At 36.1% G+C, this 72,089-nt stretch overlaps 3 protein-coding genes across 5 annotated transcripts in view; 1 reads left to right on the forward strand and 2 right to left on the reverse strand.

The window, feature by feature from the left end:
- Positions 1-1,999, reverse strand: part of LOC131150575 (D-amino-acid transaminase, chloroplastic-like) — a 6,267-nt gene extending 4,268 nt beyond the window's left edge. Inside the window, exons 1-2 of one of the 2 annotated variants that reach the window (XM_058101388.1) lie at positions 1,668-1,999; positions 1-4 (exon numbers count right to left, since the gene is read on the reverse strand). The exon at positions 1-4 is cut by the window's left edge and continues 211 nt beyond it. The gene's annotated coding sequence lies outside the window, so the exon portion shown is untranslated. Of the gene's footprint in view, positions 5-1,664 lie in introns of both variants that reach the window. The other variant, XM_058101389.1, reaches the window with a different exon arrangement.
- A 5,903-nt stretch (positions 2,000-7,902) lies between these two features.
- Positions 7,903-25,059, forward strand: LOC131150576 (uncharacterized). 2 transcript variants are annotated; one of them, XM_058101390.1, is made up of 3 exons: positions 7,903-8,757; positions 23,551-23,631; positions 24,215-25,059. In XM_058101390.1, the coding sequence occupies exons 1-3, from the start codon at positions 8,382-8,384 to the stop codon at positions 24,619-24,621; spliced, it is 864 nt and encodes a 287-aa protein (XP_057957373.1). In that variant the 5' UTR covers positions 7,903-8,381; the 3' UTR covers positions 24,622-25,059. The 2 variants fall into 2 exon arrangements, with proteins under 2 accessions (XP_057957373.1, XP_057957374.1); XM_058101391.1 differs by having other exon boundaries at positions 8,140-8,757; positions 24,275-25,059.
- Positions 25,060-36,645: 11,586 nt separating this feature from the next.
- On the reverse strand, positions 36,646-38,838 carry LOC131151395 (uncharacterized). The gene is made up of 3 exons (XM_058102638.1): positions 38,353-38,838; positions 38,023-38,116; positions 36,646-36,674 (listed from the first exon to the last, which is right to left on the reverse strand). Exons 1-3 carry the CDS (start codon positions 38,836-38,838, stop codon positions 36,646-36,648), a joined length of 609 nt encoding a protein of 202 aa, XP_057958621.1.
- Positions 38,839-72,089: the final 33,251 nt, after the last annotated feature.

The following is a 72,089-nucleotide window of genomic DNA, read 5'->3' on the forward strand; positions in this document are numbered from 1 at the left end:
AACACTCCAAGATAGCAAAATCACATAAATTCAATTCATAATAGACAAAATGTCTATCATTATATCCTCCATGATCAATTGAAGTACACATTCTAATAGATTCTAGATTTGGCCCGTGGATCCGTATTTTATGGATTTGAACAAAATACATTTGTATTTCCTTTTTGGTCTTGCAAATCCCCCAAACCAATTTCAAGATCCAACTAATCTTTTCCCAAACAAAGGTTGAGCTTGAAGCACAGACCTTCGATTGGATTTGTGTGGATTTGGACAAAACGCAATGAAAATTTGTAGTGATTCAGTACAAATCCTCCACATCCAAATTCAAGCCGCTATGCTTCAAACACAACATTAGCTTTCAAAAGGATTGGTTCAAGGAAGCCAAGCATTACAGGCCCTTTTCATTAACAATCAGACAGATTTTCTTTCTTTCCTTTGGACAACGTAATGACGAGATCTTTACGCATAATTAAACATGTTAGGAGTTTTGAGGCACGACTTGTATTGTTAGAAAAAAAAAAAAATGTAAGGCTAAAAACTTGTTACAGTTTTTCATACAACTTAGATAAACCAAATTCAAGAAGGCCGATGCTTCCAACACAGTATCCCAGTTTTCAAAGCTGGGTTTTATTTTTTTCCCCCCCCAAAAGAAGATCATCACGTCCAGCCTTTCCATTTGGCCAAACAGACCCCTTTTTTTTTAAAATACATAAATAAATAATGATTGCTGCATAGTGCATAACTAAACCGGCAAATAACCAAAAAACTTTTATTCAGTAAAACAAGCATTAGAGTTGCTTCAGTTATCCTCTACTGTCAAGTCCCTTCTTGAAAGAGGGAGGAAAAATCAATGAAGGAATGCAAGTCCACTGTATTTATAGTGCCCTTTTGGAACTAGAAAATATCAAGAAATATATATCGTATTTCATGTTTGGTCATCAATAAAAGTGAGCAAAGTATATAAAAAAAATCTGTACCAAATATATGAACAGTAAGCATTTTTTATTTTACATCATCACAGTCATTAATATTATGATATCTTTTAAATTTTGTAATCAACACTTAAAATATAAATTTTAATTTTTGGAAGTATTTAAGAGTAGAACAGAACAGACATATAATGAAAATAAGTTTCTTCCAATATCTTTCTCTTTCCTTTATGTTTAAATGACCAAACAAACTCAAAATTTAAGTTAGCTTGAGCAAAGGCATTGAAGCGTTTTACCTCTGAATCCAGACAAAAGTGTACAGCAGATGTCTTTGGGGTATCACTGCAAGACCAAAAAAACCCAATAAATCTCCAACTTCAATTTCTGGAGAAGAGATAGAGAAGAGATAGGAGAGGAGAGAGTCAGAGAGAGCCTGTCGAAAGTATAGAAAATTTGGAAAAGAAACGACAATGATTCAAAAAGTTGCAGATGATTACAATGCAATAAGATCTAACTAAACCAAGCACCGTGCCAAAAGTTTCCAATGGTGAACATAAAAACTAGAATATATCCAATAGTATGAACCAAAATCCAGAACTAAACAGAAAAAACGGCAGACGCTAATTTTTTCAGAATATAGGAGCGATGAGAATCCAAGCAAATCCGCACTACGCAAAACCACAGCACCCGATTTAAATTTCTTAAAGCAGAGTAGAGCGCTATCAGGAATGTGACAACAGAAATAGGCAAGCGTAACCAACGTGAATAAGAAATTTCCGTCATCGATTGAACTCCTGACACCACAATCCCAGGCGTGAAAGCCAGCCAGTTCTCGAAAATGAGAATTTTTTCGCGAAAAAGACACATTCGGAAAATAATGAGATACTTCTGCACGAAGATACGAACTTTCTGAGATGGGTTTCAGGAGAAGGGAGAGCGAAGCCATGAACGGAGGCAAAGTGAGCAATAAAAAGCTCTGAGATACGCTAGTTCCGCCCGATGTGAAGCATTGGTTTGGTGGGTAAGTCAGCAAAACTAGCCAAGCGTCCAAGCCAAACGTTGCGTTAGTGAACGCCTGACCAGACCACTGAAGATGCCAGCGGGGCGCAGCGGGCCTTGAAATAGGAAATATGTTTGCTTTCTATTGTGTGTGTTTTGTTTTTTTGTAGATACTGATAGAGATTATATAGTTTGTTTCTTACCAATATCTAAGTAAATGACTAAAAGGAAAACTGGCTATAGCATAGAGTATTATAAATTCACGTGTCGCTTGTTATATTGGCTATCCAGCAATCACTCATATTTAAATATAATATTTGTAGTGATTCAAAAGAACAATCGTCTTAAGTTTTGAAAGTGATATGCTCCAACACACCTTACCAAAAGTAAAAATGGTTACGAAACCTGTATTAAAATCTGTAGGGTTTTAATATGTTTTACATAATCGACGTGCAAACGTTAATGGTACACACATTCAGAGAGGCTTACAAGATTACACTGGTGAAGCAATCGCCAATAAATACTCCTAGAACTCTATAAACCCTGCAACATATTACTGCTCATTATTGTCAAATTGATTGGAGGGTTAACCCCTCCACCACTATAAAAAGGGACTGGAAAAGAGGTAGCATTCACACTCAGTTCTACTGGTCTTTTCTATTGTTGCAATTCAAACCTCCATTACTCACCGCGCTTGCTTAGGAGCATCAAGTGATCCCCTGAAGTATAAGCTTTCAAACCCTCCTATAGTCATTTTGATGATTGTTTCTTTTTTTCAGATGGTCCTTGCTCAAGGAACTATTACACACCGAAGGTATTTAGATTTTATTTTGTAGCAACATTTACATCATCATTCGTTGGCAAACTTGGGAGGTTTTCAATTCGCTCTTTGAATCATTAAGGCCACATACATCACACTCTCAAAATCAGAACCTAGTGGGTGAATTCAATCGCCCCAGTCTATACATTCCGCCCACAAAAAATTGATAATTTCTATCTAGCGTGTTAAGAAGTGAAATTCTTTCTGTTCTAAAAGGGATGGGGATATGTTGACTATGATCCTGCACAGAAAATTAATCATAAGGAACCTGCTTCCTCAACCATATAGTCCAAGCAGAACCATGAGTTAGTTATGGGAATGTTTGCTTAGTCCCACTAGGACATCGTGATAGGGGCTTCTAATCTAGTCAAAGAAGACTGGAGGATTCAATCATGTGGGTATCTTGAGACCGTACCAAAAATTAGAAGAAAAATTCAAAAAAATGAATTAATTGTAAAAAATGATGAAAGGAGTTTCGCACCACCCCTCCTAGGGGAGTTCTTTTCTCAGTCAAATTTTCAGACACTCCTTCACTAAGAAGATAATGGATATTCCACTACCTAGCAAGTTTAAAATGCTGAATTCAAGGGGGTGCAATAGTTTTGTCTAATCCTATCGATCACTTAACACCATTTAAAGTGCTTAATGCCATTGCAAGGCACCTAGATCAATCATGTGCCGGGCATTTGCCGTCACTACGATAAGGGAATGCCAAGACATTGTAACGACCCAAAATTATACATTTTTTTTTTTTACCTATTTACTCTAATTCCCTGAATTATCTCTCTACACCTCGTCCCAAGCACCGCAAGGAGACACTGAGAAAAACCCTATACTCATATTACTACCTAAGCACTGGAAAACATAAAAACATACATCGATATTTACAATACCAGAATTCAGTTTTTCCTAAACCAAATTCCTAATTAATACATCATTCAGTATCATCCCCAAAACCTCCTTATTACTACTCAAAAATACCTCTCCTATTAAACTTAACCCTACGAGGTAAGGTGGTGTACTCGCGTCCTCTACCGTGAGCTGATCCACTCGCCTAACTGGATCACCTGAAAAATGTTAAATCACTGGAATGAGACAACGCTCAGTAAGAGGAAATATACTATTATTAATGTGTGGCAATTGAACTTACAAACATATTATATTGAAAAATAATTAAAACTAAATTTAGCTGGCAAAACATCTCCTAGTACATCGTACACTCATATAGTTTAAAATACAACTAACATCTCTAAGTAATATTTATTCATAATTCTAATACTATAAAATATATGCTGCTGTTTTGTAAATCTGTATACATAAAAGTAACTGTGATAATACCCTGGAAAACTGTACATCATGATTTAACCTTTACCCCTCCTTAGCCCGGTCCTGACATAAACTCCATGGCACGGTAGTTGGTAAACTGCATTCCACTAATTCTCAACTCGGTCCCGACACAAACTTCGTGGCACAGTAGCTGGAAAATTGATCTAAAACAACAATGGTACCGTGCTCTGCTGATAACTGATCTAATTCATCAGGGTCTAATACAGTATATATGAATTATCTTGTTGTTTCATCATGATTTCAAAATAACCATAACACCGTAAACTGATATGAAAATACTGTAATAACTGAACTGAAATATTTATAATAGTTGACTTGTAATATTTGAACTGTATAAACTGTAATATCATAGTGTTATGACTTTAAAGTTCTAGAAATCATGATAATCTGACAATACTATAAATCATGATAGTCTGAAAACTGTATAATGATATTTTCTACTAATATACTATAAACACATGATATCTGAAAGCTGTATAAATTTTGTACAGATCTGTTACGAGCTCATGTCACACAACTAATTAAATAAATTCTCATGCTATAAAATATGTATTTTCTGGTATACTAATAATTGTGTACTGAATAATAATCTAATAAAACATATAATATACTGACAACTATACTAAAATTCCTAGCATAGCAAATTTCTCTTACCTGACTAGCTGGGAGGCTCGCCTTCAACTCTATTTTCACGCTCACAACGCACTATTCTCAAAATCCTGAAATAACACATTCATACAAATTTCTCAGTAAATCACTAAATTCCTCAGAAGATCATTTCACTCATATTTCCTAAAACTGTCTATTCACAATTTCTTAAACTTTAATATACCTGGCTCTTGGAAAAATATTTGCTAGAGTCCTTAACCCATGCCTGCAGGATCCCAAAAACACCATAATCCTGAAAATATAATACCATAATTTTATTTCACAAAACACCAGTATGTACCCTCACAATACAAAATCTAAGCTCAAATAAAACTGGTAATACTGGAAATACCTAAAAATCCACTTACCCTGACTTTAGGATGGTTCCCAAACTTTTCAAATCAAATTTATGCTCCGATTAGGTTGTAGAGAATCTCCCTAGGATCACCGTGGTGGCATATGATCGTTGAACTGGGGAGAGACAGAGCCGGATTTGTAGAAAGAAGTGAGAGAAATTGAGTTAAAGAGAGAGAAAATGGATAAAATGAATTTTTTTCCATTTGAAAATCGATTTTGGGGCTATATATAGAGTGTTGTCCATGTGGCCTTGTCGATGAGCCACAACACCTCGTCAACGAGTTTCAGGCCTCGAAAATAGCCCCTTAGTAAACTCTTGTCGATGAGACACGCGCCCACGTCAATAAGCTTAAGAAGACAGAGCGTTTGTTGACGAGACCCTGTTGAACCCCTTTGAAAAATTTCTCTTCTCTCTCTTTTCTTAATTATTTAATTCATATAATTATCCAGGTTACTACAGACATGATATCGGACTTTGAAACCAAGTTATTAGTGACAATTTTTAAAACCGTCACTAATAGTAAGTTGAGACAACCATTATACTCACCAATCTATAAGCGTTACTAAGTCGTCACTAACAATTAATAGTGATGATTTTCTATTATTAGTGATAGTTTAAAATCATTACTAAAAGTTTTCTTTTTTTATAATGATATGTGTCTCCTTGTGCTTGTTAAACTATAGATGACTACGAACACATTTTCTTAATGCTCTTATCGGGCTCAAGAGGTCGTTTACATGTTAATTTTGAAAGGGTAGTTATTGCCCATCATTTAGTCAAACACCTTTACCCTTCCATAGTCTTGCAAGCTTCTTTAAATTGTGTTGTTGATTGAATCTAACACAGTCTTCTCCCCAAAGTAACTCTTTATTCATTGTTCTTCTCTTTATATCTAACCTCCACCTTTTTCGTATGCATTGTTGAAATTATTTAGCTTGTAATATAAGGAAGTTGAAAAGCATTGATCATAAACCTTTATCACATTGAAAGCCTTGAAAGAATTGTATAGATTTACAAAACATTTTTCATTTCACTAATAAAAATGGAATAATGGTGAAAGTGGGGTCATAAAATTAAATATATGAAATATATGGATGAATATACATGTGTTATTAGTCACTTGGCACTTTGCATGTGTGCACATGACACTCATTAGGACCATAAATTCAATATATATATATATATATATATATATATATTTTTTTTTTTCAAATTTAATAATTAAAATTTATACAACTATTGGGAATCAATTAGCAAGTGATAAAATTGATGGTAAGTTTATATTTTAATTTAAAACATGAATACATGAACTTAAAATTCAATTCAAAATTCAAATACTATAGTCATATTTATTTCAAGAGATATAATTCTTTGAACAATGACGTCTATTTGAAAGATTATTATTTGGAATATATTATTTTAATGACATAATTAATCATCAAATCAAAATTCTTTTCTCTTGTCTCTCTTGTTTCTGTCGTAGTCTCTAAATTTTTTATATTTTATTCTACTTAGAAGTGATTTGCATTATTTTTTTATCGCAAACTCATTCAAGTGGGTAGATAACACCTTGAATACAGTGATATTCATGCCTTATAAAAATATTCTAAATTTGCTCTCCTAACACACTAGAGCCTTAACACTGTTAACACTTCCTCTTAGTGTCTTCTCTCTTCTAAGGAAAACCAAAGCCACCAAATTGTGATATTAATGACTTGTGTTATTAAATGTTGAGAAATGATTTTGAGAAAATTGAAAGACATGCTGTCTTTTTTGCAATTATTTTGAAGTCTGAAAATAAAAATAAAAAATTAGTTTGCACAGTTAAATAAATTCTTTATTTTTCATATTTTTGATGCAGATCTTCGAAAACTAAAATGTAATTTGAAATTTTTTTACAATTCTTTGAAGGGTAAAAAAGATTACAATTAAATGGATCGTTGGCAACTTAGATGCCGCTTGATTTCACTGTTAAATATTATGAAAACAAAAATTAGAATAGAAACTAAAAGCTGAAAATCAACAATTGTTTGCTTAATATTTCTAGAAGCAAAAAAATTAAAAATTTTGATTAAACACATTTGTCCTCAAATCCAATAACAATAAAAAATAAGAATAAAAGTGTAAAATAGTACAAACTAAAGTATTATAATAAAAAAATAAAAATTCCTATAACTATTTTACCTAATTAGTTTATTTTTGAATATACTTCGTGAGACAAATCTTAATTAAAAAATAATAAAATATTTCTTAAATGAATTTTATTATTTTAAAATTATTTTGAAAATTTATTAGTATTTTAATCTTTGACTTATATTTTAAGTTCATAGAGTTATTTTATTTTACTTTTAATTAAAAATATGTAAAAAATTAAATAAATATAATCTACAAAAATAAATTCTAAATATTAAAGTATTCAAAGAATAGGTTATTTGAACCAATAAAAACAATAAGATAATCTAATTTTTAATTTTTTTAAAAACAATGGAAAGAGCAAATTGGTAATATAAGTAAACTGGCTTTCTTAATCTATTACTTCACTATAAAAAATGAAAATAAAAACAAATAAATCCTTTCCTAAACCAATATATATATATATATATATATATTTTATTACGTTTCCTCTCATTCCTATCACTACCGGCGGATACTCCCTTCAATACACACAACTTGACACATAACCTGAAAGGATAGGCGAGGGAGACTAATCCCACGCCTGCATGCACGAAGCCCTCCACACGTGCAGGATGTGCACTCGAAATGGTAAGGTTCAAACTCTCAAGCTTTCTGTCAAGCGGACTGCGAGACTCCGTCCTTACCACCCGAGCTTATGCTCGAAGCACCTAAACCAATATTTGAGATGAAAGATTAGTATATTGCAGAATAGCAATATAGTTGATATTTTAATCTAAAAAAAAAGAAGAATTTCCTAGCTTGACACACGTTAGGTGCAATGGCGTATTGTTGAATGGTAAATGCTCAAAGACAGCATCTTCAGCTTTAGCTTTATATAACAGAATAATCATGAGAGTGATGAATGAAAGTGAAAGCAACAGCCACCTTCTTTCAGCAAACCCCTTCAACGCCCCGAGCGAACCACCCAACAAATTTCCAAAACCCCCCAGAGAGTTTACGCTTACATCCATCTTCGATTCACAAAACCCGGCACGGAAGCCATAGATTCATCCACCAAGTCCTTCAATCCATGCGAAGCCCTGGAGCTAGGGTTTCAGAAACTCGGTCAGGATCAGAACCTTCCATTTCGTGAAGCTCCGATTCAATGTCGATCCTCAGCCACGCGCTTCGCCAGGCGTTCATGCCGAAGCGCGAGTACGAGAGCCTCCGCGACGAAGACAAAGCGTGGCTTCGCCTTCAGAGGCCGTTGCTGGTCTCCCTCGTGATCATTGTGTGGGTGGCCATTTTTGTTTCCACGGTTGTTAGTTTGAATATAGTGTTTCCAGGGAGTAGTGGAAAGAGACCCTTCTGCGGCGAGTTGCGGATTCAGCCGCTGCCGTCCACCAGTGTCAAAGGCGACTCGGATCGGTTGATGGGTGCGTTTTATTTGACGGATCAAGAGACTGCGGATTATTACTGGATGGTTGTGTTCATTCCTTCGTTGATAGTTTTCCTGGCGTCGGTGGTTTATCTTTTGGCAGGTTAGAAATGTTACATGATTTTATTTATTCATCTTGATAAAGAGAATAATTTTATTATCTAAGAGGGAGAAAGACACAAGGAAGATGATAAGCTATCCTCTTAGCATGGGAAAAACAGAAATATTAGGAAAGCGGAAGCTAATCCAGATGCTACATGGTTTTATTGTGTTCTTTTGTGGCGGTTCTGTGTTTAGTCTGCTCTGTTTCTAATATATAAAAAAAAAAAAAAACAAAACTTGTAAAGAACACGAAAAACACGGATCTAGGCATCCTCCTAAAGAAACAATAAGGACGGCAAAAACTCGGGCTTGGATTTGGATTTGTGTGAATTTGGACAATATAATACACAATTGTATTAAATTTTTTCTGTCCAAATCTACATAAATCCAAATTCATGGCCAGAAATCCATGCTCCCAATCATACAGCCAAATTTTTTTTTTTAAATTACATTTGAAGAGTCCATCTAATCACACTGAATCTTCCAGTGAAACATGTTTGAAAAAAAAGAAAAGAATAAGTGCAAAGCCAGATGATATAATCCATCCATTACTATGATTAAGTTTATACTTTTTATAATAAAACTCCGTCTAATTTGTATGTATTCATATTTCATAAAACTCCCTCTCTTATTTTGTTATGAGTTGGCAAACCTTGGTGTATTCATGCAATCTCCTTTTTACTTTAACAACAACAACAACAATAATCAACATTTTAATAGTCTCAATCAAAGATTGCGTCAAGACGAGGCATGCTTAAGGTGCCTTGATGCTTATATTAAAATAGCAAATCCCAAAAAGGTCAATGCATCACATATTGAGGCTTACGCACGTGTACAAAGTGGCAAACCTTTTGTGCCTTTTCAGTTGAGGCTTATGCATTTTGTGTGTGTGAATTTCAAGTGAGATTTGGCATTTTGGCTAGAAAAATTTAACTACATGTTTATGTGAGAGGAATGTCATAATATTAGTTGGTTTGTGGAACTCTTTAATAGAGAGCTGCATCTTACATCTTGAAAATAATTTGAACTTTGTAACTTTATAGCTATCTCTTAGTCTTGTCAATTTGTCATGATTCAGTCAGTGAAGTCAAGTTAGTATATTTTGAATGGCCAACCAATAGTTTACTAGCTATTTTTTAGTTTTCTTTTACATTTTATTTTAATTTTCTTAATTTTTGTTTATTTTAAAAATATATGCAATTTATTTATATATTTTAATCTAAAAAAAAAAATTCTCAAAAGGCTTATACCTTGCCAAGGGTTAAAATGCCTTGCTTTAAATGATGATGATGATATATATATATATATGAAAAATATATATTAAAAGAGACCAATCCAAAATACAATGAGAAGAGAACAATAAGTCCTCCAAATAAAAAAAAGGAGAAATTAGAGAGCTATCCTCCAACCCCTTTGAAGGTCCAACAGCCCTCATACCCTCAAAATAACCAAACAAATGGGCCCAAAAAGAGGCCAAAAACACTACTCTATCTCATAACAAAAGAGGAGAGGTTGTATGATCCTTGAAAATTCTATTAAAAGCTATCCTAAGGGTCTGCAGAATAGCAGAAGTGTGGAATTCCATAATTCTTTTCCCTTTATACTCTTTCCAAAGCCCTAATTTAACTTGCAAGAATTCGCTAACAACCTGAGATGTGACCTGTGCTTCACCAGAACAAGAAAAAAGAGCACTCCATAGATGGTTTGCCACCCAAGGAGTGTGTTAATTCCATTAGAATCATGGCACATCATGCACAAATAAGGATTGAGAGCCTTCTAGCCTGTAACAAGTCATATGTTTTAAACTTGTTTAGAGTCGCTATCCTTATATAAAATTGATTATATATTGCTTATAATTGATTGATGAATATGTTCATGTTATGTCATTGATGATCTCAAGATTCTCCTGCTCCGAGTTTTATTTGAGATATGGCACTTTCACACACTTATTCCTGCTCCTGCCCTCACTATTGCTCATGCTTTTTTCTGTATGATCTAGGTCTAAAATGAAGTTAAGAATACTAATCTGTCCAAAACAAAAAAGGTGGAGTATATTTATCCTGGAAATCCTCTCATTTCTTTCATCCTCAACAGTCTATACCTGAAGAATGGTGAAACAAGAAAATTCCAAAAGCTCCTTTTGTTCTTAGCTCTTTTAATCCCACAGAAATATATCCTTATAAAACCTCCCACATTATCTAGGGGATGCAAACGTAGCCAAAAACCCCTAACATGTTTCAACGTTAACACTGCAACCTTACAATGAAGAAAGAGGTGGCAATTATCCTTTCTAGAAGACTTCATGCATAGCAAACATGTCCAAAATTTATACCTTCTAAGGCCTTTCACTTGTGTAAGATAATTAGTATTAATTTTGTTAAGGACCAAAGTCTTGGGGAAATATTGAACTTCTGAAAGAATTTTTTCGAAGAGAGTAGGAGATGGGGAGGCTCTCAACAAATGAATCAAGAAAGAGTTGCTAGAAAATAACCAAGTTATCCCCTTTCTTCACTCCCATGTGAGACACGGAATGAAGAGGTAATTGAGGTGAGAATTATCCTTTTCTAGAAGATTTCATGCATAGCAAACATTACCAAAATTAATACCTTGTAAGGTCTTTCACCTGCGTAAGATAATTAGTATTGACTGTGTTTAGGACCAAAGTCTTGGTGAAATATTGAACTTTTGAAAGAACTTCTTCTTGTGAACTAATTATGTTTGAAGAGAAGAAGGAGAAAAGGAGGTTCTCAACAAATGCAACAAGAAAAAGTTGCTAGAAAATAACCTAGTTATCCCTTTTCTACACTCCTATCACTTTGGTCAACAGATGCCTTCTATGCAATGATGATGCTGTAATTGTGGAACATATATTGCTTCACTGCCCCTGGATGAGTAATTTTTTGAATTCTGGCTACTGCTCTTATGCAATAGCACTAGGCAGCTGCTGAAAATATAGGAAAGGAGATCTAGGCATGGAAGGGTATTACCTATGAACTAGGACGAAAAAAAAAGCCTTGTTGTTGATCCGAGTCACTATTTTCTTGGATGGTGTGGAGAGAGAGAGAGAGAGAGAGAGAGAGAGAGAGAAACACTAGAGATTTTGAAGGAATGACTACTACTCTCGCAACCCTTAAGGATCAACGGCTCACAACTCTTGCAGCTTGGTTAGTGGGCAGTACATGATGCGGACACACAATCTTGATATCTTGGATACCATATCAAACAGTTGATTCAATACTTCTATGTTTCTTTCATTTTCTTTTCTTATACATTGGTTGCACCACTTTCTGGTTAATGAATCATCACTTCACTCATAAAAAATTTAAATTAATGTACTTTTTTAGTAATTATAGTTACACTCTTAAGTCAACAATGTTGTTGAGATGTTTAATTATATTACAGAAATTGGAATCCATAATTGCCACAGTAAATTGATATTGTTCAGTTTCAATGAACAAACATCTTTTTGTATGGTAAATGTCAATTGGGGACCATCGGCATTCCATAAAGTAGAAAAGACAGCCACTCAAAACAGTTAATCTGTCTCACCCCTTTCTTTTGAACTAGGGTGCTCTTGCAACATTACAGTATTGCTGCAACTCTCTCTCTCCTCAATCTTTCAAATCAGCCCACCATTGCAACATTGCAACAGCTCTGTTCACTCACTCTCTCCCCCTCCCCCCACCCCCCCAACCTTTTTGAGCATTTTATATGATTTTTTTTTATCTGAATGGTTAAAAATTCTGTGTCACCACTTTTGACAATTTGGATCCCAACCTCCATCAATTTGGGACTCAACTAACCGGCCGATAGAAACTTGCAAACTCGACTAATATTTCTATCTGAGACTACAGAGGAGGAGGATTGGATGTTCTGTGGTTTTGATTGAGAATGTGACAAGGAATTGATGGGCATTTGTCGGCAGTACAATGGATGTTGTGAAGTTTGACCTTGGGGTGGTATGGACTATGCAGATCTGATAAGACAAAAATGTTTGGTTGACTTAATTTTGTTTTGACAACCAAGCAGACTCAGATTGGTAGACTTCTTAAGTTGAGAGTCCAAATTTACGTGGAGGAGTTTTTTTTTTCTATTCCTGAAGGTTTGAAAGGAGGTAGTTGGGGAATGTTCTTAGGTTTACAGATTGGTAGGGGCTAATGAGTGGAATGGATCCTATCTAAGTAGGTTTAGAATCAAAGGGATGAAATGGGGAAAGCATTAGTGGAGTAATGTCATAAAAGGAGGACTTGCATTGGAGTTGTTTGTGTGAGATGTGGGAATAATGAAGGTATCTGTCATAAAATCAGTTTGACAGAAGTGATTCAATGTGATTAAAGGGGGAAGTTTGTGGTGGTAGTTCAGTGAGATGCAGTTCTAGGTTTTCTTGTGAACCAAACCCAATCATCAAATAAGATTACAGTGACTGTTGTGCCAGAGAGTAGCAGGCTTTGTGTTCATTTATCCTAAAAACTAAAACTGTGTCGGGCCCATGTATAGTGGGTTGTAGATACATAGGCCTCATGGGAGAGGGATGGGTGATGAGCTTGTTTTTGCAGTTGTAATAGATCCAGGTTGGTGAATTGTAATGGGGGTTTACAAGTGGGCTTATGAGTAGTGGAAATATTTTGTGGCCCTGCTGGAAGAGGGTGGGGAGGGAGGGTGGGGGGGGGGGGGGGCTGTTTTATAAGTTATAATGTGTTTGGGATGGTTGGCGAATATTAGTGGTCCATTTGTTGATGTGGGCTTATGAGTAAAGAAGATGAAGTGTCAGTTTGGAGCCCAATTGTAAAGAAGTGGCATTAACTAATGGAGTATCCCAGGTACAGCCAGAAGGGGCTCTCTTAAAGGACAGAGTAAAAAACGTGGGTAATGCAGGGGCAGCATCAAGGATCTGTAGCCATGGCAGAGATTAGTAGAAATTGGAGAGGAGGAAAGGGAAGAGAGGAGAGTGGAGATACATGGGGGAAACTCACGTTCGCTCCAAATTCAAATACATCAACCTACTTACAACATGGCTTTCACTCACCATTTATAGGAAAGCCTACACATGAAATTACTTGTACCCTAAAACTACATTACAGCACATAACACTAAAATACACATATATTACAAACATAACATGCCCCCTAATACACATAAGTCTATACTAATTAAACTAAACGCACAATTAACTACTAACTAAACCCAACACTCGCTTGACAGTTCTTACCCTAATACACATAAGTATATACTAATTAAACTAAACGCACAATTAACTACTTAACTAAACCCAACAATCCTTGACAGTTCTTCTTAATTATTCTCCAACGAGGATCTTCCCAAGGTCTTGTTTCCTATCTTACGTCAAATCTCCCCTAGTTAGAAAAAAATTCGGCCTCAAATTTTGAATTGTTGGAGTATCAAAAGCGATGTTTTAAAAACTGGACCAGAATCACCAGATCGGCTGGTTCAACTGGTTGAACTGGGAAACAGACCACTCTCTAGTATGGTTTGAACGTAAATATCATTGAACATTTAAACTGGATAAAACCAGAAAAAATTGGAGAACTGGTGGACCCAGATGAACTGGACTGAACTGGGGGTTACTGTATTTAAATAAAAATTTGGAGTGAAACTCAGATTCAGATCTTCTGCTCTGAATCCAGTGTGTTTTCCTGGCCACCTACTCCATACATCACAACAATCACCTGCTGAGAGAGAGAGAGAGAGAGAGAGAGAGAGATGGAAGATGGAGTAGCAGAAGAGAACACATTTTTTTTTTTTCTTTTTGGGGATAGCAAAATATGGGGATTTGTTTCTGACAGTGCAGCTGATTTCTTGTGCAGCAGTGTGTTGGGGTTTGGTATAATCTACCAAAATGCCATTATGTAAAGGGTTAAGAAAAAGGAAATAAATGTTTATAAGTAAAAGTGAGATCAATCAGTGTTGAACCTGCAACTTCTCCAAGGAAAAAAGACCAGTAGTACCACTGACCCACATCATTACTTTTGAAAATTATGATACAGATTTATTATATAATCATTATATTTTATTTTTTATTTTTTAAAAAAAAACTGGTCTGACCGGTGGTCTAACTGGTTGAACCAGAAAAACTGGGAACTGGACAGTCTTCTGATTTGCTCTCTGGTCTGGTTTTAAAGACATTGATCAGAAGTAAGAAGAAAACTTGGATTTTTTGAAAGCTAGCACTAGAGTGATACAAGAAACCAGGCTTCATTGACAGCACTATAGACTTGAATTGGGAATTGGCATCAATGAACTCATTGGAATGACACAATAGGAATGTTTGAAGGATTTTGGATGTGTTCAAACACATGCATTCCTTTCTTATAGTGTCTTCAAGTTGTAACTCTTAACAGATTCTCTGTGTTGGTTGGTTGGTGGTGACGGCTTCAAGATGATCTTCTTATCATTATAGTGGGAGTCATATGTGTTTTCGTGTACTTGAGTCACACTCAAATCATCCAACGAAGCAGAACCAAGGAGTGCATGGCTAATATTTGTGGGTATGATATCACACCAAATGTTATCAAAATAGTTACCCTTTTGGATAGGATTCAGACACCTTTCATAAACATGTAAGGTAGTGTTATCAAACCAAGATATCTTATAAGGCTCTGGGTGAGGTTTTGGATAAAGTTGCATACGAGTGAATCCATTTCTAGAAACCATGTTAATAGGACATCGTCCATCAATGATGAATTTGCATACATTTTCTCCACACTTAAAAAAGGTATTGAAGTGGCCCCCGAGCATCAGCTCAGGTGGTAAGGAGGTTCACCAGATGGCCTTGGACAAAGGTGAAGTCTAGGGTTCAAACCCTGCTGCCTGTAGCGCACATGTGCGATTTATCTCCTAGGTGTTGGCTGAGGGCACAGCTGGCGTAGGTGTGGGATTAGTCTGGCGCGCAAGCCCAGGAAACCCGGCATATCCCGAAAAAAAAAAATTACTATGTCTGGAGTATGACAAAAACCATTAATTATTCCAGTAAGCCATTCGCCAAAATCCCTTAACAGGATTTTCTAACAATCCTCAATCTATTATGCAAACCACAAATCAGATTCCTAATTTCCAAGAACCATCTTCAATTCACTGTTGACCTTGATTGTGAAATGAAACAAATTCACTTAGAAAATTCGAATACAGCAAATAAACCTGATTTTTTATGTTTGCATCATCAAATTTCTTGCTTCTCATATCAAATTATCATGCTTGCTTGCAAAATATAAGATCCACAATTAAAATACCATGCCACAGATCAAAATATTGTGGAAGAAACCCAAAATATCATGGCTGGATCAATTTATTGTGAGACTGGCAATTGCAGGTCTTCTGGAAAATTTTCTCACGCACGTTGCTGGCATGTGGGGCGTGTGAGTGACCAGCGGCGACTTTCCAGAAATGAAATTTTGAGAGAAGATAAATCAGGTCATGGGTATTGCAATGGTGGTGGTAGCGTGCAGAATGAGTCCCAGGAAATTGATTTAAGAGGGCTGGCTGGGAATTTTCCTGCTGGCACATGGAACCACACGGCTGGTCAGATGATGAAAATTTAAGGGGAAGGATTCCAGGGGTTCTGTTTTCAGTGGGATGGGTGGTGTAGCAGGATGGTGTGTGGAAAGTGGTGTTCGAACAAATGGGGACACAACTGGAATTTTTTGAAAAGTTCAGAACTGCTTTTCATTATTATTATTATTTTTTTTGCAATATCTAGTACTAGTGACATGAAGGACATTGATAGGAAGTTAGAAATAGAGAGAGAGATGGAAAGAATTAAGAAAGAGATTAAGAAGAAGAAGAAGCTGGGGGAAGAGAAGAAAACAGAAACAGATTTAGATAGAACAGAAGAGAAAGAAAAAGAATGAAGTGAGAATATCAGAAGTCAGAGAGAGAGAGAGAGAGAGAGTTATGGGAAAGATTTAGAAATAAGAGAGGAAGGGAAGGGAAGTAAAGACGGAGAAACAGAGAAGAAGAAAGAGGGCAGAATGCTTAACAGGATATCATAACAGAGAAAGAAGGAAGAAGAGGGGAAGAAGAAGAGTGAAAGGGGAAGATGGGGGAATTGAAATGGAAGAATAGAGATTGTGATTGGGCTCTGATATTAAACGATGCAGGGGCAGCATCAAGGATCTATAGCCATGGGAGAGATTAGAAGAAATTGGAGACAAGATGGAAGGGAAGAGAGTAGGGAGGTGATACAAGGGGGGAACTCACGTTCACTTCAAATTCATCAACTGACTTTCAACATGGTTTTCACACTATTTATAAGAAAGTCTCTAATGCATGAAATTAATCATATACCCCTAAAAAAACTACATTACAATACAAACACACCCCTAAAATACACAAATATTACGATAAAGCCCACAAATACACAAAAATCCTATACTAATTGAACTAAACATACAATGAGCTACTAACTAAACTCAAACAATCCGGGGACCCAATTCTTCTTAATTATTCTCCAACAAGGATCTTCCAAGGTCTTGCTTCTTGTCCTACATCAATGGGCTATAGCAGTAAGGGGGCTTGTGTTTTGATAATATGGATGCTGCTCAAGTGGAGAAGAGGGAAGATTATGATCCAGATGCTTCTTCAAATGTGAAAGGTCTTTTACCAGAAGTTTCTTTTCAAAATGAATTAAAATTGGCAGATCGCAGTGCTTCTGTTGCTCAGTTCAGTGCTCCTGTTGAATAAAAGTGGTTAATAATGTGGGAGTTGGCGGTTGTGGGAGCTCAGTTAGGGTTCTCATTCAATAAGTTCAATCTCTCCATGAGAATAAGAAAGGAAATTGGGGAGAGTAGATAGAATAAACTATTAGATAGATAAGGAGCATAGTTGGATGCTTTTTTCTCATCATGTAGCTGGATAATTCAAATACCGCTACATCCTCCCATTGAGTACAAAGTAAAGTTCGTATCACAAGTCTACTTAACTAACAGATAAATAGACAGGAAAAAGGGGAAGTCTTAGTAAAGAGAGCAGAGAAGGACGTGCAACCGAGCGTTGGGAAGGTATTCTCAAGTAGTGAAGGTTGAAGTCCTCCTCGTGGGGAGGAGAGGGTGTTCGTCTAGCTTCAACTCCAGCTCTACTAGGATCATCAGGACTAGAAGAGAAGAGAGGGAGGAAATGGAAGTCCTATTGTCATAGGTGATGTTCGAAAGTGCTGATGTTTCAGTCTTGTTTGAGTAGTTGCTTAGTCTTGTAACCTTTGTGTGCTCGGAGTTTGAGCCCTAGAGATGCTGGAATCGGATCTTGTTAATTGGAAGATTTAGGCGGTACCAACATGTTACAAGGAGTAGCTAACCTAGCCTTGTCCAGTAAACCACTAGGCAGAATCATCCAATGGACCATCAAAGCATGACAATGTGTTGGATTTACTTTGAGTGGAAAAGCCAATTACGATTTTTACCTCAGGAACCAACCATCTCTAATCGCTGGGGGCCATCTTGTGAATGAGGTCCTGGTTGACTTGAGTAGGAGAGCAAGGGTATGATGATAAGAAATGTCCTGTAAGGGTGGGTATTGAAGAAAAGGTGTTGGAATTGGTGTGATCCCAAGAGGGGGGGGGGGGTGAATTGGACATTTCAAACTTTTCAACTAATTTAAAACATTTCGCCGAGTCACCACAGTTCATATTTCATTCAATATTGAAAACGTGTATGTAAAACAATTAAGTTATCAGTGCAAACATACACGCGTATCTCATTTAAAATAAATGTGCATGCAAATGATTATAACTGTAAATGAACAGACATACATAGATGGAAATTAAAGTGCGGAAATTGAAGTACAGTAATCAAATGAGATAGGGAGAGAGCAACACACAATATTTGTTATCGAGGTTCGGCAAAACCAACTTACATCCCCGCCTTGGGCATACTTCCCAAGGATTCTACTATACCTGTTCACTTAAACGGGCGGAGTAGAAGCCGTTACAACCTCTCCTTACGGGGCAAGGAAAACCCCGGTTCAATTTCTGGGTTAAACCAAACCAGTCTCACTTATGGGGTTAAGACTCTCCAGTTCAATTACGGGCAGAACCCAACCGATACAATAAAAATATTTTTCGTACATATAAACATGCTTCTTAATACAAGCGGAGATGTACACAATAAAGTTCAATAAAACATGCACTCTTTAATATGATATGAAATTAATGCTCAGTAGAGGGGGTGTGTTTCTCAAAATGATTTTTGTAATATAAAGATTTTTTTTTATTTTAATGAAAGCATGGATGCAAAAATATATTTCTCCAACAACATATTTACCATGGAAATATGTGGAGAAATCTCAAAGGTTACTCTCAAGGAGATTTTCAAAGTAAAGAGTAAATGAGAGTATTGATGCTTTGAATGTAAACTAAATGCCCAAATAAACACTCTCTTGTAAAAATGATTTTCAAAAGAAAGAATGAAAGGGAGTTGGAGAGATTAAAACATTTTGTTCTAAGGAAAAGATTTTTGCATTAAAAATGGTTTGGGGGAACTTTGATTAACAAAATAATTTGAGAGGATTTGGGAGTTAATTAAAATTGCTAATTAAACAAATGAAAGGAGTATTTATAGAGTTTCTAAAAAATATGACCATTGGGACATAGAGGGTATTATTAAAAAAGTTTAATTAAATTTTTACCCTAATTACCGCAGTTAAATTTGGGCAACCCGAGAGTTTTGGTCTACCGAGCCATAGGTTTGGTCGCCCAAACAAATACAACAGGGAAAAGGCAACTTTTGAAGTTCAGGTGCCTGATCAAGGGTTCGGCTTGCTAACCAAGGCGATTTTCGAATCTGTTCGAGGTTCGGTCGCCTAGTCTCAAGTTCGGTCTGCTGAACTTGAACATTCGGTTGCCCAGGGGTATTTTGAACGTGAAGTTCGGGTGCCTGAGTAGTTGGAAAAATTCTGGGTGCGAGTTTAGTTGACCGAAGACGCTACGGTCATTTGAGTTCGGTCACCCGAAGTCAGGTCAACTATTTGACTAGTCAACAGTTCGGTCGAGTGAGGCAATTTGATTTGCTTGGTTCGGTCGCTCGAATCCCTTTCAGTTTTCAACTTAGGTTATATTTTATCCTTGTTATTTTTCTTAAGTGAAGTGCAGGGTCCTAGGGTCTTTCTAAGGTCTAGGCATTTTAATTTACCATAAAAAACCTGGCGTTGGGTCGACCAAAGTCAGCCCAAAGGTCTGTCTACGGTTCTGTCTGAACATTAAGACATATCATGCAAGATGTATGTAGTTATTACATACCAAAGTAGAAAAATTAAATGCATATACAACAGAAAACATGTTTTCTTCTTCTTCTTTTGCTCTTCCGTGGAATATGCCAAATGATGTGTTCTTTGAGCTCTGTCTGACTTCCATCTTAGACCTCTTATGTGTGTGTTAAATTATAACTTGTTCAATCACTAGAAACACACATAAGTAACTTGCGGCTTGTCATTATCAAAACCAGGAATCGGACTCAAAAAGTCAACATAAGGTAAGTTATAATGGTGAAAATAAGCTTCTTAGTGTGGGGAAAAGCCTGATCATGATGGGCCTATTAAAGTGTACACTCTCTGGGCAGTGGCGAAGGAGGGAGTTATGAGCAAATTTTTTGTATGATAATCAAAGTAATTCTGAGGTGCAGATGACTAAATCTTTGAGAAGAATTTGGATGGTAGTTTTTGTGTTGGTGAAAGGAATTGAGGGTGAAATCAGGTGAAAAGGTGATGTAGGACAGCGACAGACAGAAACAGAGAAAGAATTGACCAGGAGAAACAGGGAGAAGAAGAAAAGAAGGAGAAAGAAGAATGGAGAACAAAGGAGAAGGGAGGAACAGCTGCAGAACAGTGTAGAGTTAGAAACAGAACAAAAAATAGAGCAGGCCAGAGAAAGAAACAGACAGAGGAGAGGGGAAGAAAGGTGAAAGAAGAAGAAAGGGGGAAGAAGAAGAGGACATGAAGAGAGGGAGGGAGAATGGACCTGAGGGAGAGTGAAAGAATGACTGCTGTGAGAGAGAAAGCCTGTGAGATTCAATTGATCATCCCAAGTTCCTTATTCTTACATTGTAAGTCTATATTTGTTTGCAACTAGGAAACTCTAAGGATATAACTATTAAAATTACGAAGCCTTGTGAAGAGAAGGCCCAATCGCCTCAACTGTAATTTTCTGGTCCCACCCTATCTAATAACCTGAAAACGATGAGAAATCATAAAATAACCCCAAAGTATAATCTCTAATTTTTAATCTTCAAATGAAATCTGATGGCCCAGAATTATCTGCTAGAGATCCTCTATCGAACTCCCCTTGTTAGAGAAAACTCAGTTGCAAGTTTTATGGTGGTGCAATGGCAGTAATTTGACAATCTGAAACTGCTTCAACCGAACATAGAAATGAAGAAATGACATAAAATGTATAGCATTCTCAAGCGCCATAGGAGAGTTGCAAAAAAGTCCTACTAATAATTTGAAAGCTTCAAATCATCCATATTGTGATTCATGTGAGACAACACTGGTGACAACAGCCTAAAAGCTTGAAGTTTAGGAGCAATAGCTGATCTTGTGAAATCACCTGCTAGCATAGAGGGCCCCAACATCCTTCGATAAAGTAACAAGTCCTGTAATAAGTCCTCCAAACAAGAAATTAATTTAATTTCAAATTTAATGGTAAATCAAAAAATATGCATTTGGTCCATATTGTAAAATGGTAGGAAAGGTTCCACCAAATTTGGTTAAAGAATGTGTGGAGAGACAAGAAAGAGGAACAGAAGAGTAAGTAGGTGATAGGAGCACATATTCAATGGATTAAGAAGAAATCATCTCAAGGGGATTCTTAATAATATGTTCAACAACTAAGGAATCTTGAATACAGTCTAGAGCCACCAATTGTTGCTTATTACTTGAGTTAGGGGTGGCCAATTGTAGTTCTGAAATAATCGTTGACAAGCATTTCAGCCTCTGCAGTTGACAGCTCATCTTGAATACCATGGCAAGTCTTAGTATCTAAGTCTAGTAACAAGTCAAGGTCTGTTTTTGGCTAGTGGTGACATCAACTTTGTCCAAGGTCGCTAAAGAGGAGTCTACACTCTTACCTTGGAAAGAACTATGGCTCACTTCTTGAAAGGAAATGATTAAAAGGTTTGGAAATTGTGCACTAATAATATGCAAGTCATTTACATAGCCATGATATTTAACTACACAATACTTCATATAAGGACTTGAATACTAGGGTAATAATCTTGAACAAGAGTCGTCTCCTGAACATTTTGGACAAATTTATGGCTATCTTTTGACCACTTTGAACTTCCTCTAGATTGATTAAACTCCCTAACATGATTACACTGTTAATATAGTTATTTTTTTTCTTATCAAAAACTTAAAAAATTATAAAAAAATTAAAAAAGTGGAACTCCCTAACATGTTGATGTTCTTGTGATTGGAGATTTGGAGAAAAATCTCTCAACTTCCAACGCTATGTGATAAACCTCAGACGAAGTGGTCTTTGGGTTTTACCAAGGAATTTGACTTCTAATTTCTTGTCTTAATCCTTTTCTAAGACATGGTGAATCTTTATGCTTTCATTGTAACACTCCTAAACATAGGATCATTAAAAGTAGCAAAATATTTATACACACATGAGGACAATTGTTTAAGGTTATACAATCAGTCTAGTAGTTATCTCCAATAAGAAATTGAGATGTATTATCTTTTAAAAATTATTTCATTTTAGACCATGTGCTAGGTTGCCTAGAATACCCCATGTCCCTTTCAATCTCTTGCCAATATTCTTTTGCAGCAAAAGAAAAATCATTCAACTAAGGATACTTATGAGGCACCTCTCATTTTGCACCAGCCTTTCACTTTGAAGTGCACCTCTTATTGTGCTTCTGCGCCTCTTAGAGATTGCCTTGTCTCAGCTGACCTGAGATGCTAGCTCACATGCCAATGCGTGCTATAACCAAAATTTAGTGGGGATGAAAGTGAGATTAAGGAAATCTGGAAACAGACCAGCTGGTAATTACAGTTATATTTGTTGTAGCGTTCTAGCTTAAGGTATTTTGATAAACATTGGCACAATGGCACCTTGAACATGAAGATGCTGAGCAGAGTTTTTTTATAATTTTCAGACTTGTATTGTCAGAATGAAGTTGTGAGATTGAGGTCTACCACCTTTCTCATATAAATGAAGCACAACTTAAATATGTCACAGCATGTATAAGGCCAAACAATAAGGTTCATACTTTTAAGGCAAATATGGAGGGAAATGCTAAAGCTTATGACTATGCTGGAGTCAAATTTCCAAGAATCATTAAATTGAGATGTTGCCATGAGGGTCATTCCTTTTTTGGGTCGATCCTTGGAGTCTGCTTCAATTTATGTTGCATGCACTTTCTTTTCTGAAATACAAACATTTATGCACCAGTTTTACTTTTTTGAAGTGGCATTCCATTTATTATAATTGTTCTGGGTTTTTAATTCTAGTCAATTTGAATTATATTAGCAGCTCAATGGAAGAGTGGCTTACTTGGAACTATGGATTTCTTTTTCTGATGAATGGAAATATGTCCCTTGAATTTAGGATGGAATACTGTTTGCCTTTTAATGTGCATATGAACATAATGAAGATTTGTGTGGTGAAGAAAAATGCTGAATTTGCTGAATCTCATAGATTAGCTCTGATTTTTGCTGTTTAAACAGCCTTGCATCATCACTATTACTTGGTTTTTCCGGCCCAATTTTTGATGAAATTGTATCAGTGGGCAATTTATTGTTCTGAGTTAGCCTTGTGATTTTTATCTACTTGTTTATTTTGCAGGAATTGCTGTTGCATATTCTGCCCCAACAAGACATGGATGCTTAAAGGTGGTTGAAAATAAATACTGTGCATCAAAAAGGGGTATGTTTTATGTTTGAATTGCCAAATGATTTCCGTTGGTAGTTAATATTGCTTATAAGAAGATATATGCATAATACAACTTTAATTATTTGTTCCTTTACTAAGAGCATGAGCCACCTTTCATTGCTCACATCTTTCTGCTAGAATTGGCATGGGATAATGGGTTTCAATTTCTAGCTGAAGGCCTGGGGCCTTCATAGTTCATCCTTGTATATGACATATATGTTTTTAAGTTTTAGTTCTTTACTATGAGAGGGAGTTGGAATATATAGTTAGAAATGTTGGAATATAAATTTTAAAGTGGATTTTATATTATATTTGTGAAAGAATGTTGTGCCTCAGTATCTCAAAGTAGCCTATTGTTTTACTTTTCTCGAGTTCATTATTGTTTTCTGTAACTCTCCTTAACTAACTGGAATGGGGAAAAAGGAGAAGGATCATGTCATTATCTTGCTTTTAAAGAATGAAAATGAGGGAAATGAAAACTCTTCTGTTGTGCTATTTTGTGTTGGAGAAAAGAGTGGTTTTGATGTTTCATGTGAAATATCCAATGAAAAAAGTTTAACTTATAATTATCAATCAGGTGGAGTCCGCTGTCTAGCCATTCTTAATCTCATATTTGCTACCGTCTATGGTCTTCTAGCACTCTTCCTCGGATCAAGCCTCCTGACGGTAGGGAGCAGCTGCTCTTTGCCCTTGTTTTGGTGCTACGAGATTGCATCATGGGGACTGGTTATTCTATACGGAGGAACTGCCTTCTTCCTAAGAAGGAAAGCTGCTGTAATTCTTGACGAGGGTGACTTTGCCGGGCGAAATCTTGGGCTGGAAATGTTAGAAGCAAGCCCCTTGCAAGTCACACCAGATGTAGAGAGGCGTGTTAATGAAGGCTTCAGGGCATGGATGGGGTCATCTCTCCTATCCTCTGATGAAGAAGATGAGCCAGACAGTTACGAGGAAGTGCCTCATCCAGCAACAAGGCAGAGAGCTTGATATCTCAATTTTTCTCTTGTTTGGGGAGATCAATATCTTCTGGCTGACTTCTTTCGAACTCAGACCACCGGCAGAGATTGGAGTTGAATTTTGGAATGCTGAAGACTTTGGTTTCTTACTGTTTCTATCAGATGTGTGAGAGAGAATGAAAGAGATGTTGAAAGCACGGTTTTGGAAATTGGAATGAAGTCCAATGAATGACTAGGTTGTACCATTAGTCCATTTTTAGGATTGTAAGTTCGCCAGTAGTGAAAATTTTAGCTGTAAATTCATTTTCTATGTCAAAAGCCTGATGTGGAAGCGCTGTACATTTTTGTGTTCTCTATTTTTTTTCTCTCGATTTTGAAAATTAACAGGATATTTGGTATCATTTACGCTTTTTATTGTATTTCTTTTTTTTTTTTGTAGTGAAAAAATTGATAACAGTGAATTTGTCTACGTTTCTATTTTTTCATTTTGATTTGTAATTATTGTATAGACAATACAAAATTAGTTCTTGTGCAAACTGGTTATCATCATATAATTTGATATTTAGAATTACTGATTGTGTCATTACACAATTTTTTTCAAAACCCATAAAAATATATCAATTGCTCTTTTACTAATTATACATTTCAATTGTGTTGGGAAAGGTCTGCTTGGCAACACGTAGTGTCACAATAACTAACATGGGAAAACAAATACGGGAAAAATAAACTTCCCCCCATATCAGTGAAGACTTCAACTTCTTGCAGTGACAATGTTGGATTAGTCATACTTCAAGAGTGTTCAGCAAAAATGTATCCTATATTCCTATAGAACTGAAAAATAAATATTGCAAGTCATTGTTAGTAGTTGAGTATGAAAGGTTGATAGGGAGGCAATCAGCCGATGCAAAACTTAAAAGGCTGCAAATGACTATTATATTGCATTTGTTAATGTAGAAGGCTTCGTTCTAGGTCTTTCTTAGTCATTTCTATGTTCCTAATACTACATCCTTGATCTTAAAGAATGAACCATCATCTCTACTTTTTCAAGAATGAAATCTTAAGTTGAGTTAATCAGGCCTAAACTTGTTCCTCCTTCTTGGGTACCAAATGGTTATTGCAAGCTTTCAATACCAAATATGAAGCGAAATCTATCTCAAAGATGACGCACTGGAATCGCTAATCGAACCAAAGTTATGGTTTGCTTGAAAATACGAATTGAAACTAAATCGTTTCAAATAGTTAATTGAAATTCGAGTAATTGATTTTTAGGCAATATCCATCAATTAACCAAATCATAACTACTGGGTTCAATTTAAAAATTTGAAGTCACTACCGACTAATATATTTCTTTATTATAATCGACATTGTAATTTTAAAATTCAAGTATCAAAATTGAAGCACCAATAAGAAGTTATAAAAATTTATAAATTTTAAATTAGCATTTCAAAAATATCTATTCATGAATTGGATTGGACAAAATCTAAATTCTAAGTCGTAATTCTTGAAAAATCTATATTATATATAATAATATGAATAGTATAATCATTCCGATGTTTGTACTTATAAATTTAAATAAAACATAAATCTTTAAAAATGATTTTGAATTTCATACTTTAACTAGCAAGTGGCTCATGCTATGCAGCTACACAAATTAATATGTAAAATAATGAAAAATAATTAAGGAGAGAATTGTAATGTAGAGTCTAATTGCACTTAAATATTTGAAGGGGTTTATCCAACAAATTGAATTGTTATTATTGATAATTTTTTTTTCCTTTTTTATTAGAATTTTAAACTTTGAAGACAATTTTTTAAATAGTCTAATAAAAATTTCGATTTGAAATTAAAATGCTTAAGTAAAATGTGTAACAAAAAACAAAAAATTATTTCTGTGTGAATCTAACTATTCATTGCACTAATAAAGGTTATATATTCATGAGGCAGTATCATCAAATTTCAAAGAAAGATGCAGGTAGTCAGAGATTATAATTTTTTGACCCTTCAAGTAGAACAAAGTTCATTCTTCTCAAGCAATAGTGCATTAATAGAGCTGAGACCCATCAACAAACTGAAAAATAAATAAATTATGCAGCTTAAATCCTAATGAAGAAATCTCAGCACAAACCTAAAAATTATTTCAAAAGTTGAAGTGTATGTATAGGACAAATGTTCATCGTAAAAAAAGAACATATCCACGTAGGGGTGAGCATAATTCGGGTTTAACCGAACTAACCGAATTAACTGACTGAGTTCAGTCGGTTCGGTTAGGTTACATATTTGGATAATTTCGGGTATTCGATTTTCGGTTTGAGTATGGAGAATTTTAATTCGGTTAACCAATTATCCAAATTACTAATTAATTAAAAATTAAATATAAGTAATATTAAATATAATTGATATATTATATATTATATAATTATTCTATTTTCTTAATTTATTTATTAAATCAATGTCATTCTCCTATTTCAGCTTTTACAATTAAAAGAAAGGGTAAAAATTAATTTTATAATTAATTTTAAAATTTGCCATTATATATTTTTTATAATTAATTTTAAATTATTTCGATGAAATTCAATTAACCGAATTATTCGAAAGTTGGTTAGATTGGTATGGTTCGCTTACAGCACTTAATTCGGTCGATTCGGTTCAATTAGAGATAATTGTTAACCAAAAGTTTTAGTCAATTAACTGAATTTGACCAAACCAACCGTTTGCACACCCCTATATCATGAGTGTTGACTCAGCCTTATTCAATACCTCTCGAAAGTTTCCCCTTCTTACCCCATTATCAGTCAAGAAGCATCCCAAGAAAGAGACCTTCAGCAGGTCCTCTTGATCAGCATTGCACTTAGAACTCAGAAGCACACTAATATTTTCAGCAGAATAATTGTCCATCACTTATTTGGATTTTGGAAGCCTTTTGTGACAATGAAAGCATATCGGCATAGAAGGAACTGAAGCCACCTGAAATGAATTATTTTCAGCTCCATGGAAGCCCACTAATGGCAAAGTTGTGGCTCTTTCACCATAAATATAGAGAAATAATTGGACAATTGCACAATGTTAGGGCCCAAGACCCAATATGCTTAAACTTTTGGGTCAAGTTGATCTTCACTTATGTGTATCAAGCCCACCCATAAGCTCTTTCAGTCCTAACAAGTGGTATCAGAGCCGACGGTTCGTAACTCTGGGTCAGTAATATCGAAAAAAATCGAAATGTGAAACTAATTCTCCTAACGTGCTAATAGTTGAAGGACCATGTGTGTGACCAAGGCCAATAAGGATTATCTAGGCTTGGGATGGATCCGAATAAGGTCAAGACGTGGGAGGTTGGATTGGTTCAAAGACACGTAGAATGCAATCCGAGACACATAAGACGCCAATGGTAAGGCCTACTTGAGCAACTGTTGGGGAATTGGACTTACTCTTATAAGGGAGATGGTTTCCATTCAAGGGGGAGTGGTTGAAACTCACAAGTGAGGGGGAGATTATTGAGAATTCCACTTGTGAGTTTGTCTCACATTGGAAAATTAGAGTGGATGATAGGTGCTTATATACATGGTTGGGCCTAAAACCCAATAGGCTTAAGCTTTTGGGTCAAGTTGGTGTTCATCCATGTACATCAAGCCCACTCATAGGCTTCTCCGGTCCTAACAGCTTGATCTTGTATAGATTCATACGTACAATTGCCTATGAATCTTCTCCAGTGTGATTCAAATTGATGCGGGACTAATAAGCAAGAAAAAATAGAAGAAACAAATGAAAAAAAATAAGATGCAAAGTAAATATAAATAAAAGAAACTTCGAAAGATGGAAATATAAGGAACATAAAATCAGGCTATTTGCCAGGGATGTTGGGTTAGTTCGGAGGTTCTAGCATTCAGATTGAGCCAAGTTATTTCTTATTATTGCAAAGATAAAATTCATTTGCGGACACCCAAGGGGGTGTCGCCCATGTCACTCCCATGTAGCAGACTGGGCTAAGCTATTTAACACATACGGATCTGTTCTCAACTTCAGTTGACAAAGAGATAAAAAGTTTAACTATTTAAAGCCTTGGGTGAACTTTTGGGCTGATAAAATTATGTCAATCATGATATGAAGTTGTCGAGGGTTGAGTCGAGGCTCTCAGTCAATGATATGTGGAGCACAGATTGTCAAGATATGCAGAATGGGAACCATAATAGGAACAGGAACAGGGTAAGTTACCTGCCCGCGTACACAGTGGGATGGAAGTAAGTTAATTTCTTGGGATCATTCTAGTGGAACAAAAAATGGTGTTCCAATAATAAAATGCTTTCTCTTTTATACACGAACACACACTTAACATCATGAGCTCATGGATAAATATGGACAATTTCTAGCCAAACAAACATATCTCAGGAACAATAATGAAAAGTCCAAATACTGAATTAAATAACCTCTAGATTCTCAACTAATTAAGTAATAGTATAAAATAATCAACAACTTAAATAAAGAATTCAATTTTACATGAGGAAAAGAATGTGAGGATTGAGACTGATGAGATAAAAAGAATTGCATGTAAAAACAACAGAAGAATCCATTATGACCAAAGTATAACAACATCTTCTACAAGCTGTCCATACAATTGAACAATGGAAAACAATTTATACAGTCAGCTCAACTGCTTTCAAACATATTTTAGCATCCATTTTAAAAGATTCAAAAAAAAAAAAAATCTGAATAGAATTATGAAGCATCATTTGGGCTAACCTTCTTCTTTAGCTGAATAAAAAGGAAGCAAGAGTCGGACTCCACAGTCGTCAAACACCAGAACAGATTCAAACTGGATGATTGGAAGTCCATAAAACAGTCTGAAATCTAACTCCAAAATAATTAATATAAGAATGACATTAAAAATCAAATAACAATAAGAAAAGAATAATAACCTCATTCTTCATAAGGAATCCATTCACAGATGAGAAACCATCAAACCCAAAGAAAGTCCTCAATTGAAATTTTACAACTTCCAAAGAGAAATTGTTGTAGTGTGCGGCTCATATCGAGTGAAACATGTGTACCGAGAAAGCATACTTATTTTATTGGCTGGAACAATTAATTGGTTGGGGGTGCGGGGGGCAGCGTCCCCACGGTTCGGTACAAGGGTATTTGAGGAATTTTTCTAATACTTTTGTATGAAGGGTTAGTATAAATACATATGATTTAATCCTACTTTGATATAATGAAATTCAGCCACCGCTCGCTCCGGTGGATGTAGGCATACTACCGAATCATGTTAAATCCGTGTGTTTTTGTTGCTTTATCCATCTCTTTGTTTTTTCGTATTACTCATCATAATTGCTGCACGTTTCACAACAATTGGTACCAGAGCTCAGGTCATGATGCTTAGGATTTCTTTTGCGAAGTTTGACATGGTCAAGTTATATGGATTTGGAAATTTGGGATTATGGAATAAGAGGGTCAAGGATTTGTTAGTGCAACAAGGCATGGTGAAGGCACTATACAAAAAGCAGCCGAAAGACATGGATGACATAAATTAGAAGGAACGGGAAGCGAAGGCTGTGGCAAATATCAAACTTTGTCTAGCTGATGACGTGATGTATCATGTCATGGATGAGGAATCACCGGTGGCAATTTGGTTGAAACTGAAAAGTCAGTATATGTCCAAGTTGTTGACGAACAAATTTTATTTTAAGTAGAAATTGTATGGTCTTAAGATGTCAGAGGGCTCAGATCTGAACCAACATGTTAACGTGTTCAACCAAATCATCAGTGATTTGAAGCGAGTTGATGTGAAGTTCAAAGAAGAAACAAGGCGTTGATGTTACTAAATTCCTTACCTGCTTCTCCTACGTACGAAAATTTGGTTACAACTCTGATGTGGGGGAAAGAAACTCTCGAATTGAAGGAGATCACAAGTGCTCTATTAGGTTTTCATCAGAGGAAAAAAGTCAGTGATGAGAATTTACAAGGTGAAGGGCTTGTGGTGAGGGGTAACTGAGAACTTGGGAGAAACAAGTCCTAGAGTGGATCGAGTAACAATAAATCTTGGTCTAAATCCATGAAGAGGAAGGACATACAATGTTATAAGTGTGGGAAAAAGGGGCACATAAAATGAGATTGTCTAGAGAAAAACAAGAGGAATACAAATAATAAAGAGAGTCCATCAAAGTCTGCGAATGTAGTGGAAGAAGATGACTGAGAGAGCGGTGACGGGGACATGCTTTCTGTTTCATCCAATTCAGACCATCTCACAGATTCTTGGATTCTAGATTTAGCATGCTCCTATCACATGACACCCAATAAATATTGGTTTGACACCTATAAGTTGGTAAATTTTGGTTTTGTTCTGATGGGTAATGATGCATCATGCAAAGTTATTGGAATGAGAAATATTAGAATTAAAATGTTTGATGGTGTTGTTAGAATGTTGTGTGATTTTAGACATCCCAGATTTAAGGAAGAATATGGTTTCATTGGACACTTTAGATTGTAATGGGTTTAATTACAAGTCTGTAAGTGGAGTAATGAAGGTGGGTAAAGGTGTCTTAGCAGTGATGAAAGGGCAGAAACTAGCAGGAAATATTTATACACTGCTAGGTACCACAGTTGTAGGTGAAGTTGCAACTGCAAAGTCAGAGTCAAATAGTACAGCCTTGTGGCATATGCGGTTAGGTCATATGGGTGAGTGTGGGATGATGCAATTTCATAAAAGAAATCTATTGAAGGGTGTCAAAACATGCAAGTTTGATTTTTGTAGCTATTGTGTTCTTGGGAAACAAATTTGGGTGCAGTTCAAGACAACCACACACAAGATAGAGAGAATTTTCGACTATGTTTATACAGATGTTTCGAGGCTAATAAGGGTAGCATCATGGGGAGGACATATGTATTTCGTGAGTTTTATTGATGAATACTCATGAAAGTTTTGGGTGTACTTCATGTGGCACAAGTTAGAAACATTTGCCAAGTACAAGTTATGGAAAGCTGAAGTAGGAAACTAGACAAGAAGGAAGATCAAATGCCTCAGGTTTGACAATCGTACTGAGTACACAAATTCAAAGTTCACAGAGTTATGTGAGCAGTATGGGATTAAGTGACACTTCATAGTATGCAAGACACCACAACAGAACGGTATGTTGACTCTACGAGTCCAATCTTGTTTTGATAATGACAAATCACTTGATATTTGATCTGTGCATTGAGTTTGTGAACAGGACTTACACTAAGCATGCACGGAAAGATAATGAGTCATGGAAGCCATAAAGTAAAGCTGATACATTTTGGAAAGTACCATGGAACTCAAAGAGTACGAGAATCAAGATGCAAGCGACAAAGTTCAAGAATATCTTGGGAAAGGGTATTTAGAACTCATGTACTTACATTTTCGTATGATTTAATTTGAGGCTCATTATAACTTAGAATGGTTTTTGGATTTATGCATTTCATGTACATCATTAGGAAAATCTCATGGACCTTGAAATGTTTTCAAAATCATGAAAAATATGTTTTATGAAACACCCAAGAAAAGGAGCCAAGCAGATTTTTAATTAGAAATGAAAATTTGAGAAAATGGGGACTTCGGTCGCCTGAACTCAAACCTCAAGCGCTTGAAGAATTTCTTCGGTTGCTTGAAGATTAAGTTCGGTAGCTTGAAAATTAAATGGAGAAGACAGAACCTGACCGAGGCACTTCGGTTGCCTGACCTTGGAACCTCAGGCACCTGAAGTCACCACTTCGGTCGCCTGATCCTGTATTCCAACATGATTTTTTCAAGGCTTAAGGAACTTCGGTTGCCTGGACCTTTACCCTCAGGTGCCTGAAGTCGCGGGGCTGCTAAAAACCAGATTTTTATTAAGTGAACTCGCGAGCCATCTGATTGATCCAACGGCTGAGATCAATCCTAAGGGTCATTTACTATATATACTAAATGTCTAAACCCTAGAAGGAAGTGAGACACACAAGAAAGAGAGAAACACACCTTGTTGCAAGATCATTGAAAAGTGTTATACGATTGCCTAGACATCAATCTAAAATCTTCAAGCTTAGGCAAATCAAATCAGATTTTCAAAGGGAACTTGTTTACTCTACTGGACATCAATCCAATATTGAGGTTTGATCTTTCAAGTTATTAGTGTTGTGACTTTTCATCTCATCTCATTGCTTGTTCTTGACTAAGTATTGAAAAGTTTTGATCTTGAGTGTGCCTATTCATATAAAATATATTTTTGAGAAGATCATTACTTGAGAAAACTTATTTAACTTGCTTGATTGATTTTCTTTTGATTCAAGTGTGTATTTTCTAAAGGATATATATATTTTAGTCATATTACTACTTGATTAAATATCCTTGGTACTTACAACTATACATTTAATTGAGGGATATTTTCTGAAAATTAATATTCTCAGTTTGTGATTGAATACATGAAATAAAGTTTTGTGATTTTGATTGAGTTTGTATTCAACACAAATATTTTGTTAACAAGTTTACTTCAAACATACTTTTACATTTTTACAAAGTGAACCAAGAACCCTAGTTAACTCCAAGGCATTTCAAATATATTTTACTTGAGAGTTTTGATTAAATAGGGATTTTTGTGCTCAAGCATATCATATATAAAACAAGGTTATTGTATTCATACATTCATGAGCTTCAAGTTATATCATATGTTAATGTGTTAGGAATTTGAATTGTACTCACAAGCTTTTGTTAGAAGCATTATTTTGAGTGTTATTTTCAGATTTCATTGTAAATACGGTTCGGGTTGTGAACCGGGTGTGAGGAGGAAGCTGTACCTCTTGTGAGCAGCAGATAAGAAGGGAGCTGTACCTCTTGTAAGCAGCGGTTTGTAAGGGAAGCTCCGTCCCACTTTAAGGAGCAGGGTTTTTAGTGAATCCTTGAGTGGTTGCTCAAGGCGAGGATGTATGCCAAGTCGGCTGAACCTCGTAAAATCGTGTTTGTCTTCTCTCTTCCCTCTACTCTTTATTTTCCGCGTTATATTAAATTGAGTATATTGCATGCATAGATAGGATTGCCACGCACATACATAATGGAGTAATAAGAAGTAGTTGTTAAATTGATAAGAAGTGTGTAAAAGGAAACTAAGTGGCTTAATTTTTTTTTTATATATATATCCAATTCAACCCCCTCTTGGGATTACATCTTAATGAACACGGTGTATCAGAAAGGATGAATAGAACAATAGCTAAAAAAGCATGGTGTCTCAGGTTAAATGCAAGGCTTGCAAAGAATTTCTAGGTAGAAGTAGTGAATATGACATGTTTCTTAATTAACAAGTCACCTAGTGTAGCACTAGATTTGGAAAGTAACAGAGGAGGTGTGGATAGGCAGTGCAGTAAACTACTCTGGTTTGAGAGTGTTTGGATGTCCAGCCTACGTGCATGTTTCTAGTGAAGAGAGATTGAAGCGTGATATGAAGTTTAGATGGTGTATCCTTTTGGGGTATTAGATAAAGGGTGAAAAGGCTTCAAGCTCTAGGATTTGAAGACAAACAAGGTGGTGATTTGTAGAGATGTGATTTTTGATGAGAAAGACATATTGCAACATACTTAGGAAGAAGAAAAATATGTGCTAGAAAATTTCAGTAGCAATGAGTATGTGGTGCAGGTGGAGCTAGAGACTCATGGTAAAGAAGACTATGTTCATAATGTAGGTAGTTCTAGCTCAAGAGATTAGCAACATCACAATATAGCTATAGTTAGGCCCAAACATAGTATTAGGCCACCCACCAGGTATGGTTTTGAAGATTTGGTTTCTTATGCACTAATTACTAGTGGTAGGGATCCTATTAATTTTCAAGAGGCAGTACACAACCAATAGAAGAGTAGATGGATGGGTGCTAAGGTGGAGGAGATGGAGTCTATACATAAGAACTAGACATAGGAGTTGGTGGAGATTTTAGAGGGGAAGAAGGCGATAAGATGCAAATGGGTGTATAAGAAGAAAGAAGTAGTATTAGAAAAAGAGGTAGAAAAGTTCAAGGCTTATCTAGTAACAAAGGATTACTTATAGAGGAAAGGGGTTGACTATGATTAGATCTTCTCCTCTATGGCCAGATAGACTTCCATTAGGGCAGTGTTGGATTTGGTAGCGCATTTTGATATGCAGTTGGAGTAGATGGATGTAAAGACAACTTTTCTTCATAGTGATTTGGAGGAGCTAATTTACATGGTACATCCAGAAGGGTTCAGTAAGTGTGGACATGAACACTTGGTCTTTAAATTAGGGAAATCACTTTATGGGCTGAAGTAGTCTCCGAGGTTGTGGTATAAGCGATTTGACTCTTACATGATCCGAATTGGCTACATGAAATGTGAGTATGATTTTTGTGTTTATATGAAGAGCCTTGATGATGATTCATTTATTTTTCTATTACTTTATGTGGATGATATGTTGATTGCTGCAAAGCGTATGAGTGAGGTTAAAAAGTTAAAGAGTTTGTTGAGCAAAGAATTTGACATGAAGGATTTGGGTGTGGCCAAGACAATTCATGGGATGGAGATTCACAAGGACGGAGCTTCTAAGAGATTATGGTTATCTCAACATAGCTATGTTGAGAGGGTGTTAGAGAGGTTCAGTATGGATAATGCAAAACCAGTGAGTACAGCTTTGGCGAATCATTTTAGATTATCTATCGCTCAGTGCCCAAAGACAAATGATGAAGTTCAAGATATGTCAAAGGTTCCATATGCTAGTACAATGGGGTGTTTGATGTATGCTATGGTTTGTACAAAATCGGATTTGGTATAAGTTGTCAGTGTGGTGAGCAAGTTTCTATCAAATCCAGGACGAAAGTTGTAACGCCCTGAACCCAAAAACTCGATCCAGTGCTTTATACCTGAATAAACCGTGCTTTGTAGCACCCCGAACTCATTTGGTGGGACTCTGGTGCCATGTCATCCATTCATTCACCTGATACATGACATTCTATTATCATTTACGCAGTGGACAACATAAATATAATCCTCCAACAATATAATACCAGATTTTTCTACATCTATCTAAGTTCCAAAATAAACCATTCATCCACCTATATCTACATATATACATATATCCAAAAACATAATCTACAACTTCCAATATTCACAACTCATAAGACTTAAAACACAAAACATAAAATATAAAACTTATACATCCCAAAAGTATAATCAAAGTTTATATCCTTTTTCTTTCTATATCCAAAAATGCTATAAAAACCCCGAGCTCTCTAAGCTCGATCACATGGAGGTCTTGAAAAAGATAAATTTGTATTCAGGTGAGACACATCTCAATAAGGGAAGAAAAAATATATATTAAATTAGCGTGTGACCGACATAAGGTTTGTAAATGACATATGCATATGTATTCATCATTTGCATATCATTATCATAATTTCTAAAATCCTTTCTTAAACCTGATCAAACACATGCAAGGCATTTTACCCACAAGAATACGTAAGGATGGGGATGATTACCTGCCCATACAAGTAGCACTCCTCTGCTCTGATACTTTAGGCAACCAATGGTCACAATTGAAGCATATTAGGGCACTTACCTACTCAGTAAGCCTTCTAGTGAAAAAGTAATTTCGTACTCACACAGTTCATACAAAATTTTACTAGCAAAGGCTCCCAAGAATGAGGAAATTTACCTGCCCATACAAGTAATTTCCCTCTGTCCTAATATGTTATGTAGCCTACTACTACATCTGATACCTACTAGGGCACCCGCCTTTTTCAGTAAGACCTCAGACGTAGAGTTTGCCCTCCCCATATAAATACATATCATACTAGCGTGAATACTAATACTACAATAATACATTACCATATCTGTCATTTATTCTGTATTTCTCATCTGTTCATGTTTTTAGCTTTGACAATTCGTAGCATTTCACTTTATATGACTCTTTCCCATTTTACATTGTTCATATTTCACATTTCATTTCCATTTCATTCCATCTTCATTTCCATTTCATTTCCTACATTTGTACTACAACTCCTTTCAGCTGTACATTAGTTAGTCCACATAGATATGCACTATTCTACTACTACAGCCCCTTTCAGTTGTTCATCAATTAGTTTACAGCTCCTTTCGGCTGTTCATCTGTTTCCATGGTTACATTAATAATCACATGCAACATAATTCATATAACATTTTAATTCTCATTGCATTCCTTGTATAACCTGTATCTTGTACATATAACATAATTCAACACTGAATTTCCATTTTACTCATGCCACACAATTTAATGATATATTTCAAACATTTTATGTAAAATATGTCAACCCTCATTTATCATTCATATTCTAAAAGTATACCTTTAATTTCCTACACAATTATCCTAAAAAATCTTTCACTTTCATGAGTCCATTTTCACAAATATATATCTAATAAAACAGCCCTAAGCTCAGAAACTATAATTTAAACGGTTGACATTTTAAACCCATACGAAAACATATACATATATACACAACATAATCCATTTATTTGTTTAATTCATAAAACATGGTTTAATATATATTCCCTCTTACCTGCTTTCTTGAACTACGACAACAGGAACCCCAAATTATGCTTGTGGCGCTCACCTGAACCCTAAATAAAAAACCCTAGTTTAATCAGATAAACCCCAAATAACCTACTATTTCGGCATTTCTTCAACCTATAAACCTTAAATAAACATTTAAAACCCCAAAACTAAGAATCTTAACCCTTACCTCAACTTCGGAGCATTTCTCGAAAAAACCCAGTTTAGAAATTTGCTCCACTAGATATGTAGAGAATCTTCCCTAGAACATCGTAGCGGTCTCTGTTTTTCGATTCGAGGCTAAATACGAGTTAGATTTGAAGAGAGAAGGTTGAGAGACATTTTTAGAGAGAGAGAAACTAAGGAAAAATAGATTTTTTTGCAAAGAAGCTTCCTTGGATCCTTTTATGCACGATGTTGCCACATGGCTTCGTCGACGAGAAGACAGGCTTCGTCGATGAACCACAGAAGGGACTTCGTCGACAAGAGGATGCATTTGTAGACGAAACTTAAAATCTGAAATTCACTCACTCGAGATCTCTTTGTCGATGAGGGACTGAACTTCATCGACGATCTTTAGAAGAACACTCGTCGACGAAGACAGGATATTCGTCCACGAGGTCTGTTGTTCTTCCTCTTTTAAATCTTCCTTCTTCCTTTATTTTTTATTTATCTATCCCATTTATTATTTTCCCTAATTATTAATCACTATAATTTTTTGGGTCTTTACATTCTCCCCTCTTTTAAAAATTTCATCCTCAAAATTTTGCTAATTATTCATTTCTACATTCCACTATATCACATACAATTCAATATTATCACCAGATAAACTTTTGCATCATCCATAACTAAGTAAAATCATCATATAAACTTCCAAATCATCCATAACTGAATTGAATCATAATTATCTTAAATATAAACTCATACCTGCATTCCTGGCATTATCTGGCTCAGGCTGAATCAACGAGTAAACTCGTGCTAGACAACCTCTTCCTAGTGGTACTTGCTGCTTCCCTCGGTCCTGGTTTGGTACAGAAAAAATAGGAAACGGTTCTTGACAATTCCTTTTGATATGCCTCAATTTTCCACACTTGAAACAATTAGGGGTCCCAAACCAGTATTCACCCTATGCCTCTTGTTACATTTCTAGCGTACAGAGTAAGACTTATTACCCTGATAACAAGGATAACTCCAATCTCTTGTCTCCTGTCTCGAGACCATAGCATCTTTCCCTTTCTTCCTAAATCCCTAACTGACCTCAGCTTGAATACTAGATGGTGCAGGTCTCTTCTTCTGCTCTGTAGGCTCTATACTGCCCTGGATGCTCTTTTCCAGCACCAAAACCTTATCAACCAAGTCTAAGACATTCTGGACCTGGAATCCCACCACCAGCTCATAAATTCTGTGTCTCAAGCCTTTTTCAAATTTCTTGACCTTCATTACCTCGTTTGGGATTAGAAATGGTGCAAAGCGAGATAGCTCCATAGATTTTGCTGCATACTCCCCAACGGTCATATTCCCTTGGGTCAGGTTAGTAAACTCTTCAATCTTTTCCTCTTTGATAGAAAATCGGAAATACCTATCAAAGAAAAGCTCTTTAAATCGCTCCCAGGTTAGTGCTATCTTTACCAGCCTCTGCTCCTCTAGTAGCTTCACAGAAAGCCACCAGCGTTTTATATCTCCAGTCATCTTAAAAGCGGCATAACGGACCTTCTGCCCATCTGTAGAGTCGAGTACAATCATGATCTCCTCTATCTCCTATACTTAATTCTCTACAGCCACTGGATCAGGTTCTCCTATGAAGGTCGGAGGGTTCATTCTCATGAACTCCCTTAGCATCATAGAGGTGTCTAAGTCCTCCTCACTAGAAGTCTTCGCATCATCTCTTCCTTCAGTTTCTACATCCTCATCCCTAGGATCCATCCTGAAAATAGGATAGCAAAGAGTGAGAATTCCATATCATAACCCCCAAACAACACAATCATTAAATTTAAATCCACTATACATCGGAATTCTCCATATAAGGACCAGTCTCATAACTCAGAAACAAAATCATCTAAGGTTTACTGTGGCTTTTCTGAGGTCGTCGACTGCTTTAGGGAAATCATAGGAAATCGTCGATGATTTCCACCTCTAAACTACGAAACAAAATCCTATACTTCTCAACACCTAATCTATCCAACTAGTATCCTCATCCTAACTGATTCCTATACTCTGATATAAATCATCTCTAAGTTTGCAGAACCCAAAATCTACCGCTTTGATACCAAATTGTAATGCTCTGAACCCGAAAACCCGTTTTGGTGCATTATACCTGAATAAACCGTGCTTCATAGGGCCCCGAACCCGCCTGGGAGGGCCCGGGTACCATGCCATCTATTCATTCACTTGATACCTAACATTCTATTATCATTTATGCAGCAGAAAACATAAATATAATCCTTTAACAATATAATACTAGAGTTTTCTACATCTATCTACATTCCAAAATAAATCATTCATCTACCTGTATCTACATATATACATATCTCCAAAAACATAATCTACAACTTCCAGTATTCACTACTTAAAAGACTTAAAACACAAAACATAAAACATAAAACTTATACATTCCAAAAGTATCATCAAAGTTTATATCCTTTTTCTTTCTATATCCAAAATGCTATAACACCCCCGAGCTCTCTAAGCTCGATCACGTGGAGGTCTTGAAAAAAATAAATTTGTATTTGGGTGAGACGCATCTCAATAAGGGAAGAAACAATATATATTAAATCAGCGTGTGGCCAACATGAGGTTTGTAAATAACACTTGTATATGTATTCATAATTTGCATATCATTATCATAATTTCTAAAATCCTTTCCTGAACCTGATCAAACACATGCAAGGTATTTTACCCATGAGAATACGTAAGGATTGGGGTGATTACCTGCCCATACAAGTAGCACTCCTCTACTCTAATACTTTAGGCAACCAATGGTCACAATTGAGGCATATCAGGGCACTTACTTTACTCAGTAAGCCCTCTAGTGAAAAGTAGTCTCGTACTCACACAGTTCATAGAAAATTTTACCAGCAAAGGCTCCCGAGAATGAGAAAATTTACTCGCCCATACAAGTAATTTTCCTCTGCCCTAATACGTTATGCAGCTTACTACTACATCTGATACCTACTAGGGCACTTGCCTTTCTCAGCAAGCCCTTGGATGAAGAGTTTGCCCCGCCCATATACATACATATCATACTAGCGTGAATACTAATGCTACAATAATACATTACTCTATCTGTCATTCATTCTGTATTTGTCATCTGTTTATGTTCTCAGCTTTGACATTTTATAGCATTTCACTTTACATGGCTCTTTTCCATTTTACATTGTTCACATTTCACATTTCATTTCCATTTCATACATATTTCATTTCATCCTCATTTCAATTTCAGTTAGTCCATATAGATATGCGCTATTTTGCTACTACAGCTCATTTCAATTGTTCATCAGTTAGTCTACAGCTCATTTCGGCTGTGTATCTGTTTCCTTGGTTACATTAACAATCACATGCAATATAATTCATATAACATTTTCATTCTTATTGCATTCCTTGCATAGCCTGTATCTTATACATATAACATAATTCAACACAGAATTTCCATTTTACTCATGCTTCACAATTTAGCGATATATTTCAAACATTTTATGTAAAATAAGTCAACCCTCATTTATCATTCATATTATAAAAGTATACCTTTAATTTCCTACACAATTATCATGAAAAATCTTTCACTTTTATAAGTCCATTTTAACAAACACATATCTAATAAAACAACCCTAGGCTCATAAATTATTATTTAAATGGTTGGTATTTTAAACTCATACAAAAACATATACATATATACATAACATAATCCATTTAATTCATAAAACCTGGTTTAATATATATTCCCTCTTACTTGCTTTCTTGAACTACACCAACACGAACCCCAAATGATGCATGTAGCGCTCACCCGAACCCTAAATCAAAAACCCTAGTTTAAACAGGTAAACCCCAAATAACCTACTATTTTTGCATTTTCTCAACCTATAAACCTTAAATAAACATTTAAAACCCTAAAACTAAGAATCTCAACCCTTACCTCAACTTTGGAGCGTTTCCCGAAAAACCTAGTTTAGAAATCTGCTCCGCTAGATGTGTAGAGAATTTTCCCTAGAACACCATAGCGGTCTCCGTTTGTCGATTCAGGCTGAATCCGAGCCGGATTTGAAGAGAGAAGGTTGAGAGGCATTTTTAGAGGGAGAAAAATGGAGGAAAAATATATTTCTTTGCTAAGAAGCTTCCTTGGATCCTTTTATACACGATGTTGCCACGTGGCTTCGTCAACCAACCATAGAAGGGACTTCGTCAATGAGAGGATGCATTCGTAGATGAAACTTAAAATCTAAAATTCACTAACTCGAGATCTCTTTGTTGACGAGGGACTGAACTTCGTTGACGATCTCTAGAAGAACACTCGTCGACGAAGACAGGATATTTGTCAACAAGGTCTGCTGTTCTTTCTCTTTAAAATCTTCCTTCTTCCCTTATTCTTTATTTATCTATCCCATTTATTATTTTCCCTAATTATTTAGTCACTATAATTTTCCGGGTCTTTACATTCTCCTCTCTTTTAAAAATTTTATCCTCAAAATTTTGCTAGTGATTCATTTCTACATTCCACTATATCACATACAATTCAGTATTATCACCAGATAAACTTTTGCATCATCCATAACTAAGTAAAATCATCCTATAAACTTCCAAATCATCCATAACTAAATTGAATCATATTTATCTTAAATATAAACCCATACCTTCCTTCCTGGCATTATCTAGCTCAAGATGAATCAATGAGTAAACTCGTGTTGGACCACCTCTTCTGAGTGGTACTTGCTGCTTCCCTCGGTCCTGGTTTGGTACAGATACAATAGGAAATGGTTCTTGACAATTCTTCTTGATATGCCCCGGTTTACCGCACCTGAAACAATTAGTAGTCCCAAATCAGCATTCACTCCTATGCCTCTTGTTACATTTCTAGTATACGGAGTAAGACTGATTACCTTGATATCCAAGATAACCCCAATCTCTTGTCTCTTATCTCGAGCCCATAGCATCTTTCCCTTTCTTCCTCGATCCCTGATTGACCTCAACCTGAATATTGGATGGTGCAGGCCTATTCTTTTGCTCTGTAGGCTCTGTACTGCCCTGGATGCTCTTTTCTAGCATCGAAACCTTATCAACCAAGTCTGAGAAATTCCGAACCTAAAATCCCACCACCAACTCATAAATTTTGCATCTCAGGCCTTTTTCAAATTTCTTGACCTTCCTTACCTCGTTTGGGATTAGAAATGGTGTGAAATGAGATATCTCCACAGATTTCGTTGCATACTCCCCAACAGTCATATTCCCCTAGGTCAGGTTAGTAAACTCTTCAATATTTTCCTCTCTAATAGATAAGGGGAAATATCTATCAAAGAACAACTCTTTAAATCGCTCTCAAGTAAGTGCTATCTTTACCAGCCTTTGCTCCTCTAATAGCTTCATAGAAAGCTACCAACGTTTTATATCTCCAGTTATCTTAAAAGCGACATAACGGACCTTCTATTCATCTGTGCAGTCGAGTACAGCCATGATCTCCTCTATATCCTGCACCCAATTCTTTGCAGCCACTAGATCAGGTCCTCCTATGAAGGCTGAAGGGTTCATTCTCATGAACTCCTTGATGTTGCAACCCTGATCTGCAGGTGGATAGTTCTACCCTCTAGTATCCTTCCTCATTTCTACCTTGACCTGTCGGGCTATACCCCTTAGCATCATGGAGGTGTCCAAGTCCTCCTCACCGGAAGTCTTCGCATTATGTCTTCGTTCAACCTCTACATCCTCATCCCTAGGATCTATCTTGAAAATAGGACAGCAAAGAGTGAGAATTCCATATCATAACCCCATACAACACAATCATTAAATTTAAATCCACTATACATCCAAATTCTCCATATAAGGACCAGTCTCATAACTTAGAAATGAAACATCTAAGGTTTACCATGGCTTTTCTGTGGTCGACGACTGCTTCAGAAAAATCACAGGAAATCATCGATGTGTTTCCGCCTCTAAACTACAAAACAAAATCCTATACTTCTCAACACCTAGCCTATTCATCTAGTATCCTCATCCAAACTGATTCTTATACTCTGGTATAAATCATCTCTAAGTTTGCAGAACCCAAAACCTATTGCTCTGATACCAAATTGTAATGCCCCGAACTCGAAAACCTGGTCCGGTGCATTATACCTAAATAAACCGTGCTTCATAACACCCTAAACTCGCTTGGTGGGACCCGGGTGCCATGTCATCCATTCATTCACTTGATACCTGACATTCTATTATCATTTATACAGCGGAAAACATAAATATAATCCTCCAACAATATAATACCAGAGTTTTCTACATCTATCTACATTCCAAAATAAACCATTCATCCACCTGTATCTATATATATACATATCTCCAAAAACATAATCTACAACTTCCAATATTCACAACTCAAAAGACTTAAAACATAAAACATAAAACTTATACATCTCAAAAGTATCTGTTAGCTTTGGTTCAATCCCAAGAGAGGGGTGAATTGGAGATTTAAAAATGTATCCCTAGGTCAACCAGTCTAGCAGTAGTATTACACAACCTAGGGTATGTCTATGCAATCATAAATAAAACAAACACGTGCGGTAATATAAAGTTCAAAAAAAATAAATAGCACAAGCTATATGTTACCGAGGTTCGACCAAAGTGCCTACGTCCCCGCCTTGGCTCACCAGCACAAGGATTCCACTATGGCTCACTTAACGGGTGGAGCAGAACCGTTTACAACTAGGTCAATTCATGGGGCTGACCTCAACCTACACTTTACTAGGATGGTGCACCTAACTTTCCTAACCAGATCTAAGCCAATCCAGGACTATTCAATAGTGCTAGTCTCCTTCTTCAGGCCCACTTGGAATACAACAAATGTATATAGATTTGCGTACACGAAAATATGCTTCTCAAACAAGCAGATATGTACCAATAATAATAAATCAACCACACATCAACAATATAGGAATTATAAGCTTGGTGTTGTGAGTTTGTGCAAACAACACTCAACAATGTATAATCTCAAATATGCTCAATAGTGTTCTAACAAGCTATTTCTTTGAAACAAGATATAACAAATCTCAATAATAAATTAGGGTTTTAAAGATGCTGATCAAATATTCAAAGTAACTCAAAATATTTTCCTCAATGACATAAGCACAAGAGTTGTTTGAAAAATATAGCTTGTAAAATACTTTGTACAAAAAAATTATAACTATAGGAATCTTGCAATAACAATGCTAAGATCCTCAAGCTAATGATTTTTTCCCAACACTAGATTTATCAAATTAAATTTGTGGGATAACTCTTGCTTAACTCTCTAAAATCAATAACAATCAATTAGCAAAATAATGAGAGTATTAAGCAATTAACAATGAAGCAATATCACAATAGAAACTCTCACAATACTATGATTGATTAAAGGAATGAGTGTATGAGAGTATTTGAAGTAGTATAAGCAAAATAAACTTTTTGAGTTTGGGAGGATTTTTCACTAATGATCTTGCTAATCTAATGCTAATTTTCACAAATGGGGCCCTATATATAGAAGTAGGCCAAATTATAACCATTAAGGACATGAGGGGAATTATTAATATTGTTTTAAAACCATTAAGAAATATTAACCCTGTTTAACCGTGCTTAATCGCGGTAAAAATAAAACAACCCAAGAGTTTTCGGGTGGTTGAACCACGGTTCGGTCGCCCGAATAGAGACAATGAAAAAAGTTAGTTTTTGAAGTTCAGTCACCTGAGCATGGGTTCGATTTGCTGAACCAAGGGGATTTCCACATAGTCTGAGATTTGGGTGCTCGATCTAAAGTTCGGTTAACCAAACTTAAGTGTTCGATGACTCACTTCTAAAAATGAGTAGCTTAGAAGCTATCCTAAGTGTAGGAACTACGTCGTGTAACAATTAGCCCAGATAGGCTATATCGTCTCCTCAGGGAATGCAGATCAGTTTTAAACTAATGCGAAACAAGAAAATAAAATAACAAGACAATTTACTGAACATGGTTCAGATTCGAAATCTTGGGGGTTTTGAAAATTTGTGGTGAAATTGAAATGATGTGAAACCTAAACTATGAACCTAGCATGCATAGAACCAACCAAACATTCACTAATTAAATATTCAAATAGTAAAACAAGGATAGCTAAAATCAGACTCGACAAAGACCTAAAAGTAATGAATAAACTGAACCTAACAATGACTCAATTAAAAGAAAATAAATTAAGCTAAACGATAAATAAAACTAGACTAAATAAAAAAACTAAACCCGACAATAGAAAGACTCAAACATTTCCTTAAAAAAATAACCAGATTTAGACTAATAAAAATGTCCAACAAATATTAACTCCTACAAGGTAAACAATAGCTCCTAATCGAATACTTAACTTCAATATAATAACAGTAAGGTAAACAAAAGAATAAAAATGTCCAATAAGTGTTAATTCCTGCAATGAGCTCGAAATAAAATAAATAAACTGAACTTAATAATATAAAGAATCCAATGGAATTTAAATTCAATCAACTACAAGAAGAATAAATTGAATCTAACCACTTTAATAATCTAAGCAAGTGTTTAAACTGAAGAGAAAGAGAGACTAAACAAACATTAATCTAATAAATAGCACTTAATCTAAACAAGTTCTCTTAGACAAATGTTATTCCTAGCTTTAAATGGAACAAACTAAAAGCTTAGCAATAAAAAAAAATATATATATATAACTCTAACAAGGAGAGAGAGAGAGAGAGATCAATGGAGATGGAGAGAGGCTGCCGTGAAGAGAGCTAGAGAGGAAGATCTGCTCGGGTCTCCATGCACAGTAGGGCGGCGCAGCTCCCAAGGTTTGAAAGCCAAAACCCCACATGCAGCACCACTCCACCAAAAACCCCTATTCCTCAAAAGTAACCCTAGCCTCCTTTATGCCTTAGCCTTTTCTCTCCTTTTTTTTTTTTGTTTTTTTACTTTTTTATCTTTTTATTTCCCTCCTCCTTTACCTACTGCTAGCTATACCCAGCACCTCACTTCACTACACGACTTCATATCTTTTGCATTAAAAAAAAAAACTTCCAGCAAACACACACACACACACACAAGGCACCTTTTGTAGTTTGCATGGCCGGATCACATCAAAGACCTGGCCCACTCTCCTTTTTTTTTTTTTTTCATTTGGTTTGCACCTCACACACACTGCCAACCTAGCACCTATTCCCTTGTTTTTTTTTTTTTCTTTTCTCTAGCTACCCACTCCTCACACACATACACGGCTACACATGGGTTATTTTTTTTTTCTAGCCCACTTTTCTTGCTTCAAGCCCGCTCACACATGGCCATGGGCCTCCAAATGCACGCACGCAAGCCCACTCCATCACGTGCATGCCCAATTCCTTTGTAGTGTATTCGGTTGTCTCACGCCCACCATTCGACCTTCAAGTATACACACTTCGACGCGGATACGTGTTCATTCATACGGTCACGTGCATTTAATTTCAAATTTAATTTTCAGAGTCTTTCCATGAAGCTCACGTCTTTATTAAGCCCCATGCACGCCCATGGTTCTTCATTCGATGCTCAGTTTCTTTCATTTTTATCTCGACTCCAATTTCCAAAAATTATCCCGTAACAATAAAACACGAATATATGTAAATTCATGGTAAAATAGGATAATTATCGTAAAATTATCAAACGAGCTCACAGATTAAAATATCAAACATAAACGGACATTTAGTTAAAATTATATCTTTAATGCATGAATTAAATGCCCAATTACACATCTTTGACACGTAATCACACTCCCCCCAACTAACGTTTTGCTAGTTCCTAGAAATAACGTGAATGCATTTAAACCAAGGGAATAGCAACTAAAATTCCAATACTTCTGAAAATTACTTGCCATGAAATATGTTTAATGAGTTTAGGAACACAAGATACAGATTAATCCAAGTTACGTCTCAACTGAAGAATTTATACACCATTTAGTAAAACAACCAAGATAATGGAGTGTAACAAAGCTCACGTGTACAAGAGAGGATCAGAATTCCAAGGTTGACCACCAGCAAACATTAACGGTTTCAAACACACCAATTAATCTGAGACAATTGCATGGTCTTACTCTAATTCAAAACCATTGTATTGGCGGTTTTCACACTATTACACTTTAAAAGGCACCCACTTTCTTGATTAGTTAGGACCCCGGTAGTAGGTTACACTACTACACTAAGGTGCCCACTTTTTGTTTAGTTAGGACCCCAGTAATAGGTAGCCCTTTCCAATACACAATTATTTCCCTCTTTTTATTCCTTTTTTTTTTTTTTTTTTCTTTTTCTTCTTTTCGCAACTATTCCTTGGCTTGTTTCTTGTTTTCATTTGCTTTAACCCCCCTTTTTTTTCTAAGCCACTAAGATATGGTTCATTAGAGTCCCAAACAACTGAAGCGAACGTCAACTATAAATGATCTAAGGTAGTCTTTCTAAGTCTTCTAACCTGTGTAGTGTGTGTAGTTAGACTCTTAACATCCTTCCTTTGGTTACAAATAAATGAAATGGATAAAACTCTCTTTTGATTTAAACTCTTATTTGCACTATATCCTACATGTTCCATGTCCTCAAAAAGAAAGAAAGAAAAAATTTGGGCATGTAACGTTCTCAAATAAGGAATTCAACATGCTCTAAGCTTAATATCAGTATTTCCCAAAAGGTGGACCTAACCAACATGAAAACATCACATGCAATTTTTACATTGAAATTCTATCATATGGAAGCACACAATTGCACATGCAAATTCTCTCCCCCCAACTAAAATATTGCATTGTTCTCAATGTTTGAACAAAGAAGCAAAAGAATGATAATAAAGGAAGTAGAAGAGTACCTGGGCAGAGCAGTAAGGGCAAATAAAAATAGAAACTAAAAAAAAAATGTACCCGCTAATAAACTAAAATAAGACAAAATAAAAAAAATGAAAAACAAAGGAAATAAAAACATCACAATATGTTTGGCGGAGGCTCTGGGAGAATTTCATCTGGTGGGTGCAGTTCTATAAATTGAACCATCGAGTCTCCAAATTTGAGTCCCCACAATGAAGTAATCTTGTCACCTGCACGAAAGTTAGCCTCAAAAAATTCAATGCGTTCTAAGGTACCAGACAAAACATGCGCAAATTGCCTTCCTTGTTTTAATAAGAAAGGATATTTATTCAGTATATTTTCTAGGAAATTCAATTCTTTAAGAACCAGTTTTTGAGGAAAAAGTGTTAGAATAGTTACCTTCAGTTCTTCAGAAACATCAACATTAAAATTTTTACTTGATTTTTTGAAATTTAAGCTCTCACCATTCTGCTCATCCTCTTTATCTAGTGTACCAGTCACCTTACCACTACAAAGATTTTTTTCAGCATTGCACTCCTTGACATTTACTCTAGTCAGGAGAGACGGTCCATGGCTGCCAATCTTTGAGAATAAGGCACCACAGGTTGGTACTCCTTATTAGTCTCAGCCTCCTCATTAACTGACTTCTTCACTTCTGGGTTTGCTTGCTCTGCTTTTTCTTTGACTTCGTCTATTTCAGTTGTAACTTTAGGTGCCGAGACAACTGTTTGTCTGTCGATGAGTATTTCAGGTTGGAAAACTTTTTTTCCACTTCTCAAAGTAACAACGGCCTCTGCTGTCTCAAGAGAAATATTATATAGTTGTTTTTGCTACTGTTGGTATTCTTGAGGATTATTAGGCTGAGGTTTTACCGAAAATTTTCCTTTTTTTTAAGATATTCAACTTCGTGCTCATCTCATTAATGGTGCCCCCTAATTCATTTACAGTTTGCATATATTGCTAAAGTGTATCCTCAAGAGACTTCTCCAGTGGAGCAGGTGTTACATTAGATTGAAATCTTTGAGATGCATAACTCTGAGAGATCTTTTGTGACTGATATTGATGCTAAAAAACAGCCTGATGATATGACGACTGATAAAGGGGTGCATACTTGAATTGATTGATCTGTTCCTACAAAAATTGAGTTTTCTGTGAGGGAGAAAATTTATGCAGAAATTCACATTCCATATCAGCCCAATTAGAGACAAAATAAGGCATGAAAGAACTAAACCACATCTTCGCCCTATCCTTCAAAGAGGAAGTAAATAAACGAAGTCTAGTAAATTCATCTGTTCTAGCACTAGGGAAAAAAATATTGTAAGTCAACTCAAACTCTGTCAGGTCTCGATAAAGACACTCAGATTCCATCCCGTAGAATTGATGTATCAATGACGTCCTCCCACACTGAGTCATGAAATTAAGTGCATTATCAGATAAAATAGTGTAAGATGGTGCAGTGGTGCATGTAGGCTGCAAAAATCCATAAGATTGTGTTGTGTAGGTGCAGCCATATTTTATTCAAAACTCATTTTTTTTTTTCTTTTTTTTTTCTTTTTTTTTCTTTTTATTTTTTATGAGAAAAATTAAAATAACGAGAAACACTAGTTTGAAATTAAAACTAACATTCCCCGACGGTGGCGCCAAAAACTTGACTCACTTCTAAAAATGAGTAGCTCAGAAGCTATCCTAAGTGTAGGAGCCACATCGCGTAATAATTAGTCCAGATAGGTCAGATCGTTTCCTCAGGGAATGTAGATTATTTTTAAACTAACGCGAAACAGGCAAAGAAAATAAGAAGACAATTTATTGAACATGATTCAAATTCGAAATCTTAGGGGTTTTGAAATATTTATGACGAAATTAAAATAAGCGAAATTTGAGGTTCGGGTTGCCGAATCAACAGTTCGTTCGACCGTAAATGATACGTGTATTTTAGTTCGGTTTGTCGAACTCAGGTCAACATGTTGACCGGTCCACGGTTTGGGTGCCCGAGGTGTTTTTAACACCACGGGTTTGGTCATCCGACCTCTCACAGATTTTTCCTATTAAGTCCAATTCATTTCAATTGATTCCCCTAATAAAGTAAGTGATTATGGGAACTATTTTGTGCATTTTTGTAGGGACCTAAGGGCCTTCTAAGGTCTTTAAGCTTACAATAACCTACATGCATGATATGCAGAGATTATTATAGACTTTTTCCTATATTTACTATTACAGACCCGAATAGTGCCATAAAATGAATTACAACGTAAAATAATCTTTAGGGTTTCTAGGCTTTACTTCATGTGCCATCAATTGATCTTCTAATATAAACTTGCACACAAACTAGATATCCATCAAATACCTGAGTATTTGTCATTATGAAAATTGGGAATTACCTATGAGGTCAACAGTATCATCAAAGTTTATATCCTTTTTCTTTCTATAACCAAAAATGCTATAATGACCCAAGCTCTCTAAGCTTGATCACGTGGAAATTCTAAAAAAGATAAATTTGTATTCAGGTGAGACACATCTCAGTAAGGGGAAGAAACAATATATATTAAATCAGTGTGTGGCCAATATGAGGTTTGTAAATAACATATGTATATGTATTCATCATTTTCATATCATTATCATAATTTATAAAATATTTTCCTAAACCTGATCAAACACATGCAAGGTATTTTACTCACAAGAATACCTAAGGAATGGGGTGATTACCCGCCCATACAAGTAGCACCCCTCTGCTTTGATACTTTAGGCAACCAGGGGACTTATAGGGTCTCGTCGATGAACGTAGGGCACTTGTCGATGAGCATCCTTCTTGGGTTCGTTGACAGGGACATTCGTATCATTGACGAGAAGTTACTGAGAGGGCCATTTTCAGGGCCTAAATCTTGTCGATGAGGAGTAGGCATTCGTCAAATAGACTACTACTTGGACTCGTCGACGAGGCTGCATGGTCAACCACCTATATATAGCAAAAAATTCATTTTTTAGCACAGAATTTTGTCCAATTTACTTTCTCTCTCTAAAAGTTGGTGCTCCCACCTTCTTACTAGGTTTTCGGCTTCGATTCTCCCCGGTTGGACAATCAGAAGCTACCACGGTAATCCTGGGGAGATTCTCTACAACCTAACTTAAGCGGAAATTCGATTTGAGCACTTTGGGAACCATCCCAAAACCAGGGTAAGTAGAATATTTGCATATTGTTAGTTTTACCAAGTTCATCTAAGCCCCAATTTTGTATTATATGAGAATATACTAGGGTTTTGTGAAGTAAAATTAAGGTATTATATTTTCAAAAATAGGGTGTTTTGGGACCCTGTAGACAAGGGTTGAGGATCCCAGTGGGTGATATTTCAGGAACTTAGGTAAAATGATATATGGATTATAGTTTAGGAATTGTGCATATGTGGATTTGGGGAATATGTATATGATAATTAACTAGGTGAATTCGGTTATTTGATTGAGAAATTATACGTGTGTTATTTTAGGATGTTGAAATTATGCATGCTACACACGTGAGATTGTAAATAGCAGTTAGTGCTTAGATAGTCAGGTAAAGGAAATATGCTATGCTAGGATATTTTAGTATGGTTTTCAGTATAAAATATACGTTTTACCAGATTATTATTCAGATTATAAAATATTAGTATAATAGAAAATATGGATTTTAGAGCATGTGAATCCAATTATTTAATTGTGTGGCATGAGTTAGTAATAGAGTAGTACAATATTTATACAGTTTACAAATACCATGTTTTACAGTATATTAGCAGAAAATCTTATGGGATATGCATGTTTTATAAAACGATGACTTTTCAGTAAACACAGATAGAAATTATACAATATATTCAGAAACACGATTTATAATATTTCGAAAATAGCATGGTTTACAATATATGTACAGAAACATATAATTTCAACAATTTCATAATTTCATGATTTCAGAACCATAACACCCAAATACTCAGATATTCAAACAGATATTCAGTTATATAGAAATTAAATATTCAGTTAGCTATTTAGATTTTCAGATTATTCAGATCGGTTTTACAGTGTTATGGTTATTTCAAAATCATGGTAAAATAGTAATATAGATGTATCAGTTACATATATAATATCAGACCCTAATGGACCAGATTCAATCAGCAGAGCACGGTATCGCATCTATTTTCAATTCAGAGTGCAACCACATAATTCAGATAGTATGTGGATATCAACAGTCGATCGTGCCTATGTTGTGGACAAGCTCCTCATCAATTAGGGTTGAGGAGGCCGATATGACTTTCGGAATTCAGTTGACTTATCCTGGTCAGCCAGCTAGTGATAGGTCCCGCCTTCAGGCCACACAACCCAGTCTTGAGTGGTTAAATCACGACTTTCAGTTATCCATCCAAGGAATTTTATTAGTTACTATATATCCATATTTGGAAAAATAGAAAATTTATAAAAATAGTTTATGCTAAATAACATAGGTATGAGCTATGCTATACATTATTTATACATGTTTTCTCAGATTCAGTTATTTATGGTATTTCTAAATCAGATTTTACAAATATGTAAACTCATCTGCCACAAACTAGCAATAGCATATTTCGTCTTATTGAGCATTGTCTCATGCCAGTGATTTAACATTTTTCAGGTGATCTAGTCAAGCGAGGAGATCAAGTTCGCAGATAGAGGGAACTACAATACTACCTTGTCTGTAGGGTGAGTATTTTGTGTAGTCAGTTTTGAGTAGTCCCTAGGTTCATATGAGAGTATTTTGAAAATGGTTATGTATGTGTATTTTGGGAATTCTAATACTCTGGTATTATATATATTGATATAGTTGTATGTATTCTACTTTTCACTACTTAGGTAGTTTATTGGGTTCCAGATTCCATGGTCCCTATCTGGTCCGTGACAATGATTTGGTTTTATTAGAAGGTATCAGAGTAGAGAAATTTTATAGTTATGTTTATAAAGAAGAAAAATGGCATGTAAAATCAAGTCATTACAGTTGGTATTAGAGCCTAGGTTGCTAGGTTTTGTAGACTTTAGAGTGCAGCGGAAGCAATACCAGAGTATATGAAAGGATTTGAGGTTTTGTTCTGTGGTCTAGGTATAAGATTTCCATGTTAGTTTTTGTGTCTTTCCTGGGGTGACGATTTCAGAAAAGTCATAGTAAACTATTGTCGGGTCGTGTGTCTAGGTTACAGGATTTGATTATGAACTAAGATCCAAGAGGATAGTTAATCGTGAATATGAGAATATGATTAGATGAATTAAATTAGATCTATATGGGAGATAGGGTCCTTAAATTGTGTTTTTTAACTTTTCAGGATGAACCCAGGAAGCAGTGGTATGAATGCTGGGGGTGATGGAGTGGGACCTTCCAGTATGGGGGGGTGGAGATACTAAGGAAGTATTGCGCAGCATCACCCAGCAGGTGATGCCTGAGATGGCCAGGAGCTTAGAGGAGCATAGATGTACAATCGAGCAGTTTACGCAGATGAAACCCCCATCTTTTGCTAAACGAGCTGACCCGGTTGTGGCTAAAAATTGGGTCTAGGACATTAAGGAAATGTTGACAGTGCTTCTATGTTTAAACGAATAGAAAGTAGTATTTGCGACATTCAAACTGATAGGAGGGGCAAAACGCTGGTGGAGATCAATGAGGTTGATTGAGGAGCAGAGACCAGATCTTGTGCCAGTGACGTGGAGTTGGTTTAAGGAGCTATTCTTCGAGCGATATTTCCCTGCTATCATTCGGAGCGTAAAGGCAGCAGAGTTCATGTACTTCACTTAGGGGCAGATGATAGTATCACAGTACGTAGATTGATTTATTGAGTTGTCTCGGTTTGCCCCAAATTTGGCCCCAGATGAGGAAAAGAAAGCGAGGAAGTTTGAAGAAGGTCTGAGATAGAATTTATTTGAGCAGGTTATTAGTTTTCGGCCTCAGACATTTGTGGAGGTTGTGGATAGAGCTGCGATTATTGAGAATGGCAAGCAAAGGGGCATCACAGCTCAGAGTCAGAGAAAGAGGCTCACACCTTAGGGTTTTCAAGCGGGTTCCAATCGGACCCCATGGAGAGGAGATCGTTATAGGGGAGGTAAGAGGCAGATGACGAGACCTTATGAGAATTAGGGTGTACAGATCTACCTTGTGTGTCAGATGTGAGGGAGGAGACATCTGGGAGAGTGCCGGGCTAGGAGAGACGTCTGTTATCATTATAAGAAACCCAGCCACATGGCACGAGCATGCCTAGGACTACCGATCTAGGTGCTAGATCCTAGACCCTACCAGGGAGGTTATCAGGCACCTCGTGGTGGCCAGCAGAGGAATACAGCCCCAACGAGGGTTTATGCTTTGACGTCGGGTGATGCTGAGACTGCCACAGATGTAGTGACAGGTACCTTTACTGTTTTACTGTATCAAGTTATTTTTTTATTTGATTCAGGTGCTACTTATTCCTTTGTCTCTGCGGCCTATGTTAAATTTTCTAGAAACGAGACTTAGATATTAGATGTAGAATTGTCAGTAGCTACACCATCAGGATTAGTAATGAAGTGTCATAGAGTGCTCAGGGATTATCCAATAGAAATTTAGGGAAGGATGTTACCAGATGACCTGATTGTACTAGACATGCATGGATTTGATGTGATATTGGGTATGGATTGGTTGACAACTAACTATGCTAGTATCGATTGTTATCTGAAAAAGGTGATATTCAGACTACCAGGCAAGCAAGAATTTAAATTTATGGGATTGCAGGTGTGTTTCCCGTCTCAGTTAGTGTCAGCCATGTAGGCAAAAATACTGTTCCTGAAAGGATGTCAGGGGTTTATGGATTTTATAAAAGAGATGTCAGAAAATGAATTGAAACTTGACAGTACACCAGTGGTGAAGGAATTTCCAAATTTTTTTTTTCCAAAAGAGCTACCTGGGTTGCCTCTTGATCGCAAGGTAGATTTTGCTATAGATTTACCTCCAGGGACAGTGCCAATTTCTAGAGCTCCTTATCGTATGGATCCAACTGAATTGGGAGAATTAAAAGACCAGCTACATGATCTATTGAATAAAGGGTTTATCAGACCTAGCGTATCGCCCTGGGGAGCACCAGTGCTATTCGTAAAGAAGAAAGATGGGTCCATGAGGATGTGCATAGATTACAAAGAAATAAACAAGGTAACCATTAAGGACAAATATCCTCTACCTTATATAGATGATTTATTTGATCAGCTTCAGGGTATGTGGGTCTATTCTAAGACTGGCCTTAGATCAGGTTATCACCAGGTGAAGGTCATGGCAGAGGACATATCAAAGACAGCATTTCGAACCAGATACGAGTTTTTGGTGATGTCATTCGGGTTGACTAATGCACCAATAGTATTTACAGATCTAATGAATCGGGTGTTTCATCAATATCTAGACTAGTTCGTTGTGGTTGATGATATACTGGTCTACTTAAGGAGTTTTAAGGAGCATAAGACACACTTATGGCTAGTACTTCAGATGCTTAGGGAAAAGAAATTGTATGTCAAGTTTTGTAAATGTGAATTCTTGTTAGAGAAAGTTGCATTTCTGGGGCATGTTGTATCAAGAGATGAAATTTCAATGAATCCTAGTAAGATAGAGGCTGTGGTAAATTAGGAAAGGCCAAGGAATGATCAGGAGATTAGGAGTTTCTTGGGATTGACGTGATATTACCGTCGGTTTGTAGAGGGATTCTCAAGATTATCGGGACTTTTGATGTGAATGACTAGGAAGAATGCTAGATTTGTATGGGATGATGAATACGAATAGAGCTTTCAGGAATTAAAGCAACGGCTCATCACTGCACTAATACTGACGATTCCATCTAGAGGTGATGGTTATGTAATTTACAATGACATGTCTTTAAAAGGGCTTGGCTGTATGTTGATACAACATGGTAGGGTTGTAGCTTATGCTTTCCGATAGTTGAAAGAGTATGAAAAGAACTACCCTACCCACGACTTGGAATTGGCTGCAGTGGTACACGCACTAAAGATTTAGATGCATTACTTGTATGGTGAGAGATACGAGATATTCTTTGATCATAAAAGTTTAAAGTACTCCTTTACGCAAAAAAAGTTGAACATGCGGCAAAAGAGATGGTTAGAGCCCATCAAGGATTATGATTGCACCATTAGCTACCACCTAAGTAAAGAAAACGTGGTGGTTGATGCACTAAGCCATAAGTCAGAGGGTACAATGCAGTTAGTAGCAGTAATTCAGCACCCAATTTAGATGGATTTGGAAAGGCTCGGTGTGGAGTTAGTAGAGGATGGTCACCAGACATTTATTGCCAGCCTGGTTATGCAGCCTACGCTTTATGAAAAGATTAAAGCCGCTCAGGGAAATGACCCAGGTTGTGTGTGCTTGCAGATGATGATATTAGGAGAACAATTTTAGAGAAGGCTCACAAATCTCTATATATAGTTCATCTTGGCAGTGCTAAAATGTATAGGGATCTGTGAGAGTGTTTCTGGTGGAGTGGCATGAAGAGGGAGATTGCTGAATTTGTGCAGCAGTGTTTGACGTGCCAGCAGGTCAAGGCTAAGCACCAGAGGCCGGCAGGGCAGTTGCAGCCACTTTACATCCCTGAGTGGAAGTCAGATATCCATGGATTTTATTACTGGGCTACCACCAAATCTGTTCAAAATACATGACATATTTCAAGTCCCAGATCCTTCCCATGTCATCAGTTATGCAGAATTAGAATTCAGTGATGCTCTAGCATATGAGGAAGCTCCAATACAGATCTTAAACAAAAAGAAACAGGAATTGCGCAGTAAGAAAATACCACTAGTAAAAGTCCTATGGAGGAATCATGCGGTGGAAGAAGCTTCTTGGGAGTTTGAGGAGGAAATCAGACAAAAATACCCACACCTGTTACAATAGTAGTCTATATAGTTTAAATAATGACAGTTTTATTTTGTTTAGTACAGAGTAATGAAGGTATAATTGTAATTTGGAATATAGGATAGGTAGTGTTTTGGTTTTGGGAGAATTTTCTTTTATGAGTATATTTGTTATCTCCCAAAACTATTTATGTAACCACGGTATTCCTCCGTCATAAGTGAGGGTTAGTAATAAAATACGTAGCCCATTTTCTTTAAAGGATAGGGTCAATACAAATAGTAAATTTCGAAGACAAAATTTTATAAGGAGGAGAGGATGTAGATACCTGGAGAATTTATAGCAATTAAATAATAAAAGAAAGGAGAGAAACGAGAAAATTTAAAAGGGGACTTACAGGGTCTTGTCGACAAACGTAGGGCGCTCGTCGACGAGCATCCTTCTTGGGTTCGTTGACAAGGACATTCATCTCGTCAACAAGAAGTTACCGAGAGGGCCATTTTCAGGGCCTGAATCTCATCGACGAGGAGTAGGCATTCGTCGACGAGACTACTGCTTGGACTCGTCGACGAGGCCACATGGTCAACCACCTATATATAGCAAAAAATTCATTTTCAGCGCAGAGTTTCGTCCAATTCACTTTATATCTCTAAAAGTCGGTGCTCCCTCCTTCTCTCTAGGTTTTCAGCTCTAATTGTCCCCGGTTCGATGATCAGAAGCTACCAAGGTAATCCTGGGGAGATTCTCTACAACCTAACAAGAGCGGAAATTTGATTTAAGTAGTTTGGGAACCATCCCAAAACCAAGGTAAGTAGAATATTTGGATATTGCTAGTTTTACCAAGTTCATTTGAGCCCCGATTTTGTATTATATAAGAATATACTAGGATTTTGTGAAGTAAAATTAGGGTATTATATTTTCAGAAATAAGGTGTTTTGGGACCCTATAGACAAGGGTTGAGGACCCTAGTGGGTGGTATTTCAAGAACCCAGGTAAAATGATATATGGATTATAGTTTAGGAATTGTGCGTATGTAGATTTGAGGAATATGTATATGATAATTATCTAGGTGAATTCAGTTGTTTGATTGGGAAATTATATGTGTGTTATTTTAGGATGTTGAAATTATAAATACAACATATGTGAGATTGTAAATAGCAGATAGTCAGGTAAGGAAAATATGCTTTGCTAGGAGGTTTTAATATGGTTTTCAGTATAAAATATATGTTTTACCAGATTATTATTCAGATTATAAAATATTAGTATAATAGAAAATACAGATTTCAGAGCATGTGAATCCAATTATTTAATTGTGTGGCATGAGTTAGTAATAGAGTAGTACAATATTTATACAGTTTAAAAATACCATATTTTACGGTATATTAGCAGAAAATATTATGGGATATGCATGTTTTATAAAATGATGACCTTTTAGTAAACACACAGATAGAAATTATACAATATATTCAGAAACATGATTTATAATATTTCGGAAATAGTATGATTTACAATATATGTATAGAAACATATAATTTCAAAAATTTTAGAATATCATAATTTCAGAACCAAAACACCCAGATACTCAGATATTCAGAAAGATATTCAATTATACAGAAATTAAATATTCAGTCAGCTATTTAGATTTTCAAATTATTCAGATCAGTTATACAGTGTTATGGTTATATCAAAATCATGGTAAAACAGTAATATAGATATATTAGTTACATATATAGTATCAGACCCTGATGGACCAGATTCAGTCAGCAGAGCATGATACCATAGCTATTTTCAATTCAGAATGCAACCACATAACTCAAATAGTATGTGGATATTAGCAGTCGATTATGCCTATGTTGTGGATAGGCTCCCCGTCAGTTAGGGTTGAGGAGGCCGATTTGACTTTTGGAGTTCAGTTGACTTATCCTGGTCGGCTAGCCAGTCATAGGTCCCGCCTATATATCCATATTTGCAGAAACCGTAGACATACCTATGAATATTAGAAGTATAATGAATATAAAATTTAGAAAAATAGTTTATGATAAATAACATAAGTATGAGCTATACTACACATTATTTATACGTTTTTCTCAGATTCAGTTATTTATGGTATTTCTAAATCATATTTTACAAATATGTAAACTCACCTGCCACACACTAGCAATAATATATTTCATCTTACTGAGCGTTGTTTTATCCCAGTAATTTAATATTTTTCAGGTGATCTAGCCAGGCGAGCAGATCAGGCTTGCAAATAGAGTGGACTACAATACTGCCCTGTATGTAGGGTAAGTATTTTGTGTAGTCATTTTTGAATAGTCGCTAGGTTCATATGAGAGTGTTTTGAAAATGGTTATGTATATGTATTTTGGGAAGAATTCTGACACTTTGTTATTGTATATATTGATATGGTTGTATGTATTTTGCTTTCGCTGCTTAGGTAGTTTATTGGGTTCCATATTCCATGGTCCCTATCTAATCCGTGATGATGACTTGGTTTTATTAGAAGGTATCATAGTAGAGAAATTTTATAGTTATGTTTATAAAGAAGAAAAATGGCATGTAAAATTAGGTCATTACAGTAAGCCCTCAGGTGAAAAAGTAATCTTGTACTCACACAGTTTATACAAAAGTTTACTAAGAAAGGCTTCCGACAATAAGGAAATTTACCCACCCATACAAGTAATTTCCCTCTACTCTAATATGTTATACAACCTACTACTACATTTGATACCCACTAGGGCACTCGTCTTTCTTAGCAAGCCTTCGGGCGAAGAGTTTGACCCGCCCATATAAATACATATCATACTAGCATGAATACTGATACTGCAATAATACATTACTTTGTCTATCATTTATTCTGTATTTCTCACATGTTCATGTTCTCAACTTCGACATTTCGTAGCATTTCACTTTACATGGTTCTTTCCCATTTTACATTGTTCGCATTTCACATTTCATTTCCATTTCATTCATATTTCATTTCATCCTCATTTCCATTTCATTTCGTGCATTCCTACTACAACTTCTTTCAGCTGTACATCAGTTAGTTCATATAGATATGCGCTATTCTGCTACTACAACTCTTTTCAATTATTCATCAGTTAGTCTGCAGCTCCTTTTGACTGTTCATTTGTTTCCATGGTTACATTAACAATCACATGTAGCATAATTCATATCACATTTTCATTCTCATTGTATTCCTTGTGTAACATGTATCTTATACATATAACATAATTCAACACAGAATTTCATTTTACTCATGCCACACAATTTAGCGATATATTTCAAACATTTTATGTAAAATAAGTCAACCCTCATTTATCATTCATATTCTAAAAGTATACCTTTAATTTCCTACATAATTATCCTGAAAAATCTTTCACTTTCATCAGTCCATTTTCACAAATACATATATAATAAAACAACCTTAGGTTCAGAAATTATAATTTAAACGGTTATCATTTTAAATCCATACGGAAACATATACATATATACATAACATAATCCATTTGTCTATTTAATTTATAAAACTTGGTTTAATATATATTCCCCCTTACCTACTTTCTTGAACAACGCCAACAGGAACCCCAAATGATGCCTGTGGCGCTCACCCGAATCCTGGATCAAAAATCCTAATTTAATCAACCTACTATTTCTACATTTTCTCAACCTATAAACCTCAAATAAACATTTAAAACCCCAAAACTAAGAATGTTAACCCTTACCTCAACTTTGGAGCATTTCCTGAAAAGCCCAATTTAGAAATCTACTCCGCTAGATGAGTAGAGAATCTTCCCTAGAACACCGTAGTGGTCTCCATTTGTCGATTTGGGCTGAATCCGGGCCAGATTTGAAGAGAGAAGGTAGAGAGGCATTTTTAGAGAGAGAGAAATGGAGGAAAAATAGATTTATTCATAAAGGAACTTCCTTGGATCCTTTTATACACGCGAGTGGCTTCATCGACGAGAAGACTGGCTTCATCGACAAACCGCAAAAGGGACTTCGTTGACGAGAGGATGCATTCATCGAAAAAACTTAAAATTTGAAATTTACTTACTCGGGATCTCTTCGTCGACGAGGGATTGAACTTCGTGAATGATCTCTAAAAGAACACTCGTCGACGAAGACATGATATTTGTCGACGAGGTCTGTTGTTCTTCATTTTTTAAATCTTCCTTCTTCCCTTATTCTTTATTTATCTATCCCATTTATTATTTCCCTAATTATTTAATCACTATAATTTTTGGGTCTTTACAACAGCATTGGAATGCAATCAAGTGGATTTTCATATACTTGAGGGGTCCTATAAACTATGACATCATATTTAGCAAAAAATAGGGTGATGCTTTAGTTGTGGGATATATGGATGCAGACTATGTAGGGGACTTGGATGACAGGATGTCTGCCACAAGTTATGTATTCACTCTTGTGGGGGGTGCCACTTGTTGGAGGTCCATGGTTTTGTAATAACCCGGGAAATTTTTTTTTAAATAATAAATAAATAAATTAGTTAAGATTATTAATCAATTAATTAGTTAAACATTATTAAATTAATGTATTAAATAAACAAGTAAAAAGAAATAGTATAAAAAAAGAGTTAAGAGTAATTATTAATTAATTAAATATTATTAAATAAAATAAATAAAAAAATAAAAACAAATAGTTAAAAAAATTTGGAATAAAGATATATATATATATATATATATATATAAGTTTATTATAATATGTTTATATAAGTTAAAGTATATATATATATAAGATTTAATAATATAATAATATATATTATTTTTTTATAGGAAGTAAAAACTTCCTTTCTTCCTCAGGAAGATCAACATGCTCTCCATTGGCTTCTCTTTATGTCCGTCCACTCCTTCGTTTCCATCTCTCTTTCTTCTCAATTTCTCAATCGATATTCGACTGATCAGGAAACGGAATGTGCCGTTGGATTTCTAACTCCGCCACTGACATTTCTACTGGAACGGATTTGTCGCGAGAGCGGCGTACGTACCACTCCTGAGGAAAGGTATATTTCCTCTAAATCCTTAATTTCTCCTTAAATCTGCCGTTAAATCAACGATCAGACACCATTATGGGGTCCTAGTCGTGATCGTCATCATTTTGGTGTGAGTAAATTTTCAATTGGAGTTTTCTAGACCCCACTTTAAAGCGAAAGTGAGATTTGGGAAATTAGGTAAATTGGTTATATTTGAGGGTATAATTATTTCTTTAGAATTTATAGTTCTAGGAAATGTTAAAATAGTATTTTATTTAGGGTTGATTTAATAGAATTAGGATTTTTGATTCAAGGTCCGGGTGAGCGCCGCAAGTATTTTTTGGGGTCCTTATTGGCATAGTTCAAGAAACCAGATAAGGGAAAAAATATATATTAAACCAGAATTTTTATGAATTTCATGGAAAATGAATTGTGTTATATATACGTGTATATGTTTCGGTATGTGTTTAAAATGCCAATCATTTAAATTATGTTTTTCAAGTTTAGGACTGTTTATTATATACGTATATGCGAAAATGAACTGATGAAAGTGGAAATATTTTCAAGATAATTATGTACGAAATGAAAAGTACTTTAAGTATATAAACGTTAAATGTTGGCTGGCTTATTTTACAGGCAATATATGAATTTTATTGCTAAATTTTGTGACATAAGTAAATGTACATTCTGTGCAGATATATGTTAAATGTATGAGATGTAGGTTATTTAAGTAAAGCATTAAGAATGAAATATGATATGAACCATGCTGCTTGTGAGTGTTAATGCAACCATGTGAAACAGTTGAAAGATGTTGGGTAAAACAGTTGAAAAATGTTGGATAAAACAATTAAAAGATGCTGGGTAAAACAGTTGAAAGATGCTAGGTATGTAATGAAATGAAATGAAAATAGAAATGAATGAAAAAAAAATGAAATGTAAAATGTGAATAGTAAAATGGGAAAGAGTCACTTAAAGTGAAATGAAATGAAATGTTAAAGTTATGAACATGAACATATGTGAATGTTTGAATAATGATAGAAAGAACAATGTATTATGATACTAGAAGTATCTATGTTCGTAGAACATGTTACGATTGGGCGGGGCGTACTCTTCTCCTGAGGGCTTACTAAGAAAGGTGAGTGCGCTAGTAACTTTAGATGTAGTAGTAGTTGCATAACGTGCTAGGGTAGAGAGAACCTACTTATATGGGCGGGTAGATTTCCCTACCCTTGGGGCTTTCGCTGGTAAACCTTTGTTTGAACTTTGTGAGTACAAGATCAATCTAATACTTAAGGACTTACTGAGTAAGGTGAGTGCCCTGGTATGCTTCAGTTGTGACCTTCGAGTTGTCAAATGTATTAGAGTAGAGGGGTGCTACTTGTATGGGCAGGTAATCACCCCTATCCTTGGGTAATCTCGTGGATTAAATCTTTTGCATGTGTTTGATTAGGTTCAGAGAATGATTTCAGAAATTATGTTAACAATTTTGAAATGTTAAATATTATGTTGTTATATAAACTCATGTTAGCCACACGCTGTTTTAATATATTGTTTCTTCCCTTACTGATATGTGTCTCACCCGAATATGAATTTATCTTTTTCAAGATTTCCTTGAGATTGAGCTTAGAGAGCTCGAGGTTTTATAGCATTTTTGGGAAATAGAAAAAAAAAAGGGTATATTTTTATGTTAATTTTGAGATGTATATTTTATGTTTTATGTTTTATGTATTGAAGTCTTCAGATAGGTGAATAGTTGTGAATACTGATATTTGAGGATTATGTTTTGGAGACATGTATATATGTAATTACAGGTGGTGAATAGTTAATTTGGATTATGGATAGGAATAGTAAACTCCGGTATTATAATTATGGAGATTATATTTATATTTTCTATTGTGTACATGATATTAGTATGTGGATTATCAGGTAAATGAATGGATTAGTAGCACTCCGGGCCCACGTAGAGGGTCGGGGCATTACAGGTTTAGTCTCTAGTTTCACTATCTACTACTGAGTCAGAGTATATAGTAGTGGCTAAGGCTATCAAGGAAGCTTTGTAGCTTATAGGGTTGGTCAAGGAGCTGGGTATCTAGTAAGTTGGAGTTTAGTTGCATTGTAATAGTCATAGTGCTATTTATTTGGCAAAGAATCGGGTGTATTATGTGAGTACCAAGCACATATATGTGAGGTTTCACAAGATTAGGGAATTGGTTTCTTCTGGTGAACTACTATTTGAGAAAGTTCACACTTCTAAGAATGTAGTAGACATGTTGACAAAGTTTGTTACCATAGATAAGTTCAAGCACTGCTTGGACTTGATTAACGTTTCTAAATGCTAGATGGAAGGCGACCCAACCTATTTGTCCCAGGTGGAGTTCTAGGTTATGTTTTATTTTTCTCCTAAGGGTTGAATATTTGCCAAGGTAGAGATTGTTGTAGTATGTGGCTTATATCGTGTAGAACACGTGTAGAAAGAAAGCAGGTTGATGCGGGAAGTGAAGCAAAGCAGAGTGAGGGGAGCGTAGCGTATCGAGTGGAATGACGACATCTACCTTTTGGGCTTGTAATTTATTGTTTTATTGGTTGGGACGATTAATAGGTTGGGGGTACGGGGGCAACGCCCTTGCGGTTCGATGCAGAGGTATTTGAGAAATTTTTCTAATACCTCTGTACGACTAGGGTTAGTATAAATACATATAATGTAACCCTAGTTTGATATAGTGAAATTCAGTCACCGCTTGCTCCTATGGATGTAGGCATACTACCGAATCATGTTAAATATGTGTGTTTTTGTTGCTTTATCTATCTCTTTGTTTTTCTATACTATTCATCATAATTGCCACATGCTTCACAACAAAAGTAAATACTCAAATTAGCTCACAGAACATGCAATTATGGAAGCAGCTCACAAATTGAACCTATCGGGAAATCAAAGCAGGTAAATTGCAAATGGCTGTAAAACCACCTAACCAAACAATACTCGTTCCTACAAGCTCGCGTTCCAAACGACACATGTCAAGATGAGATGCAAAAGAGATCAACCACCACTACTCGCTGTCCTCACAAGCTCATTTCACTTGTTTATCACTCCTTGCCATTGAACCAATATTTGAGAAGCATAAAAGAAAGAGGGCATGGTTGAATTTAGGAGCAGGTAAATCACCCCAAGCCTAGGTTTTTAGGTTGTCTTAGGGTATAGAGGACAAGTGTAGGGAATAAGTAGGGAAGGTGGAAGAAGGGATGGGGAAATTGAAACCAAGAGAGAGAGAGAGAGAGAGAGAGAGAGAGAAGAGGGACCATCCACACCCTAGAGAGAGGGAGTGGTCCATTCTGGAAGGAGGGGGTTGTGGCGAAGAGATAGAAAGGAGGAAAAGGAAAAGAAAAAAAATCAGGTAAAAAAAACTTGGTGAAGACACGTATCCCACCAAGGTTCAATTTTAATGTATAGTATAGACATTCATAAACTAAATTATGAGATTCTATTGTTATTTTTTTAAATATATATTTATGTTATGAAATTTGTTATGAAATATAGGTGGATGTCCCCCATGTCTACTTTGAACCTGCCTCATATATCTATACTAATTCATGTCCTATGTGAACCTACCCCATATGTTTGTACTAATCAAGTGTATGTCACCCCATCTTCCACCTCTTAGACTTTTTCCCCAATTATTGCTTAGCTATCCATATTGTCTTAGAAAAGGGCACCCTCCTCTCCTCATTTTGGACACACATTTGATGCTTTCATGTAAGTAGACATATAGTGAGGATAAGAGAAGAGGAGAGATAAAGTGAAGAAGGGATAAAGAGAAAATAGAGATATCTTGTACAAGGCCAATTTCATATCATATTGTAATTCCTCCCATGACAGTGAAGTTTTGATCTCATCCGACCATGAAGTAGGCATAGTCAAATCACGTAAATTTCTGTCACGTTTCTATTTATTTATTTTCCTATTTATTTTTTAGTATATTTTATAACACATTATCAGCACAAGATTCTAACCAACTAACATATTTCTTTAATTCTTATTTAATTTATGAGATTCTAACTGACTGATATATTTTTGTATATTTATACCACCTTAATGAACGATTTTATTTCTGTACCACCTATATATATATATATATATATATATATATATATATATATATATATATATATATATATTTAAATTTTTCGTATATATATATCTCCCGAAGAGAAAGTCCTCCTGAAGAGACAATATATTTAAATTTCTCGTCTACATATTTAATCTCCCGAAATGATAGACCTCCTGAAGAGGCTATGTATCAAATTTCCAGAAGAGATGATAAATATTTACCTCCTGAAGAGGGTATATTTTTTAACCTCCCAAAAAGATGTTAAATTCGACCTCCTAAAGAGGTGAAACATTTATCCTCCAAATGAGGTAGTATATTTAACCTTCGAAAGAGGTGGTAAATTATTATCCAATTTGATATTGAAAAAATGGAATCATACTCCTGAAGAGTATAAATTGAGGAAAATAAAATAATGTTCCTGAAGAAACATATTTAAGTACCCTAGAAGGGTGGAAATAATATTATATTATTATCTCAATTTTATTTCAACTTTTACATTTTGTTTTCTAAATTGCTTTATTATTGTAAATTTATTTAGATGTCGAACCTAAGTAAAGTTGAATTTGCTTCCCTTGACATCAAAGGCAACAATTATTTATCATGGATTCTTGATGTTGATATCCATCTAAATGCAATGAAATTGGGAGATACTATTTTAGATGGAAATACTGCATTCCTGTAGGATTGCGCAAAAGCTATGATCTTCCTCCGTCATCATTTAGATGAAGAATTAAAAACTGAATATGTCATTGTTAAAGATTCACGTATCCTATGGAAAAATTTAAATGATATATTTGACCACCAAAAAACTGTGATTTTTTCAAAAGTTCGATATGAATGGTTGCACCTGAGGTTGCAAGATTTTAAAACAGCCGGTGAATATAACTCAGTCATCCATAAGATTAGCTCGAAGCTAAAATTATGTGGAGAAAATATTATTGATGAAGACATGTTAGAAAAAACTTTTTCTACTTTCCATCTCTCTAATGTGCTCCTGCAGCAGCAATATAGGGAGAGAAAATTTACTAAATTTTCTGAATTAATATCATGTCTTCTTGTCACTGAGTAAAATAATAAGTTTTTGATGAAAAATCACCATACTCGTCTAACTAGTTTGACCCCATTCCTTGAAGTGAATATAAATACATCTCGTGGTCGAGGAGGAGGCCGCAGGCATGGTCATCAACATGGTCGTGGCCATGATCGAAATAATCACTGGCATCAACATGAGGTTGTAATCCCCCAAAAGAGAGATGACCCCCAGAATCGGGTTAATGATCAAAATTAACGACCCATGCAGCATGAAACTGAATGTTACAGATGCGGAGGATAAAGGTCATTGGTCGTATGCCTATGCCCAAGCACTTGGTAGATCTATACCAAGCATTTATAAAAGAAAAGGAAAAGACTAAAGAAGTTGAAACAAATTTTACCGATAATGTTGTTCCAAAAGATTTTAATGTTGGACCATCAAACTCTGTTTATTTTGATGTTGCTAATTTTCTTGTAAAACAAGATGAAAATAATGATGTAATATTTTAAGATAGATCGTAAGTAATATTCTATTTTGATAAATTGCTACTATGATCAATTATAGTAATAATTTTTTTAAATATTTGTTGTAGTGTGAATTGTTTTAAAGTTTTGATTGATTTTAATATGTTTTCGGAAGAAATTTGTTTAGTTGATAGTGTTACAACACACACAATTCTTTGAGATAGGAAATATTTCCATTACTTGGATATATCTTCAAGAAATGTTAATACAATATCTAGTTTTACAAATTTGATTGTAAGTTTTGGAAGAACTAATATAAAGTTACCTAATGGTACTTTATTACAAATTGATGAAACTTTATATTCTAGCAAATTCAAAAGAAATCTGTTAAGTTTTAAAGATTTAAGATTTAATGGATATCACATTGAAACTACAAATGAAGATAGTAAAGAATTCCTTTATATTACTTCTATTTTTTCTAGGAAGAAACAAATTTTAGAAAAACTGTCAACTTTATCTTCTGGATTGTATTATACAAAGATTAAAGTAGTTGAATCATATACTGTCTTGATCCAGAAGTGCAATGTAAGAACCCGAACCATGAAATATGTGTTTAATTAATTAAGAGAGGGGCAAAAAGGTAATTAAGCAAGCCTCGTCGACAAATCCAGAGTTCGTCGACGAAATCTTAAGAAAACTCGATGACAAGTTTCAGGGGGCTCGTCGACGAGGAGAAGCCTAGGGGTTTTAGAAATTTGAAAATCTTAGGCTCATCAATGAGGTCATGGTCTCGTCGATGAGAAAAATATAGGGGCTCATCGACGAGGGCACAATTCGTCGATGAGAGCTGCTGAGTTAAGGGTACTATAAATAGAAATTTTCATTACTTCTCAACTAAGAAATCTCATTTCTCTCTCTATCTCTCTAGAAACTCAACCTGCTCTCCATCTCTCTAGATTTCTTTGTCATAGGAAGCGAGAATCATTAATCCGAGATTACCACGAGGATCGTGGAAGGATTCTCTACAAGTTCTACAGATCAGATTTTTGCTTCGGCCATTTTCGGGTTTTGGCGTAAAATTGAGGTAGGGCTCTGTTTTTTATTCTGTTCCAGTAGTTTTGTAGAGAATGGAGTCGTGAGTATACTTTGTACTGTATGTTGTAGGTTTTGGAACTCAGTTCGCTATTTAGGGAGCTTGGAGTTCAAGTTTTGTCATTTAGGGAAAAGCTAAGGGGAATCAATTTATGTCGGTTATTTTCGAAATCGAACTTGGTGGAATTGTGATCCACGGTCCTGTGTGTGTTTTCACTAATCATTTGGGGGGATCTAATGGAGAAAACTATGGGTTTTTCATGATTACAGTTTTGGGAAAAAAGGGGGTATTGGGTTGCATCCCTGATTTTGTTGGAAAAACCATATGTATATGTTGATTTTTACTGTGTGATAGGGATGGTCGTGCCTTGACTTTATTTAAACTGTATGCGTTTGGAAAACCATGATTTTAGATTACCAAATGGGTGTGGTATGTTTGGTTATATGAGCATGCACAATTGTGTTTTGTGGAATGCAATTGGAATTGGGTTCTAAGTTGTTCCAAGTACTGAGAGTGTCCGGCTCTATATCCGTGGGCGTATGAAATCGCTAGGCCATGTTTGGAAAGAGTGTCCGGCTTTATATCTGAGGGTGTGAGCCTTATTGCTTGATCATCGAAGGGTGTGGATCGACCAGATTGTACCGATACGATGCCATGGGAGTTTGGGACTTGCCATGTACTAGGGACCCCAGATACTGTGGGTCGGCCATGAGTTGGACGCCGGGTATCGCAGGCCGACTTTGAGCCGAGGGATGTGATGACACCGGATTTGATCATGTGTGTGTGTGCGCTTGTACGCACTGTGTTAAAATTAGTACTGGAACTACATTTAACTATGTATGTATTGTGTATCATGATAACACTTGAATGCCATACACCGATATAACTGTGTATGTATATGTCTCACCCCTGCTGTACGTACATATTTTTCAGGTCCTTCGGGTAACCGGAGCTAGCTTCTGAGTGTAGAAGCGTAGTGGTCGGTGATTGGCGGGAGGTACCTCGGTAAGTCTATATTTGTGCTGGGTGGTCTTTTGAGAGTTTTGACTGCCACTTGGGATTGTACTGTTTTGGGGAGTTTGACTCCTTTGTATAGACTCTAGTATGGTATCATGTATGTATAGAATGACTTTTTTCGCTGCAATTATTCTATTGTGTATGGATGTGTATAGGGTTCTTGAGAACAACACGAGGTTGGACCCTCATTCATTGTACTGTATCTTTGGATGATTTGTAAGATACAGGGACAGTTTAGATACATTTTCACCCCTGGATCCCATTTTTGGGTTTGGGGCATGACAACGTGGTATCAGAGCTAACCAGGTTGTTAGGTCTTGTAGACTTGGTTAGGCTTAGTTGTGAGTACATACCAGAGTGTAGGATGTTGGATGTGGGTATAGTTGGTTAAGGGTTGTCCCGTTGCTAGACTGAGACTTGTCGGTGGTATTTTGTGTTTTTCCTAGAATGACGATTTCAGTAAAAGCAAGGCAGACCATTGATAACTTTCATGTCGGTGTGATAGGATAGACCTGGACCTAGTAGGGAGTAGTTAACATGATTAGTACTAGATAATGGTGTTAACTATACGTATGAACATGTTATAGGAGTCTTGATAGAATTCTATTGAGTATGCAGCATGGAGCCCAAGGATAATGACTTGGGAAGTAGCTCCGAGGAGACTACGAGTGATAAGTCTCCTACTATGCTTTGAGGACTGACGAGGTAGGTTTTGCGAGAGATCGGGGAGTGTTAAGAGGTTTGAATGCTCTCCTACGCCTGCGGGGTGCACCATTGAGAGGTTCACACGTATGCATCCTCTGACGTTCTCTAGAGGACATGACCCAATAATAGTAGAGGACTAGGTAGAGAAGACTAAGAGGATTTTGGAGGTCCTGCACTGCATGGATAGGCAGCAAGTCCTCTATGCTACCTTCCAGTTATCTGGGGAGGCAGGTCGATGATGGACTGTGGTGAGTCTGCTGGAGAAACAGAGAGTCGGTCCAGTGGAGATGACGTGGAACCACTTTATGGAGGTATTCTTCAATAAATACTTCCCGACTTCTGTACATGATACTAAGGCGGATGAGTTTTCTACTCTAACTCAGGGGAGTATAACGGTGTAGAGGTATGCTGCTCGGTACATAGAGTTGTCCAAGTTTGCGCTGTGTTTGATCTCGACCGAGTATGAGAAGACTCGGAGATTCAAGAAGGGCCTGAGAAGAACATCCGTAGATTAGTAGGTATGCTTCAGATCCGCGAATTCTCAGTTTTGGTGGATAAAACCACTATGATTGAGACTTGAATCTGAGAGGATGAGGTGGATTAGGAGCCGAGGAAGGGGCCAATGGATCAGGATCTGAGGAAGAGGCCAGTGGATCAGGAGTTGAGGAAGAGGCCAACACCTTCTGGTTCTCAGTCTGGATCTCGTCAGGGATCGTGGAGAAGAAGGAATAGGGGCTCGGGTTACCGTCAGAACACCGAGCGTCATAATTCTTAGGCGAGCCAGTCAAGTGATCATTGTACCAGGTACCGTAGATGGCACAGTGGTGAGTGCCCACCATTTGGGGGTAACTATTACAACAGTAGCCAATCAAGTCACATGGCTTGGGATTTTCACGTGCCAAAAAGGGTTACGCCTTCTTCGAGTCAAAATTGGGAAAGTAATCAGGTTTTCCAGAGGACGTATCAGGCGAACATAGCTCCGGCACGCATGTATTCGCTTACTCCAGTGAATGCCGAGCATGCGGGGAATGTGGTGATAGGTACTTTGATGTTACTTTTGAATAGAGCTGTAGTTTTATTTGATTCGGGTGTGACCCACTCTTTTATCTCTATAAATTTTGTGAAATTGTGTGGGGTGGAAACCCAAGTCATGGATGAAAAGCTATCGGTAGCCACACCATCTGGGAGCGTATCATTCGGTAGGAGGATGTTGGAGGACCGGCTAGTGGTAATTTAAGGGAAGCTACTACCAGCAAACCTTGTGGTATACGACATGTCGGGGTTCGATGTTATATTGGGGATGGATTGGTTATTCTCCAGTTATGATGTGATCGATTGTCATAGAAGGGTGGTAGTGTTCAAACCTTCTGGAGAACAGGAGTACGAGTTTATAGGATCATGTGTGCGTTCGACGCCACAGATTCTATTAGCACTGCAGGCGAGGAGATTACTCTCAGACGGATGTCAGGGGTGTCTAGCTTGCATGAGGGAACCACCGCGGGACAAGTTGAGGCTGGAGGATATTTGGGTGGTCAGCGAGTTCCCGAACGTGTTTCCAGATGATATACCCGGTTCACCTTTGGATCGTAAGGTGGAGTTCACTATAGAGTTGTTGCCTGGCAAGGCACTGATCTCTAAAGCTCCGTACCAGATGGCTCTAGAAAAACTTCAGGAGTTAAAGGAGCAGTTGCAAGAATTACTAGAC

Source organism: Malania oleifera, chromosome 3 (genome assembly GCF_029873635.1).
Source record: "Malania oleifera isolate guangnan ecotype guangnan chromosome 3, ASM2987363v1, whole genome shotgun sequence".
In the NCBI taxonomy this organism is placed as follows: domain Eukaryota; kingdom Viridiplantae; phylum Streptophyta; class Magnoliopsida; order Santalales; family Ximeniaceae; genus Malania; species Malania oleifera.

Coding starts and splice junctions, on each gene's coding strand:
- LOC131151395 (XM_058102638.1), bottom strand. CDS start 38,838: ATGATTGTACTCGACTCTACAGATGGGCAGAAGGTCCGTTATGCCGCT. Junction 38,117..38,352: donor CATCTAGTATTCAAGCTGAG/GTCAGTTAGGGA, acceptor GTACCAAACCAG/GACCGAGGGAAGCAGCAAGT. Junction 36,675..38,022: donor AGATAATGCCAGGAATGCAG/GTATGAGTTTAT, acceptor CCATGGAAACAG/ATGAACAGCCGAAAGGAGCT.
- LOC131150576 (XM_058101390.1), top strand. CDS start 8,382: ATGTCGATCCTCAGCCACGCGCTTCGCCAGGCGTTCATGCCGAAGCGC. Junction 8,758..23,550: donor GGTGGTTTATCTTTTGGCAG/GTTAGAAATGTT, acceptor TTTATTTTGCAG/GAATTGCTGTTGCATATTCT. Junction 23,632..24,214: donor ATACTGTGCATCAAAAAGGG/GTATGTTTTATG, acceptor ATTATCAATCAG/GTGGAGTCCGCTGTCTAGCC.